Source organism: Coptis chinensis, chromosome 8 (assembly GCF_015680905.1).
Source record: "Coptis chinensis isolate HL-2020 chromosome 8, ASM1568090v1, whole genome shotgun sequence".
Taxonomy (NCBI): domain Eukaryota; kingdom Viridiplantae; phylum Streptophyta; class Magnoliopsida; order Ranunculales; family Ranunculaceae; genus Coptis; species Coptis chinensis.
The window spans coordinates 61092980-61165068 of NC_141463.1; the positions used below are offsets into that span (position 1 = coordinate 61092980).

At 38.6% G+C, this 72089-nt stretch overlaps 1 protein-coding gene across 1 annotated transcript; it reads right to left on the reverse strand.

The window, feature by feature from the left end:
* Positions 1-18673: 18673 nt before the first annotated feature.
* Positions 18674-30063, reverse strand: LOC147482272 (uncharacterized). The gene is made up of 6 exons (XM_086578609.1): positions 29924-30063; positions 29771-29842; positions 21587-21724; positions 20639-20689; positions 19877-19928; positions 18674-19068 (listed from the first exon to the last, which is right to left on the reverse strand). Exons 3-6 carry the CDS (start codon positions 21719-21721, stop codon positions 18881-18883), a joined length of 426 nt encoding a protein of 141 aa, XP_086434735.1. The 5' UTR covers positions 21722-21724; positions 29771-29842; positions 29924-30063; the 3' UTR covers positions 18674-18880.
* Between the last annotated feature and the right edge of the window lie 42026 nt (positions 30064-72089).

Here is a 72089-nt window from a genome sequence, read left to right on the forward strand (position 1 = left end):
TCAGCTTAAGATCTTTCCCTTGGTAGACAAGTGAGTAGTCCACGGTGCCTTTTAGATACCTCATTATCTTCTTGACAGCCTTCCAGTGTGCGACCCCAGGATTTGTTTGGAACCTTGATACTAACCCAACTGCATAGCAGATGTCTGGCCTTGTACACAACATTGCATACATAAGGCTTCCGACTGCGCTTGAGTATGGTACATTTTTCATAGCCTGAGTTTCAGTAGGATTCTTGGGAGACATTTTAGAACTCAAAGACTCTCCTAGACTTACTGGGAGATCCACTTGCTTACAATCAGTCATGTTGAATCTTTCCAAAACCTTCTTGATATATGTCTCCTGAGACAAAGATAACAAAGCGTTTGGGCGATCCGAGTTATTTTAACTCCTAAGACATAACTTGCTTCACCCATGTCCTTCATTTCAAGTTTAATGACAACCACTCCTTAGTGGAATTTATCAATGCCTTATTGTTACCTTTAACAAAATGTCATCCACATATAGAGATAGAATCACAAAACCATTTTTAGATGTCTTGACATATCTGCCAATGGTCCTCATTTACCATTTCGAATTTGTCTTGAAGCATTGCTTCATGGAATCTCAGATTCCACTGTCTAGAGGCTTTGTTTTAAACCATATATGGATCTGTTCGGTTTACACACTTTGTGTTCCCGACCCTTGATTGAAAAACCGATTGGGTTGATCCATATAGATTTCCTCTTGTAATTCTTCATTGAGAAAAGCGGTTTGACATCCATCTAGTAAAGCTCTAAATCTAAATGGGCAACCATTGACAAGAGGAGACGATATGGAGGCAAATCTCACTCATGGTGAGAAGGGTGTCCTCATAGTCTATTCCTTCTTTTTTGGGTGTAACCTTTTGCAACAAGCCTAGCTTTGAATTTGTCTATGTTCCCTTCCGCATTTTTCTTGATCTTGAGAACCCACTTGTTCCCAATAGATCTCCTGTTTGGAGGTAGATCAACTAAGTCCCATACTTTGTTTTTCTTCATCGACTCCAATTCTTCCTTCATAGCTTCCATCCACTTACTTGTATTGGACCCGAAAATAGCCTTATTATTGAACGTTTTAGGTTCATCGGATATTTCGTAAGTGCATTGGTCATATTTATCTCCCCTTCAATCTCAAACCGACGTTTGGGGATATGGCCTCTAACACTCTTACGAGGTTGGGATTGATCAATCATTTGACCAATGCCATTGTTACTAGAATCAGGGTTGATGAAAGTTTCATCTTCGCCTTGTTCATCAGCAGTTATAAGGTTATCAACTTCGTAAAGTTGTATATCCTTATCAACCTCACCCCTCATTGGGTATTGATCCTCTAAGAATCTGACGTTACGTGCTTCTATTTATGTGACATGCCCTTGAGTATCCTCCCCTAGGAAGACATACCCCCCTAGAAGTCTCAATCGTATCTTATAAAGATACACTTCTTTCGAGAGCACTCAACTTTCCAAATTCTCGATTTTGAGAAGTGACAAAGGCCGCACACCCCCATGGTCTAAGGTAGTTCAAAACGGGTTGTCTACCAGTCCATAGTTCATAGGGTGTTTTGTCAACAGTTTTTGAAGGAACTAGGTTAAGTATGTGCGCAGCCGTTAACAATGCATCACCCCAAAATGAGATAGGCAAGTTAGCCTGAGCCATCATAGATCTAACCATGTCCAGCAGGGTTCTATTCCTTCTCTCAGAGACACCATTCTCACGGGGGTATAAGGAATAGTTAGTCGTCTAGCTATACCCTTATTTTCCGCGAGTTCCTTAAACTCATCGTAAAGATATTATTCACGTCCGCGGGTCGGTTCTTAAGGCCTTTATTGTCCTATCAAGTTGATTCTCAACTAAGTTCTTGTACTTTTTAAAATAGTCCAAGGCGTCTGATTTGTGAGACATCAAGTACACGGTCCCATAACGTGTATAGTCATCTGTGAAGGTAATGAAATACAAAGCCCCATGCCTTGCTGTTACATTCATTGGTCCACAGATGTCTGAGTGAATAAGTTGTAAAGGATAAGTTGCCCTTTGGGCTTTCCCAAAAGGTTTCTTGGTGGCTTTTCCAGCAAGACAACTTTCACAGGTTTCCATTTTAACAGAGGTTAAGTTACCTAATAACCCTCCCCTTGCTAAGCGGTCTATCCTATTGTGTCCAATATGTCCTAGTCTAGCATGCCACAATTGGCAACCAACCATTTTAGACATAAAAACTTCAGTTTGTGCTAAGTGTAATGTCATAAAAGAATTCATTAAATAAGCATGACCTATCAAACTTTTATTTAAAGATATCTCAAGCGAGTTCTGGGAAAAATTAAACACATAGGATTCTTGAAGTAATTTCAAAACTGATAAAAGATTTCTCCTAATTGAGGGTACAAAGAGTACTTCTTCAATAAGGATGGATCTCCCACTCGCAAAATCCAACCTACAAGTGCCTGTGCCCAAAACATCAGCAACACTTTGGTTTCCCATGTGGACTCTCCGAGTTCCTTGTGGAAGTTTCCGGAAATCTTCAAATAGGGACCTATCCCGGCTTATGTGGTGCAATCATTTCTTGAATCTACAATCCAATATTGTGATGAATCGGGACAAACATGACAAGATACTTATCACATTGACAGTACTTAAAGTAAAACTCACCTCAGGAGAAGGACATGCCCTAGCATAGTGTCCCATCTGATGACAACGGAAGCATTCAACACTAGTCATGTCTATCGACTTCCTAGGTTTCTTTTGCTGTGGGTTAGGCTTGGCCTTTTCCTTGCCTTTCCCTTTTCCACTTTTCTTGTTCCAAGGAGCCTTCCTCTTTTTGGAGTTGACAACATTTGCTTCGGTTTGAACAACGGGCTTTTCATTGAGAAGCCTTTGTTCCTCAAGCTCACATTTCCTTTGCACCGTGCAAAGTTTGTGATCTTGTTGTCATCGTCAAGATAAGACGAAATTGTTCCCAAGTTTTAGGTAAAGACCTAATGACAGCTTGAATTTGTTGTTCATTTGACAGACTGTCCCCGCTTGGGCTAACTTCGGCAACCATGTTTCTCATCACCGTGCAATGTTGTGTCATAGAGGTATGGGGCAGCTTGATAAATTTGTCAAAGCTCATTTGTAGCCTCCTCACCGTCGCAAGAGTCGTTACCCCAAGGTCCGCTTTTACTGCTTCCCATAGCTCTTTTGCCGATCCAAGGCCATCATACCGCATCATGAAGTCATTCCTCATGGTGCCAAGTATGGCAATTCGGGCAACATTATCTTTGCTTGTATACTCATTGTACTTTTTAAGTACAAAGAAGATAAGCGACTTGTGTTAATCCTTCCGGGTGTAGGTTACGCTCTTGTCTCGGTTATTACATCAATGACCTTCCTATCTACCAGAATTAGCCTAACTTTCCTAGACCAAAGTACGTAATTCTTATCGTTTAACAAGTCCTTTTCAGGTAGCATCGTAAACGGGGATTTTCCATCGGGTGCCATTCTATCAAGTTTGAATTCCAAAAATAAGATACTACTTAATAAGAAGATCATCTCTTAAATTTAAATCTAAGTAATCCACATTTTCACATATGAGATGATCATGATAATCTACTAGCATGATTCTAGCCATTAAATAAAATCAATGCATTTGACTATCAATAACATAGAATATGCAAAAATCTACTACTTAAATTTCCATTTCATAAAATTGTTTCTACAAAAAAAGAGTTTCCTATCTTTCAAAAACAATGTAGAACTAAAAACGAGCTAGTCAACCATGAACATAGAAGCTTCCCGGGTGCCTGTGGGAGTCATCCTCATCCTCACAAATCACTATCGACCATTCGAAAATTACCACCACTTCCTCTGTTTCCCGTGAGGTGGGAAAATAAACCCCGATGACACATCATATGGATTTGGTTCCTTAGCATCGTCCCCATAATCGATGTAGGAGAGATTTAAGTGGTCGAGCCCTCATTCCTATCTTGAATAGGACTTGGGGCTCTTTGGTGTATATTCTCGGTGATGGTGGCTCTGTCTCTATCTTATCGATTTCAAGACGGTAGGCTTCAAAGTTCTCCTATATTGCTTTGCGGTCATGCGTTTCTTGGAAGCCCGCCTCCCAAGATCCGTTCGGTTTTCCTACAAGTTTGGTCTATGTGACTTAGGCATTGTGCCTTAGTTTTCATATGACCGTTGATAGAAAACAAACAATTTTATATTCATGCAATAGTAAAAATCCAGATTCAAATAATTATCGCATGGTAAAATAAACATCCTAATGTCAATTTTTAATTGTGGAAAAATACATGTGAAAAAAAAACTAAAATTTATAGAGAAATAATCTCGAAATAAATTTCCATGTAAAAATTTCTAAGAAAAAAAATTTCCTAGAAAAAAAAATTTTCCACTAATTATTTCCCATAAATAATTTATTTTACAAAAAATTAAGCAATATCTAATTAATTTTTAAACAACCTAATTATTTAAAAACTAATTAAAATATTTTGAAAAAAACGCATTTTTTCAAAAATTGTAGATCACAAGATCAAAACCGCAAACAAAAGCATGCAAACCAAATGGAAAACTGCTCGATACCAATGTTGGATTTTATCGATATCTCATGCATGATTCCTATGATATATACAATTACGTTATACCACATGCATAAAATAAGCCTTGGCCGAAAACGTAAGATCGTGCCTTGGTCACGACTTTCAATTTGAAGTTCCAAGCTTTGATCTACAGGAGAAGATGTTCTTGACACACTCAAGATCTTCTTCTTCTTAACTTTGCTTGAGTCAAGTTCCAACCACGACGGAAAGCAACCTTTTTTTTTTTACTTAACCAAGAACCAAGAACCCGACAATGGCTAGGGAGGATACCACCTATGGAATCTCCACAAATTACCGGGCTTCTACTTTAGAAAATGTTGGAGGTCGCCATTAAAGGAGAGAGAGCTTTTCTTGTTGTTCGATTATTAATATGTGAGAGGTGGGGGTCTATTTATAGAGGTTCCCACCTCCTCAATATTGGATAGGATAGAGTCCTATACTCATCTAATATCGATAGGATAGAGTTATATACTCATCTAATATCCGATAGGATAGTCCTATACTCATCTAATATCGATAGGATAGAGTTATATACTCATCTAATATCGATAGGATAGAGTCCTATACTCATCTAATATCGATAGGATAGAGTCATATACTCATCTAATATCCGATAGGATAGAATCTATACTCATCTAATATCCGATAGGATAGAGTCCTATACTCATCTAATATCAGATAGGATAGAGTCCTATACTCAGTGGTTTATCCTTATCTTGGTGGGCGTCTATCCAACCTTATTTCCAACAGTCTGAGATGCAAACAAATGCTCTGCAAGGTCCTTAATTTATGTGAGGTTTGATAATGGTTATTCCAAAAGGAATGTTGTTATGAGAGGTTTACTTTCGGCTCAGTTGCATGCGCAATGGGCATTTGAGATACGATTTCTGCAGTTAGATTCTTTCGTGTCTTCCTGTGAGTTGCTTTCTAAGTTTGACATTCCCAGATATTACGAGAGCCCTGTTTCCCATGATGAACAACCCCCACAAGAATTCCTCCCTCCACAAGCGCTTAAGAAGGTCATTTTCACTATATTGTGACGACAGTGCTTCTTTATTTATTTTCATATTTTCATTGTCGAGTTTGGCAATGACATTGTATCATGAGATGTCTTGGTGTAGTTATTGCTAGGGTATATTGCATCATCGACAGTTGTACATTAGTTATTTTCATTGTCGTTTATGGTCATTACATTGCAGCAAGAACCATTAGTTACCCTTATTGGTATATGGAGAAGGTGTATTCATTGTCATGTTTAATCTGTATATTATGTGTAGATGGACATTCTTATTGTATTTATTAATTGTTCCCTTAATTTGCGACTGCAGAGTTGGCCCTTGCACACCAAAGAAGGAGGCAGTTGGATTTGCGTTGTCTTAAGCTGGAGTGCATACTTAAACAGCTCAGACGACAATTCATCAGATAGTTCGTCTTGAAAATGTGTAACATGGTAGCCTCTTCAGTGGCATTGTGAAGAAAATAATTCAATTTAGTTGTGGGGTTCTGTTGCTTGTTTGTTTAATGTTGGGATATTTGTAGATGTTATGGTTACTATCGTTATCATCTAACTAGTTTATGCAAGTGCTAATGTTTTGGGTCCGTAATGTTTTTCCCTAATATTTTCCATAATGTAAATGAGTGCTTCGGAATGCATGCATCTGTTTAGGGTTGAACATCCAAATGTATTTCTGGGCCATCTCTAATTTGTGTAGATTTCTTTGAACACGGAACCATTGGCAACATTAAGTTCTTCATCGACTTTGGGCAATGCATCAAAAACTTTCCTTTTGGATTTGATGACTTGAGATAGAAGTGATCCCGCCTCAGTACCTGCAAATTACTTCAATAAGCGAACTCAAAGCACTCCAACAAACAGGTCTAATTGCATGATAATCGAGTGAGCGAAGCGAACGATCTTGGCAGAATGTGGGGTATGTGGACAAAAACCTAGTTGGTTGGTTTCTGTCTGTCTGTCCTCAACTTCTCTCTCATTTTTTCTTCGCCCAATACCCTTTCTCCTTCACCCAACTCTCTCTCTCCCCACAGCTCCACTCACTCCCCACTGCCATGAAGTACACTAGTATGCTCACTCCCCCCTGCCATGAAGTATACTAGTATCATCTAAGAGGTAGTTAAAGTAAAATCCATGTAACCATAAATCTAATCAACATGAATCAAAACATAAAGAACTACCTAAAATTGACTTGATAGCAGAACATGCACCCATTTGTTATGCTGCCTTTTTGCTCCTGGCGGGAGTACCGGTATATGTTTTACCATGGAAATCCAAAGTTGAGATGAACACTGGAATAAGACAATTTGCCAGGGTAGTTGTATAAATAGGCATTTCCAAAACAAATTCATTAAGGATGGATTTGCAATAGGTCATATCCTGCAATAGTAACAAAAACAAATAATAAAAATATATAACCTAAGTTACATTGACACGGACACACACACACATGCATGCATGCATGCAACACGCCTCATCTATTATTGGACATCCTTCGTCTTTGACCTTCTTCAATATAGATTCCAGAGCAACTTTAGCAGCATTCTGTTCTGCCTCTTTCTTATGTAGAAATGTCTCAACCGACATATAATTTAGGGTCTTTTAAATAAATGGACGTTGAGCTATGAACAATGGGTGTTCATAGTCCATACAATACGTACTATGAACAATCAATGTTCATAGTCATGAGCTATGAATATTCTTTGTTCATACTACAATTAGACTATGAACAGTGATTGTTCAACGCGATTAAGCAATCAATCCAATGCTAGGAAACTGCGAAAAATCACTGGAGAGGGTATGGAAGAGGCAATTCATGGCATGGAAACTATTGCAGTTTCTGAAAAGGGTCGTAATATGAAGAAACAAATTACTGGTTCTAGTGTTGAACATACAGAAGAAGCAAAAATCATTGTTGAATTAGAAAATGTGCCTGACCTAGATAGCATTACTTTCATTAAAGCTTTAGAGCTCCTTGATGATGACGAAAAAGCAAGGGTGTTCATGGCGTTAAGGCTGGAGAGGCGTAGGGAATGGTTGCTATATCATCTAACCAAAAAATGATTTGGAATGTGGGAACTAAAGTGGTGATCCATTTTGTGTTTGTTGCTGAAACTGCATATCTTTTCAGGGGTCATTCGGTGCTTTAGTTAGTTTTTTGCCTATAAATTTAGAATGTGGATACTGGATGCTAATGTGATGATCCATTTTGTATATGGTGCTGAAAATGTATATTTTGTTCTGATCATTAGTGTTTTGGTTGTTTACGAGTCCCATTTAGATTTTAGAATATGGGGACAAGAGTGATGATCCATTTTGTCCATGTTGCTGAAAATGTCAATTTTGTTAAAGATAATTTCATGAGGATTTCATTACTCATTAGGTGCTTTGGTTTTAATGACTATGTAATTATTAGGAGATACTCATGATTTAATGAAGTTAGAATTTATTTTGGATTTGGTACTTCTTGTTGTTATGTTCTCTCTCGAAGACCTCAAAGAAACCATTGAAAAGCTCTCTCTCTCAAATTAGATGCCATTACATGAGATTTCATTGCTTCTCTCTTCGATTTCCACTCTTTTCTTCGAATTTCCTAAGAATCATATGAAACGAAAATTTGAACCAACTAACAAAATCCATATGAAACCAAATACTATATTTTGGAATTATTTATAGTAATTTATAAGTTCTGAAGTTACACACTTATCCGAAAAGCTAGGTGCCTAAGTATCATCCAAAATAGATCATCATATTTATCCATCACTATCCAAAATGCTATTGTGTAGCTATTGGACTCCACCCTACTAGAAAATTTTCCTAGCTCGTACCATTCATTGATGCGTGCAACATTCATTCCTCACAAAGCATTATACGTATATACAAATGTATGTCATTAAAATATATGTATGTCATTAAAATTCACTAAAAATTAGTATATACAAATGTATATATCATTCTGTTTGACATACATGATAGTATGTCATCCGTATAGTCATTGCCAAGAAAGTATGTCATAAGTAACACCTTTCGAAGGTACTATGTAAACATAACGTTATATGTGATTATAAAGAACATACATAGTATAGTATGTCATGAAAAATATCATAGCGTACCGTCATACATAACAAACTACATACCCAACACAGTACGAATGTATTATGTAAAAATAATTAATGGAGCGATAATTAAGAGGATAATTAATTGTTAGATCTTAATTGTTTGTAGTTTATATGTACTTATAAATAAGAGTAATACTCGTCACACTCCGAACTATGATCAATCACTATTCATAGTCCAATTGTGATATGAACAAAGAATGTTCATAGCTCATAATATGATTAACTCAAAATGATTAACTCTTAATATCACTATTCATAGTCCAATTGTGGTAACTCTTAATACGATTAACTCAAAACCAAAATTGAAAACTCTAATACAGACTACCAGCCTTTATATAGGCAAAATACCCTAATTACCACAAAACTAGAAATTTTTCAAAAATGGAAAGTTTTGGGATAACCACATATTAAGAAACTACTAATCAAAATATAACTAACACAGCTGACCAAATAAAAAACGGACTCTCCTATCAAAAGATATAGCAAAAACAAAACTTTCCTAAAACGGCAAAAACGTGATTTTGAATGCCTAAAAACGATGGATTTAAGGCCCGAGAGGGGCCCATGGCAAAGCGGTGGGTTATGTGTATTTTGACGTTTCCAATCAAATATGGTCGCGTCCATGTCTTTCCAACTTTGTTGCCCGCTTTTCCAGTTCATTGACATATGCATTGGCAACCTGTACTGCATCACATATGCCAAGTTCAATGACATATGCATTGGCTAATGCATCATCAATGATTGTTCATATGAACAATGAGTGTTCATAGCTCATATTGGGGTTTGAACAGTGATTGTTCATACCCCAAATAGGTATGAACAATCACAACATAATCACTTTCATATATCAAGTAGAGGGTCAGAAAAATACCAAAATGCACAAAGCATGTGCACCCTTCTAACATATCATAGATTATGTATTAACCAACAAACCAAGCAACCTAGCAACCAAAAATACTTACATTTCACAAATTACGTCTTGTTTTTCTTGGACAATTTCTCGAGTCATGGTTAGCAATCTTTCCACAATTTCTACACATTCTTCATGGATTGTTTAGGGCTATTTCTCTGGGGGATTTCCATCTCTCTGCTTTCTTCTTCCTCCCTTTTGTTTGAGAAATGTTGGGATTCAAAATCAATATCTGAAATAAAGATTTGGAAGTCAAATTAATTTTTTTTTATCAAATTAAACATTATAATAAATCAAATAACATTAAACACTAAACATATATCAAATTAAACATTAATATCACAATCATAACCTGTGAGGTATCAAAGAAAGACTCTTCAACTTCATTATCTTCGACCCCTTCATTCGAAGCTATATTCAACGTTGAGACATGCTTAGCCATTTCATCCATCTTTTCTATAAAATATGAATAAGCCTCAACACTACTCCCCGCATCGTAAGCCACTTGAGAAGCAACCTTGATACAATGAGCCACTCTAAAAAGTTCATGGTTTTCATGGCCGGCCACTAATCTAGTATGAAACTCCGCTCTATACGTGTTTGCCTTTTGCATCCACCGCTTCAAAAGAAAATGCCTTGGAATCTTTTTCGATTTAAGTAGCTTATTTGAAAAATCTTTAACATGTGACCACAAAGTAACCCTATAAACTGAAAATACTTACATTCACAGTCTCCCTCTAAGGTTCCTTTATTAAAACTCACTTTCCAAACGGACTTCTTCTGCGGGTCTCTGAATTTCACCATGTAGCTTCCGGTTCCATTGTTGACAATTTCGTCCCCATCAATTTTGTACTCCATCTTTGCCTTCTCTAATTGCTCCCTAAATATATTGAATGCATTAATCGTATAGACCTTTGCAGCATGCATAAGGAGGAAAGCATCTTTAGCCACAATTCGTGAACTATGCTCAGTGCGGTAATCAGCATCTTTTTCATTCCTAGCAATCAAACCCAAAGATCTCTCATTACCATGTACAAACTCCATCAAAGATAGTGCTTTCGAATTCTGAATTGGTCGTAATGAGAATTCATCGATTCATTCCTCCCGATCATTATGCATACCGAAGAAAAATGTGTCACTGAGATAATAAGGAACCCATTTCTCCCGCATATTATACATTTCTGTCAACCAAGGATTTGCAGACAACTCATTCTTCTCTATTATTGTACACCATCTTCTTTCAAAATCAGCAATCTTATACGAGGAGAGAAATAGTGTTTTTCAGGTCAGTTACCAGTGTCTTAATTTTAGTAAAGGATAGCTTCTCTTGAAAGTTCTACATAATATGCCAAAGACAGTAACGATGACGAGTATCAGGGAACACTTTTGCAATGGCTACAGTGATGATTGGAGTTAGCGCACAACCAACCATGGCTACAAGCCAGGCCTTAAACAACCATATGAATGTATCTTATGTCTCATCAAGTAACAGCGTGCAACCAAATAACTGAATCGACTGCATATGATGATTGACTCCAGTAAAAGGGGCAAAAGGCATAGAGTATGCATTCGTATGTTATGTGGTATCAAAAGACACAACATTCCCGAAATACTCATACTACACTCGAGACCTCCCATCAACCCAGAAAAAGTTTACTGCAGTCCTATTTTGATCTAGATCAATAGCGTAGTAAAACTAGGGATTCTCGGCACTCTTCTATATAAAATATTTAAGCACGATAGTTGCATCACCTTCTTTAGGCATCTTTCTAGTCAAACCATAATGATGGTTCTAGCAATCCTTATTTGTAATGCCAAGCCAACTTCTTCCCCACTAAAAACAGCTGCAACTTTACAAACAGGTAAACCATGTTCACCAAAAATCCTACCTCATACGTAGTAAAGTATGTCATTAAAAACGCTTCACTAAAAATTAGTATATACAAATAATTGTCTATATCATTATGTTGACATACATGATAGTATGTCATCCGAATAGTCCCAAGAAAGTATGTCATAAATAACACCTTATGAAGGTACTATGTAAACATAACGATGTATGTGATTATAAATAACATACATAGTATAGCATGTCATGAAAAATATCATAACATACAGTCATACATAACAAAGTAAATACCCAACGCGGTACGAATGTATTATGTAAAAATAATTGTATATGTGCTTTTAATTAACATACATAGTATAGTATGTTATGCAAAATTTCATAGAGTACAGAGTACGTGGTCTACTACCCGGTACATAAGATTGCATTGAAAAAACATGGATAAATGTTATAAAAAATGTCATATAGGTTGTAGTATGTAATTAATAGTTTTATAAACAAAAAGTATATCATACTTTATGCCAAATATATGCAACTAGAAATAGCATTGTGGAAGCATGCAACATATGCAGTGAGATGTCAACGATTGGAGTTTTTACCCTGCCAAAGTATGTCACTTAAAGTAAGTGACATACCGACCCGTTAGTTTTGTAAGAAGTGACATAACATATAAGTATGACAGTTATAGTGTCAGATCTACTCGCAAAGCTTATATACGACAATGTATGGACGACACTGTATAAGCTATACACAACACTATATAACAAAGAAAGTTTATATACGACAATGTATAAGCTGTCCAACAAGAGTATGAACATTCATTGTTCATAGTCCGACAAGAGTATGAACATTCATTGTTCATAGTCCAACAAGAGTATGAACATTCACTGTTCATAATTCAATGGTAGGAACACTGAATGTTCATAGTCAAACAAGAGTATGAACATTCATTTTTCGTAGTCCAATAGGATTATTGATGTAGAGAAGAACTTATAAGTTGCAGATTTTCATAACCTACACTAAAGCCTGTTGATTTCTTGTGAAATATCAGGGATTAATGGCTTCAAGGTTTGTTGATTCACACACAAAGAATGCCAAACAATGGAAACAAGAAAAGTAACTATTAATATTATTAACTCTAACCAAAACGGAAAACCCTAATATAGACTACCAGCCTTTATATAGGCGAAATACCCTAATTACCACAAAACTTGAAATTTTCCAAAAATGGAAAGTTTTAGGATAACCACATATTAAGAAACTACTAATCAAAATAGAACTAACCCAACTGACCTAATCAAAAACGGACTCTCCTATCAAAAGATATAGCAAAAACAAAACTTTTCTAAAACAGCAAAAACGTGATTTTGAAGGCCTAAATGATGGATTTAGGGCCCGAGAGAGGGTGGTGCTTCGCCGTGGGTTATGCTTATTTTGACGTTTCCAATCAAATATGGCCGCGTCCATGTCTTTCCGACTTTGTTGCCCGCTTTTCCAGTTCATTATTGACATATGCATCATATGCCAAGTTCATTGACATATGCATTGTCAAACTATACTGCATCAACTATATGAGCATTGAATGTTCATAGTCCAACAAGAGTATAAACATTCAGCGTACATAGTCCACTAGGAGTATGAACACTGAATGTTCATGGGTCAATTTGAGATACCCCCCTGTTTGAGCCACTAGGAGTATGAACACTTAAAGTCCACTATGTAGTATGGAGGACAATAGAGTAGCATTGAAGATAAGATAAGAGAGTGAAGATAAGATAAGGGTATAAAATATATTTCGACCAGTTATAAAATTTTGGCAGAGAACAACAAATTCTAAGAACATTCAACAAGCATGAAAAATGGCATAACTAAATCAAAATGAAAGAGAGATGAACTTACTCTAAGCCTACGATGGTTGGCAATGAAATTTCTAGTGGAGGAGTTGTCAACAATGGGAATTGGTGGCACTTCATTACATCTTCTTTTTCGGGTTTGGGTGCTTGATCCTCCTCGTGTTCGTGGAGGCATGTTTAAAATGACGGTTAGAACATTGGTAGTTAGGGTTTAATGATAATTGTAATATCTATGAAGTCATTGCTACATATGATATCCCAAACTTTATAAAAAATGTTATAAGAGAATGTTTGAAACAAAAGTTTGTGCAAAACGTGATTAAGAAACATTTGTCAAAGATTAAGATGTGTATTGGACTCTGGGTTGCTTGTTCCATTGCCAATTCACTAAATTAATGCAAGTTCAAACAAGTGCCAAAATTAACTATAAAAATAGGATTCAGAGTACACTGAAGTTCGCCAGTCCTGAATTCTTATTACGAATTAAGATAGCTTGTTCTAGAACCCATCAGTCCCTCGTTCACTTTGTGCTGTAAAGGCAGCTGGTGTTCTTTTGTCACAACACAAGTGATAGCTCACCTGAAGCTCGATATGCCTTTGGTTCCTACCTTAAACCGACAAAGCACTTACCATATTGTGACATTTTAATACTATTTACAGAGCACTTAACAAAAACTAGTTAATACCATTTCTAACATATTCTAATACATTCTGCAATTTATGACAGTATATACACATACACAAAATAGATATTAAATCCAAAACATCTTGTCAGTACAAGGATAGTTACGAAAGGTCTAAATCCATAACATTTTTTGGAACCCTTTTATACCACTTCACGATCCTTGGTTCCCTTATAGTTGCCCAATCCCAAGCTTCTGTCCATGCAAATGACTCCCACCCTGGAGCAAGTGGCGGAATAGGACTATCATCTTTAAGCACGAGTTTCACAAAATGTGTGCCTCCTATAATGTGGCCTATTGCCGCTATCTGGACACAAGTTGGATCAGGAGCAGTCCACAAAGGAAAGTATGACATACATTCTTTCTCTCCAATGACGACAAGGACACACTGAAAAGTATTAGCGGCTAAAAATCCCATTGAATGAAGTTCAAACCATTCTTTGGGGTTCATCGTATATGGAACTGTACATCGTAGATTTGTCTTGATCGCTTCTTTTCATTCTTTTCCACCCATCATTAAAGTATAATCTGCCTCATGGGAAATCAACTCTGTCAACATAAGAGCCCTCACAATAATCCATGCATCATCTCCATTAGACCCTAAGCATCGTGCAATCGCGCTAAATCCACAATGTCCATTCGGTTCAACATCTTGCCAATCCACAATGAAGTCTCGTATCAATGGATTTAAGTCACGTAGCCCATCATCCCAATTAGACCCAATTTCAAGTAAATCTATAAACACTTGAATATGAGTTCTTCTTGGTTTTCTTTTGCATGGTACCAACTTCTTGGCTTTACTATTCTTGCTTTCTTGAGTTACAATTTGTTCCTCAACTGTTTGTGCATACTCGAAAGTTGAAGGCTCTCTCTTTGTGTCCCTTTTATCTTTACAAGTCTTCACACCAATTTTTTATTCCGTGGCCTACCCTCACATTGGTGTTAACCCGAGGCTCTCATGATGAAAGTTGCCTTTGGATCACCTAGTTCTACACACTTTTTCAAATCAAAACCTTTTGTTCATCCGAGAGCTTAATCGAAACTTCTTCTGGATTTGTGCAAGCTCGGGGCTGAATATCAAAGGACCCATTAGGAAGATCAATCGGAGTGCTACTAAGCTGTCTCCACCTAGGGTGTATCAAAGATAAGGGGATGCTTCCCCTACCAATTAGAACAATTTCACATAACTCATGCGCACAAGGAAGCCCATACATACTCTTGTAAACACAACGACAACGAATTTCATCTGTCCCAACTCTAACAGACCTTATTAGCTCTTTTGCTATATATCAAATCCAATGCATCTCTAGAAATGTACCCTCTAAGTTGCACATATGTGTAACGATGATCCCAGAGATTCAAGCTCCTATTAAAAGAACTTTCAATTTCTGTCACTTGGTTTGTTAGGAGATTATTAATCAAATTAAAGTTTCGGAAGAAGTTACCATTATTGCTAGAACGCAAATGCCTCTTCAAAGAGGAATGCATACTTTCAACTCGGTTACTGCTCGAAGTACCAAAATACATATGGAGATCTATCCAAGCCGAGACAAACCTTTCTTTGCACTTCAAAAGCCACTGGTCTTCTATGTATTCCACAACACAATAATGATCTCCGTACTCAAGTTTAAAACAATGTAGGTGTTCCAAGTACTCAACTTCAGTACGAGTTGTTATCACTGTTTCGAATATAAACATAAATTGTTCATACTCAACAAATTTCTCAAATGTTTTTTTGTCCTTTGTCTCGATGTTCCTCCTGATGTGAACTCGACACAAGAAGTGTGCAGCTTCAGGAAACACTATAGCTATCGCATTCATAAGTGGCAACTCACAATCAGTCGTAATTATCTTTACAGAAGTAGCTTTGTAGTCCAGAATATCACGCAACCTCTTCAAAACCCAAAGGTAAGAACCTTCTTTCTCACTCTCCAAATACCCAAAAGCAATACAGAATGTCTTCATCGTGGATGTGAACCCAACAACTTCAAACAATGGCATCTTGAACACATTCGTCTTGTACGTGCAATCCATGACAATGACCTTGGGAAAACACTTTTCCAAATGAATTGATTGGGGATGTGCAAACAACAAATCTCTACATTCACCTGTTACTGGATTATCCCTATGAAACTCTGTGTAACCAAATTCATCTAAATTTCTTAGAAATTCTTGCATTTGGTTTCTTCCACTCAACCAAACCAACTGATTCTTGTGACGATAATTGTATAAAGTGCTTTTGTTTGACAAATTATTGTCATCTCTCTTTCAAGAGGGTAAAATTTCACGCGGTTTAACACCACTCAAAGACAAATCCCGAACAATCAATTTTTTTTTCAGCTTTTAACCTTCCGGAGAATGCACGACCTATAAGATGCTCCCCAATAGTATGATTATGAGTTCCACACATAGCACTTTCGGTATCCATCCACCTTCGTTTAAGTAATTCCCTTTCAACACAAATGGACGTGACCACATTTCTTGAACTAGATTGCCTATATTCTTTTCGTTTTTTGTTCAATATTTTTCGGCTTTATGGATGGTCTAAATTTTCCACTCCTTTCAAGAACTCAAGAAAACTCTAGGTCTTAGCCCAGTCCCTAATTATCATACCTTGATATCACAACCACAACTCCAACAGTCATACCAACTGTCGAACACCATCAGATCAACGAGTGACGATCTTCGAAGACCTGCGTAAACCCTTGATCTTAGATACTATTGATGAAAATTATTTTTTGCTAAGTTATTGATAAAATAAATAAAAAATACAAGCTTTCAAATTACATTATTACCTCAATTGTTGTAAATGATTCGGTCATATCGGGATAGCTAATTTCAACATTGTTATAATGTTTATCATCGGAATAATAATTTGATTGCAGTAGTGTTAAAGCTGATTCCATCTCACTTGGAGAACCTTGAAAGTTATCATTTTGATTTTGGCGGGAGAATTTATCTTGAATGTTACTTTCAGCACATAAGTCCATTCTTAAAGTGAAAATTTGGTGGGAATAACAACAATTTTGTAGGAGACTCAAGACTAACCTAAGAGAACAAGAGAGGGAGATGGAGAAATTTTAGAGAGCATGAGTGGTAGGAGTGTTGGTGGAGTACTAAGTACGGTGAAGAGCTTGTTTGAATTACAATGGGGTGTGGAGAGAGTTATTTAAGGTTATAATGGTTATATTAACAAAAAATGGGGTGTGGAGAGAGTACTAGTTTTTTATGAATAACTTGCCGTGTGTATTGAGACAATTGGGGTGTGACGAGTTTTACTCATAAGAGTAACATACATAGTATAGTATGTTATGCAAAATTTCATAGAGTACAGAGTACGTGACCTACTACCTGGTACATAAGATTGCATTGTAAAAACATTGATATATGTTATAAAAAATGTCATATAGGCTGTAGTATGTAATTAATAGTTCTATAAACAGAAAGTATATCATCCTTTATGGGTGGTCCAATGGTTCAATGTAAAACAATTGTTTAAGAGGATAGTATGTCAATAAAAGTTTTATACGTTTGGTAGTATGTCATAAGCACTACAATCACTGATATATATGACTATATATGTCATACTCGAATGTAATGTCACTTTTCATAAGATATGTCAATAGGAGTTTTATACATTGGGTCTCATAAGCGTAACAGATAGATATATGTCATACTCAAATGTTATGTCACTTTTTATAACATATATCAATAACAGTTTTATACAGTGGGTAGTATCATAAGCTAGAATCGCAGATAGATATGACACTATATATGTCATACTCGAATTGTATGTCACATTTTATAACATATGTCAATAAAATACGTTGGGTAGTATATCATAAGCTCTAGAATCACTGATAGATATGACACTATATATGTCATACTCGAATGTTATGTCACTTTTTATAATATATGCGACAAACATTCAATTTATACGTTTGGTAGTATATATTAGCTTAGAATCACTAATAGGTATGACACTAATACACTATATATGTCATACTTTCGATGTTATGTCACTTTTTATAACATATGTCAATTAGAGTTTTATACGTTCGGTAGTTGAATCACAGATAGAGTTATCTCACTTTTTATAATATATGCAAATAAGAGTTTTATATGTTTGGTAGTATATATTATTAGCGCTCGAATCACTGATAGATATGACTCTATATATATCATACTCGAATGTTATGTCACTTTTTGTTACTTTTTTGTTGGATTAACTTGTTTATCTGGAATAGTAGTTTATGTGACTTTTTTGTTGCATTGACTTGTTCACCCGGTTTGTTCCGGTTCTACCCTCGCAAATGTGTAGCTAGAAAACGCGTGCACCATTAGTTTCGGTACATCTCGCGAACGGTAGATTTAGCAAAAGTTTATAGACCTTTTGTTCTACAACAAAAACGTTGTATGGTTCTTTTTTTTGACCGCCATGAACAACGGACTCTTGCAAGATTCGAAACCATTTGCCCCTACCATAGTGAACGTGCTACCCATGGAAAGGCCCATCATCGCTGAAAGATACGGACCGAGTATCAAATACTTGGCGCAATGATGTGAAGAGTTGTTTTTTTTTGGGTAAATGGAGAGTTGTTGATGGTTTATAGGTTTCGACTTCTAGAATTTGATACGATGCATGTCACTTAAAAAATTCTTAGTATATAAATTGTATCAATCAGTGGGTTCAGGTGGAAAGCTTGCGTGATCAGATGCTATTCTTGGGAAGAAATGCTTCTCTGTCTATCTCGGCTAACGCCATGCCAAGATTCAAAGGCCAATGCATCTACTTCATGAGCATACTAGATCACTTGTATAATATAAATCATAAATAAAAACATAAAATATCACTTGAGTTTAGTTGTTGATGCTTGAGTTTCAACTTCTGAAGCAAATTTAAATTTGAGAACTTTATGTAGGCTAGCAATGGGTTTGACTTCCTTCGCTGTAGTTTGGTTTGGATCTACAATGCATTTGCCCTTGAATAGATTTGCTTCAGATGGTCCTGTCTCCTCGTGCACCAAAGGAGCACTATCTGCCAACAGTATTCAGGTTAGTCAAACAGAATATAACAGCTTTCCAAAATACACTTATAAAGTTATAAGTCACCCTTAACCTAAATTAAAGGAGGAAAGAAACCACTTGATTGCAGATGGAACACAAGCTACAAAAGTAAATGATGACTCCAATTTTAATACTGAAGGTACTTAGCATTTAGAACATCTAAAGAAGGTCATGTCACTAATGCGCTTTTCAATTCTCTCAGGTTTAGTGAAAGAAGGCAATTGTAAATATATGAACTTAAAGTCAAATGCATCTTATTAATACTGTCTTAAAGGTCTTGCCAGTGCTGATCAAAAAGCCTTTCAGAACAAAGTATATTCCTAGATCTGCTGATCAAAAGCCCTTTCAGAACAAGTGTATTCCTAGATCTGCCTACAGGTTTTAAATGGTTATAGGAAAATTTCAAAAAAATTATGTTGGCTCGGAGACACAAGGGAGACTTCTCAACTGATCCATGGGGAACATAAAACATGTAAGGTTGAACTATTAAGGTTGAGCTATTGTCAATATGATCATCAACTGAATGTTGACGATGCAATGCAACACATGAGCAACTTGAAAGGAACTAATATTGTGGCTAATCAATTTTTCATCCTCTTCCGATGGATCATCACTTCACCTACGATTATATATATGGGTGCACCAAAGGAGAATTCTCATTGTAGAATCAAGACAGTAGGGCAGGGTTTTATTCAACAATAATTCCATATGACATCTTCAAACCATGTATTTAAGCTTCTCTACAAGCAAGTACTGAGGCAACTATGAAGGAATTTGACCTGATTCTGTGAATACATAGCATGTCCCAATAGTTTCTTCATACTCACCTATCTGCCAAGGGAAAAAGAAAATAGTAGTGAAGAACCAACTAGATGGTAAGAAATACAAAATTTTAAAAATGTGTGACTATGAAACTTAGCAAGAGAACAGGATTTCCACATGAAAGGCACATTGTTACAGTACGGTGTCAAGTTGTTGCATGAAACTGGATTACTTCTATACCCATTCTCTTTCCTGGTGAAACTGAGTTGTCAGTCCAACGTTCCTAGACAGCACACCAACTTTGGTGTCTTCTTTAAGTACAAATTAGTTATCATGTTGTTCCACTAACAAAAAATAGATCACTGCTGGCATCTGTTCGACTGTTCAAGAAGCTAATTCAATTAGCTCTTCCAAACACTTCATGAACTTTTGTTAATACGTACATGAATGTGGACTTTTAGGCACAGATGTGATTCTAAAATCTTCAACCTTAAGCACAATGATGTAACACTTGCGAAGAAGATAAACGAAAAATCAGAAGCAAGGTTTATACACCCAACCCACAAGAAGCTTTTCTTCCTTTTTAGTGTTTTGTACCCCTGGAGGTAGGAAAATTGCACACCAGATAGAGTAGTCTTTGAGTATATCATTTCAAAGTCTATTTGACATTTCATCTTAAAAAGACAGATTATGTTTAAGTAATTTGAGTTCTCCAAGTAACAAACAAGTTATAACACATCTCACTTAAAGTACGTAAACTTTGCATGGAAACAACTCACCAGCTTCAAATTATCACCGATAACCAAGACTGGATTCGGGGTGTCCAAGCCCTAGAAAATGAAAACACACAAGAGTCGTCAAAACTGAGAAAAATTAACATAATTCTCAAATATATCCATAATAACTGGTCAAATACAGAACTATCTGCAGAAATAGACATATGTAGTGAAAAAAATTTAAAATTATAAAAATCTTAAACAGAATCAACCATTGGAAGGTTATAGAAAGAGTTCTTCATGCACGGATTTAATTCATTGATGACAACCATTTATCAGGTGATTATATAGCTAACTGTCCATTTAAATTGAGTTCTAGTCTGGAGGATAAAATGTACTATCACCTACTATGTCCTAATGACCTCAAAATACATGACAATCTGAGACATCTTTTATCCAAGCTCTTTAAAAACTTTGAGAAACATCTCCCTATGGATTGTTATGATACAACATTTTAGCCATAAGCATAACAGAAGTATAAAAAAAACTTGTCCATACAGCACTGGACATCTGGTTATGATTGTACTTGGAAAATGAGTGCTACAGCTTGTCCATGAAGCTGCTATTTTCAAGATTTTAAACTCTCATAATCATACTTAAATTAATTTTGAATGTTATAAGGAAATATTACTTATGGTAGTGCCAGGGGTAGATCCAGGATTTGGAATCTAGGGGGGCTGTTGGTACAAACTTTAACTAATAATTGTTTTTGGGGGTGAAATAGTATAGTATTATAACTACTATTTTTTTTTTTCAACAGAAAAGTTGGGGGGCTGCAGCCACCCTCCCCACCACCCCCTAGATCCGCCCCTAGGTAGTGCGCTCGCTTAGCATGCGAGAGGTACGGGTAATGACCCCGCATCTCCCCTTTGAAGCAATTTAACCAATCCAAAAAACAACAACAATAATAAAATAAAAATCAGGTCATATTGCTTATACATTTACACGTACCAATAAGACATAGGGTGCATTAGGAGGGACTGCTCCACAAACAGCATCAAGATCAAGTAAAACATAATCCTCCTCTTCTCCTCCTTGTTCTTTGTCAACCGCATTCTCAGTTTGTTTGGAGTTTTTGACTTCCATATCCTACACGCATGATAAAACAAACAATTAACATTTCTTCACAAGACTATTCTACAAAGTAACCTTGTTGTTTGCAATTTCGCATTGGGTCCCTGTTACCTTTCATCAATAATTTGTACAAGGTAACAATATCATTGTTAACCAAATTAACCATAATTCAATGTGATGGGATAAAAAATGTTAAATAATCTTGGTAGTACAGTGCTAATGGGGTACAATGACAATTCAGTAATGCTTTTGTCATTTATTTGTACTAGTAAACAGGCACATGTGTTGCACGTGCACGTAATATAGCTAAAGTGTTCTTCCAATATCAGCTCCATCTCCAGTCATCAAAAAACATCTATGACAGACAGACTATAATAATGGCATATTAGAAAATTGTTGAGTGTTAAACCAAATCAACAACTTTATTATAATAGATTAATCATCATAACAAAGCCCAACAGTATTTTTTGTAATATACATAACAACCAACTCTACTAGAGGTAGAGGAGGTCCCAGAGGTACTGGGAGGAAGCACTAAACCCTTTATCTTTTAAATGTCGAAACTGGGGGTGTGGAATGTCAGAGGGGTAAATGACGAGTCAAAAGAGAGGGAAGTTAATAAAGTGAGTGGAAAATAATCTTAGTATGATGGGGCTTCTTGAAACTAAGGTGAGAGCTGCTGGTTTTGATCTTATTAGAAGTACATGCTATCCTTTTTGGGAGTATCTTAATAATTATAGTGTTGATCCAGCCGGGAGAATATGGTTCTGTTGGGATGCAAGTATGATTCATGTTGTTTCTATCAAAGAAACCTCTCAACTCATTCACTGTGAGGTAACTGTACTACCTACTAATCATAGTTTTTTCCTCACTGTTGTTTATGCTAGCAATTCAACTGTTGAAAGGAAGATTCTCTGGAATGATTTGATTAATCTGAACAGTACCATCACGACCCAGTGGTGTGTGTGTGGGGATTTTAATAGCATGTTGAACTCTTCAGAGAGACCAGGATGTTCCCCTGTTCACCCTCGAGAGATTAAAGACTTCTCAGATTGTGTAAGTGTTATAGAAGTTGTAGACTTACCATTCACTAGGAGCTATTTCACGTGGACAAATAATGCAGAAAGTTTAGGAAGCAAATGTTCTAAAACTGATAGATGTATGGTCAATATGCAATGGAGTTCCTTATTTCCGGCTTATGAAGTTGGTTTTATTCCACAAAGGATCTCAGATCACACACCTATGATTCTCACTTGGTATTCACCAATGAGACATGCTTACCCATTCAGGTTTTGCAATGCATGGACTTTGCACCATAATTTTAAGGAGACAGTGGTGGCAGCTTGGGAAGAACAAATAGCAGGAAACCCTATTTTTATCTTGGCTCAGAAGTTAAAAAGATTGAAAGGGATTCTGAAAAAGTGGAGTATGAAGATATTAAGCAGAGGGCCAGCTGTCAGTGGCTACAACAAGCAGATAGATGTACTTCCTTCTTTCATAACATTCTAAAAGAAAAGAAACTGAAGAGTAAAATATGGTCTATTATAGATACTATTGGTGGTAGGATTACAGAAAAATAAAGAAGTGGTGGAATTTATTGTTAACTATTACAAAAGCTTGCTTGGTGATAACTCACCAGTTGATACTACTCTTTTTGATAATCTGCACATCAGATCTCAAGTTCAGACACAAGAAATGACAGCATTAAAAGTAGATGTTGAGTCAGAAGAGATCAAGGAAACACTGTTTACCATGGACAACTATAAAGCACCAGGGCCAGACGGCTATAATGCCTTTTCTACAAGTTCTGTTGGTCTATTATGGGACCTGACTTTGTCAAAGATGTTGGTTTTGTCTTCTCAAAAAATACTCTGCCTTCGGGGTTTAAACCCCACTTTCATTAGTCTGATTCCCAAAATTCCAAACCCTTCAAAGGTTACAGACTACAGACCTATTGCTCTTTGCAAGATTACCTACAAGTGTGTTGCAAAGATTCTATCAAACAGATTAAAGATTATCATGCCCAACTTAGTGGATATGAATCAATCTGCTTTTATCCATGGGAGGTCTATTCAAGACAATCTCTGACTTTCACATGAACTTCTCATGAGTTATAATAGGAGTTATGCCTCACCTAGGTGTACTTTAAAGGTGGATATTAGTAAGCCTTATGACTCAGTGAATTGGGAAGTTATAGATTGGATGATGCAGAATCGAACTTCCCTTCAAAGATTCAAAGATGGATAAGGATGTGTTAATCATCCACTATTTACTCTATTTTGATAAATGGAAAGCCTGAAATTTCTTCCATGGCAAAAGGGGTCTCAGGCAAGGAGATCCCTTATCTCCGTACCTCTTTTTGTCATTATCATGGAGATCTTGAGTAGTATGCTCAGAGAGGGTTTGTCTACAAATCATAACTTGCGTTTTGCAGATGATCTCATGATTTTCTTTAAGGGAGAGCAGCCTCAGCTAATGCTATCATGTCTATCCTGACTACATTCTCTGCAGGAACGGGACTGAAGATCAATGCACAAAAATCAACGCTAATCACTGGTGGTATGTCAGATCCAGAAAGTAAGTTAACGGCAGATTCTATAGGTGTGCAGCAAGCTAAACTACCTATTACATCCCTTAGTATTGCCCACTTCAACAAGATTGGGAATTAGGGACTGCCAACCCCTAATAGAGAAGATCACTGCTAGGATAAAGAATTGGACGTGTAGATGCTTATCACATGCAGGTCGACTTCAACTCATAACACTCAGTTTTAACATCTTTTCATGTTTACTGGGCTAGAACCTTTGTACCATAACTGTGTTGGACCAAGTCACAAAAATTTGTAATAAATTTTTATGTAATGGGTCTGATATGGGGAACAAGATGCATCATGCTAGTAGGAGTTGTACTACACCTAAAGCAAGAAGGTGGATTAGGCATCATGAACTAAAAGATATGGAACCAAGCAGCATATTGTGGTTTAGTATTCAAGGTTGTTGCTCAAGAAGATAGTTTGTGGGTGAGGTGGGCATGGAATCAACACAAAAAATAAACAGTTCTGGACAATGAAAGTACCCTAAGACTGCTCTTGGGTATGGAGAAATTTGCTGGAAACTAGAAAGATTGCCAGAAAGTTTATCAAGTACAATATAGCAAATGGATGCACTACCTCTTTATGGTATGATTTGTGGTGTAGTGAAAATCCTCTTATAGAGGATGCATATGCAAAAGATGTACTTCAGTTGGGTCTTAACTCAAAGCTAAGTGAGTTGACAACTTGACAACTGATGGAGAGTGGAATCACAGAGTTCTTGGGCTGCCGAATTCACCTTTGAGAAGTAAAATTCTTCATACTTAAATTAATAGGTTTACACCTAAAGATGTGGTGGTGTGGACACCAACTCCTACTGGAGTTTTCTCTTCAAAATCTGCATATACAGCTATGAGAGTATCTAGAGAAAAGGTCAGATGGTACAATTGGGTGTGGGGGAAGTATGTAGTGCCAAGACACTCTATTACAGCTTGGCAGCTTTTATCCAATAATCTACCTACCCAAGATAGACTGGTTAAGAAGAAAGTGCTCCAGCATTCCTCATGTTGCCTGTTCAATCAGTCAAGAGAAAATTCTCTACACTTATTCTTTGACTGTCCTTCTAGTTCACCCTTTTGGAAGAGTGTTGAGCAAGTTCTAGGCTTATGTACCCAAGCCCCAACTCAAATGGAGAATGGCATGAGCTATTCAAATTGTGCAATATGAAGACACTTTTTACAGAAATTACTAAAGTTTTCTTATGTGCCGCAGTGAGACATATGGAAGGAGAGGAATTCTAGAAGGTTCAGAAACTCCTTACAAACTTGGGAAGTAATTAAAACTCGATTGATCAGTGAAACTAAGGTTTATTTGCATGGCCAGTTTACACATACAGATAAATGGATGTGATAGAGCAATAGTAGAGAGATTAGGATTGGTGGTGGAATACACGCTTAAACAACCAGTCCAATGGTTTCTTTTTTTTGATAAGTAGAATTTATTAGAAAGGACGTGCAAAGCATTGTTACAGATAGTGATTGAGAACATCACAAGTTAAACCTGAAGCGAGAGTGTTGAAGCTAGGATGGATCAGTTTCTGACTAGAGAAATGGTACTGGAGGAGCTGCTAGAGATTCAAATGGAGATGTTGTTTTTGCTTATGCAGGCTCAGGAGGCTTAAAGTCAGTTATCTTCCAAGAGTTGCTGGCTATCAAGCAAGGTCTACATAAATGTGTGCAAATCCAAATAAGGTAGTGGTTGCCTCAGATTCTTTAGGGGCTATTAACATTCTACTGAAGAAGGAACAACCACCATCGTATTGCCAGAACTTGTCATCTGAAATTGCTTGGCTGAGTGCTAGGTTTTCAAGTATAGAGTTTATACATGTTTTTAGAGAAACAAATAGAGTGGCTGATCACTTGGCATCTCTAGAATGTTGTAATGGTGTAAACTTCTTTATACCTCCTCTGAGTTTAAAGCTCACATCTTTTGTGGAGGAGGATAAGATGGGCTCTATATATTTGAGATTTTAATGCAGGTAGGGGTCAGCCTAACCCTAAAATTTATTCAAAAAAAAAACTCTACTTGTAACAAACATACATGTACTTACATAACAACACCCATCAGAGGAAAATGGACCTGAAATTTTCATTAGAATGGAAAACCAAATATGCTTATAGCATTTAAAACACCAAAAGATGCTTGATCTAATCCATCAGAAGGTGCCCAATAATTTCTTGGCGCATTTGAACAAGAGAATATCCTTGGTTCATTCTTTGGGTGTTTAGACAATGAAGACTTGATTTACTGATGGATACACTTGGAACGTGGTGAATCACAGAGCCCCCTCCTGGGGACAATGTTCTAATGTGAAGGATGAATCTGCAGTCGACTGTTGACTTCTTGCTGATTTGAAAGATGACATCTAGATGGCAATGCAAGAACCAAATACCTAAGAAAAAACTGAAAATGTGCAAGTAGTGTAACTGCTATGATGCACTGTGCAAATCCCCTGGACAGTGCATAATTATGCGCGAATGTTTGGGACCAACACATACTGTCACGGTGAATGTAATGGTTACCTTGATTGTCTATTCTGAATCTAATAGCACTCCTTCCAGCATATGGTACTCGATTTGTGTTACTCTTGACTGGGTTGAGATTCTTTGAATTGAAACTATTCAAATGTATAGGATGACACTCTAGTGCAATAATCCCTTTGTCTTGTAACACAACTTGGACTATAGGGTTGTAAGCAAGCTGATAAAATCGTGTTGCATTTATTGTCTTTAGGATATATGTCGTACTCTGTGATGCTGCATATGTAAGTTGAGCAAATAACAATCGCTCAGACCATAAACAATCAACTATTAGATAGCAATTCAAATAGACAAAAACTTGATGAAGGGGTTATAAGTGTATATTTAGCCAATTGGACCATCTAATCTTCACAACCATTCAACCACTTATCTTCGTGAGTCCTTTATTTACTCCTATTGATGTAGACAACAAATACTTCAAAGTGAGGGAAGGGCACAAAGACCGGTATTCAGAGGCAATCAAAGTTAAAACTATATACCGAAAGAGCAAATAATATAGCTAGTTCTATATAAGAAGAGTCCATAAGGATGACTGTGTTGCATGGGTACGCCTCTCCTTTATTTTAATAATCTGTCTTTGGTTTCTTTCTTTTCAGGTTTTCCATTGATGACTTCGCAACACCTAGTTTTGAGATCTACCCCAATGAAGAAGAAGTGATTTTGACTTTAAAAAAATAACTTTCTGTTGTGCCGTAGGACATCAATTTTTGCTATCTTAACTCATCCAATTTAAGGCTGGGCAGACTACAGTGACCCAACTTTGGGCTAACTTTTGTTGTAGCAGGGACATCAATTTGGTGTTGTACTTTAAAAAAAATTTTCTGTTGTGCCTAAGGATATCAATTTTTGATGTCTTTAATCATCCAATTTAAGGCTGGGTCAGACTAAAGTTGCCCAACTTTAGGCTAGTTTTTGTTGTTACAAGGACCATTAATGTGGTGTTGTATTTAGGATATTTTTAAAGCCACATGTTGTGGAGGCAAATCAGCCACCTTAAAGCCACATGTTTTAAAAGTGGCTGATTGGCGTTGAAGGCTTGATAAGTTGATATGCATCTTTTTGAAGGAGGTGGTTTTATCCTTTTTTTGGTTTTCTTGCTGAAGCACCATACTGCAAACACCTGGTCAAGTGGTTAGTCATTCTGGAATTTGAATAGTTTATTCAGTTTATTGTTTTTTGAAAGGGGAAGAGTGGAAGACAATTATGAATTATGTTATTCTTCTGCTCCCCTTTACTTTTTAGCTGTGTTGCATACTTGCATGTAACAACTAACAATGTTAGTCACTTAGTTGTTACATGCAAGTCTAACAACTACAAGTATGTAACATTGTAAATTTGTAAGTATTGTAACCCTTTTCTTCATTCTTCTGATGTTGCAATGTCATGAATGTATCATTTTGTTATATAAAATCACTTGGTTTATTTTCTTATGATGAGGTGAACAACTGTCGAGAACTTTATGTATGAGAACGTTAAACAACCAAATGCAATACTGCATCCATGTCTCAGCCTTTCAGGCATGTGTTTTAACTCTTAACACTATGCTTTTTAAATGTCATTGTTTTTTAAGATTGAAATAAATATATTTAATAAAAAATTCAAAATAAAATATTAGCCGTGTCCCCGTGTCTGATATTTTAGAGCTTGCCGTGTCTGAATTGTCGTACCACTGTCCAAATCGGACGCTCGTACCCGTACCCATGCATGCAACACAGCTGGGGAACTATAGACATCACACATTAGTGACAGAGGGAACAATGACTTTGACCTTGGACCGAAGGTTGGCCTTATTAAGGGATTTCTGAATGTTCTTCAAGGTGAGCAATGTGATTTCAAAGTATGCACCATTGTAAGTTTGAAGTAATGGTTCACCGCAAACAAAAACATACTTGTAGATTAACTCTCTAAAGCCCACGTTCTATCTAGGTAGAGCTAGATAACCAATCTTTATCCAAGTGAAATGGATGAAACAATGTACAACGAAACAACCATAGCACCAATATGATTGCATTGTCTTGACAGTTCTGTCATGTTTTTTTACCATGAACTGTCCCCTTGACATTAACTGATTAAGATTATCTTCCACTCATTAGGAAAAATCAAAATCATGAATACATGGATTAAAACACTTAACTAATTTAATACGGCCAGAAACAATGCAAATCTGATTTTAAAAAAAGAAGGAATATTTGACCACACCATCAGTGTTTAAACATCTGAGCAACGAAATACAATATCTAAAAATCACAAAATGACGTAATGGAACTTTGAAATGGAATAGAATAAAAGAAGAAATATTTGACCACACCATCAGTGTTTAAAAGAGAAATAGAAGTATATGAATCCCAAATGTTAGTACAATTATCAAATATGAATCTGATATTCAAAATAAAGTTGCAAAATTGTAGCATTAAATTCAGACAATGATAGTCCAAAAAAAATAATAAATAAATAAATAAAACGGGAAATATTAAAAGATAGAATAGATGAAACCTAACATTCACAACGTGATGAAGCTTGGAATTTTTTTCCGGAAAAGAAACAACAATAAACATTATTCAATTTTCTTTCTTGATAATAAAAAGTAGTAATTAAAGCATTGGAAACGTAGGACTATCCACAAAATGTAGAACTGAAATACAACATTCTGTATGCGGGACACATCCATGGATGCTGCCAGTATAGAAATGCACACACATCTTGGGTGGAAAATAAGTTAAAAAGAAAAAGCGCATGTCTATTGTCTACTATTAGCCCTGTTTCTAGGAAACTCTTAATTCATACTATGTTGCAAATGAATCACAGGATAAATAATACAGATGGGAAAAGTGCAAGCTAAAATTAATCACAAATAACTAAGTATACTAATAATAATTGTAGCCAAAATGAAAGTGCGATAGTAGTATGTAATATTAATGTCTAGAAACATACCTTGTATTCGAAAAGAACACAACTACTTTATTTCCACTTCACACTTCAAGTCGTTCATCTTTTGATGTGCTCCTACACAAAAATAAAAATAAAAAACATAAATGAATAAATAAAGAAAGAAAAGGCATGAACGAAAACGGAATGAGCCTTCACCTAGATGTGTGATTGCAAAGAAGAAGATTCTCGATTGTCACAGAATAAAAAACATAACAAAATTTCGTGAGGGAAAACCGGCGAAACGGTACGTCTGTTTGTGAAAAGTTTTTCTATTTTATTAGGATGGGAATACTCAAATTACGTATTTGCCCGACAATTTAGGTGGTGAAACTTTTGGGTATCCTTGGAATTAGTTAAAAAGTTTGGTTTAAAACCAGTAATAAAATTTGTAGTAAGATTCTTATACTAAGACTGAAGTAATTACAATTTTTTATATAACATGTTAGTTCAGGCATGTAAGTTGAAACTTTATACCCAAAAAACAGTATCCAATAAATAAAATGGAGTATCAACCTATGTATATGTATAAACACATGAGACTGAAAAATATAAGTTTGATTACGGATTTTTTTTCGCACCTGAACAGATTAACTGAACTGGCTGCTCCTTCTCTTTTGTCGAGCTCGCCCATCCTTTCTTGGACTGAATTTAAAACACTTAATTGGCATAGTATACAATGTACTATGCCTTTTTTTGCACTTTGGATACTATACAATTTCCTAGTTATAAATACACTCCGTTTTGCACTACACTACACATGTCCACACACCAGGTCGTATCTCCATCAGCTCATACCACAGTATCAGTACGTCGTAACGACTCAGATTTTGGTCGTCCTAAATCTCAGCTACAGCCATATATGGAAGCAAATCATTTAGCACAATCCTGGAGATCAGTCAATGCACCAATCAAGGAGACATTAACTTTGTAACATCAGGAGTAATGGCGAATCATTAAGATAACACACAATGTGGATCTATACCTGATAACGGCCTGAAGCAAATAAGGAAGGTCAACTCAAACATCTATAAGTAAAGAGAGATGAACTATGTAAGGCTTGATTCAAGTTTACCCTCAGAAACTTGATATGTAAGCAACTCTTAACCCAAGAAGAGTGTAGCCATTCCCTATCAAACAGAACATCAGGTCGTTGTCCCCTAAACACCAAACCTCTACATTGGCGCCGTCTGCTGGTTCGTTTCCTTAAGAAAAGAACACACTCTTTTCTCAAGCCCACGAAGCTTGTCAGAAAAACCACCATGGACCATTCACTTCAAATGTTAGCAGATCAGATGAAGACGCTCCAGGAAGCCTTCATCACATTGCAACAAGAAAACCAAACGATGCACGACCAAGCCACCTCCAATGCCAACAATAGCACTCCAAACGCAGTGGAGAACAACGCCGTCACAGCCCTCACCACCACCACAAATTAAAGGTTAGAAGACTTCGCCCAAAGATTGGAGAAGTCGAACGACAAGACCAGTGCGATTCAGATCGCTCAGAAGATACTCTAGACGTACAAGGCGTCACCTTTCACCACTGAAATCAGGGACAAGCAGCCGCCCTCAGAATTCATCTAACCAAAATTCCCATTGTACGACGGTAGCTCGTGTCTAGGCCAGCACGTAGTCCGTTTTAGCCAGACTCTCACACTCTACAGCGCTCTAGAGTACGACTACCTGAAATGCAAGCTCTTTCCAGCCAACATGAAGGACGGAGCTTTAGAATGGTTCTACACGCTCACTCCTGATTCAATCAGCAACTTCGACAAGCTAGCTGAGACATTCGCAGCAAAGTTCATCCACAACATGAAGAAGCAAGCCGACCTGGACTCCTTGTTTCAGCTTAAGCAAGCACATGGCGAGACTATCCGTGTTTTCCGAGGACGCTTCAAGAAAGAACTCCTCTCAATGGAGCTAGGTCTAAAGGATAGCTTTGCAACTTCTGCATTCACCAATGCTTTCCTGGACGACTCCGACCTAGCAGGATCTCTAATGCGCAACAAGCCAGAACGCTTAGATGACATGTACCACAGAATTGACAAGTACATCAAGTACGAAGAATGGCTGGCCCAGCGCAAAGGCAAAGAAGTCCTCGCAGTAAACGACAAGCGAGGACCCAAAGAAAACAATCATTACTCAGGCAGCAGCACCACCACCACCAATAACAATAACAATAACAAGCCCTCCTACACAAAAAATGAATTCTCCAACTTCTCCAGGACGCCAAGCCAAATCCTGAAGAAGATATATACAACACCATACTTCAAGCCCAACATCATCAAAGTGATCGCCATACCAGAACGTCCATAATGCCATTTTCACAAACTCTACCACCATGACATCAATGAATGTTGGAGCCTCAAGCACTACCTTCAAGACTTAGTCGAAGAGGGCAAACTAAAGGAGTTCCTACCAGAAAGCGACATAAGGCATAAGCTGCCAACTGCCACAGAAGCAGGAGCCGAAGCCATAAACGACCTGCCAACAACAGAAACAGGAGCAGAATAACCTGACGGTCTAAATCTCTAGGCCGGTCGAGGCACAACAGGAGATAACACTCCTCCGACCACGATGAGAAAAAGATAATCAACATGATTATAGACACCACCAACGACGAAACCTCAGGTCGAAAAAAGCACAAATGGGTAGGAGTGCTTCAAGAAATCTACCACCTCTCCCATAAAGCTGAGGTGATCAATCCTACCAACCCTCAAATAACAACATCAATTTCATTCCCCGAGGATGATCTAGACAAGGTGTGCCTACCTCACAATGATGCCCTGGTAGTGCACGTCAAAATTAATAGCTGGGCAGTTAAAAGAGTCCTCATCGATCCAGGTAGCTCCTGTGACATCCTCTTCTATCAAACATACAAAGACATGCACCTGCCAAACTCGGTGATGATAGAATCAAATGCACCACTCTATAAGTTCAACGGAGACCGCACAGATGCCATTGGAGACGTCATCCTACTAGTCTCCATTGGAGAAAAAGAGGACATGGTCAAAACTTCAACATGCTTCAATGTGATCGATGTCAAGTCATCCTACACTGCATTTTAGGACACCAATGGATTCACAAAATCCAAGCAATTCCATCAACCCTACACCAAGTCCTGCGGTTCCCCGGACCCCGAGGCATCATGGAGCTCAGAAGCAACCAACTAGAAGCTTACCGATGCAATCACGTCAGCACAGCAACCACGGCCAAACCTCAGGTCATCGAAGGCAAAGACGACCCAAGAAAGCAAGATCCTCAAGCTTACAGCCCTCCAACATCAACAACAAACAAGTTCAAAGGGAAGCAAGCACAAATAGAACCAGGAGAAAAAGTGAATTTGAGCACAGATGATGAGCCAAAATTTGTTTATGTAGGGGCCGATTTAGACCCCAAGCTCAAGGAGCAACTTGTCAAATTTCTATCTCTCAATAAAGATGTTTTTGCTTGGTCGTATATCGATATGCCTGGAATCGACCCACAGGTCGCTTGCCAAAAATTAAATGTCAATCCAAATGTAAAGCCTAAGAAGCAACGACCTCACAAACTGGCTCTCAAATTTCAGAAAGCCATCAATGAAGAGATAGAAAAGCTCAAAAATATAGAATTCATCAGAGAAGTCAAGTACCCAACCTGGCTAGCTAACGTCGTAGCAGTTCCTAAGAAGAACGAGCAGGTACTACTCTGCATAGACTTTACAAACATCAACAAATATTGCCCCAAAGACAGCTTACCCCTTCTAAGAATTGACATATTAGTAGATCAAACTTGCAGACATGAACTCCTACCGTTCATGGACGCATATAGTGGGTACAATCAAATATCACTTATAAAGGAAGACCAGGAAAAGACGTCCTTCATAACTGAACAAGGAATGTTCTGCTACAACGTTCTACCATTCGGCCTGAAGAACGGAGGCGCGACCTACCAAAAATTTGTCACAAAGATGTTCAAAGACTTGCTGGGCAACACTATGGAAGTCTACATAGATGACATGGTAGTCAAAATCGAAAAGGCTAAAGATCACATTTCCCACCTACAAGAGGCCTTTGAAAGACTGCACCAAAACAAAATGAAGCTCAACCCAGCAAAATGTGTATTTGGGGTAGCTTCAGGGAAATTCCTAGGCTACCTTGTTTCACAAAGGCGCATCAAAGCAAACCCAGAACAGATACGAGCTCTCCTTGAGATGCCAGAACCAACTTCCAAGCAACAAATCTACAAGTTATCTGGCATGGTTTCAACCCTCAACAGATTCATCTCACGTGTATCTGACAAGTGCAGACCATTCCTGCAAATATTAAAGAAGGGCGCAACATTCATATGGACAGACGAATGCCACAAAGCTTTCAACGACCTGGAAGCCTACCTATCAACTTCGCCCGTCCTGTCCAAACCAACTGAAGGAGAGACACTGGGGCTTTACCTTGCAACCACTGACTTTGCTATCAGCTCGGGTCTCTTTCGCGATAATGGGAGAATCGAAAAGTCAGTCTACTTCACCAGCAAGACATTGGCAGATTCAGAAAAGCATTACTCTCTGATAGAGAAAATGATGATATCTTTGATGTACTATGCTAGAAAGTTCCGACCTTACTTCCAAGCTTACATCATCAAGGTCATCACAGATGTACCCATCAAACATGTCTTAAGTTCTAGCAACAAAACATCCCTCATGGCCAAATGGGATGAAGAACTCGGAGAGCATCACATAGACTTCATTCCCATAACGTCTCACAAGGGTCAAGTTGTCGCCGATTTTTTGGCAGACTTCCCTGTCGAAGATATCAACTGGGAACCCGAGCCAATCACTTCATTTCATCAGCCATCCACCCCAGACGTAGGGGAAATTCCAAGTATCCACTGATCTTCCTCTGTACCTTGTGATCTGGAATCCTTTGTTGAATAGAGAAAGGATGAGATGATGGTGAGTTTAGGGTTGAATCGTCTGACGGCTACCTACATATCTCCTTTGTTCTATTGGAGAATCAAACCCTATTTTGCGTAGTTTCTAAGAGCAAATTCCTATGGTTTATATAGGAAGGGTGATGAGAGTCCTAGGGTTTAGGGCTGTCTTCGCCGCTTATGAGTTCTCTTCTATCTTTGGACTATGTCTTCCTATTAGGATTCCTCTTCTTTATAGAAGCCTGAATCTAGACCATATCTTATGGGAGGTAAGTTTCCTTGTTGATCATAATGTCCCATCATGCATGGGAAGATTATATCTAAAAGGTAAATCCTAAGATATGTCATCACGATTCCTTCCTTATCATCAAAGATCACCATCTTCAGTTTCCTTCTAATCAGGAATTGTCTATATCAGTTCCCAACGACTGGGGTAACTGTTATGTTTGAAGGCGGTCAGTCATGTGCCTGGTACATGTCCACTAAACACTCATGCTCAACACAAGATCACTTATTCACATAACTGATCCGATGGTCCTCATCTCATTCTAGACATCTATAGTCTTAAGTTATTTCCTATACACGTGTCATCTGTTCAGTGATGGGAAATCCCCCTACAGATGCCCCCGCTCGTGCCACCTAGCACGTGGTCGCTTGAAGCAACGCTACTTTTGGTGCGAGAATCTTTTTCCAAAACTGTTTGTTGGAACTACTGACGTACCCAACTAATTAAGGCCCTGAAAAGACGGCTCGAACAGACACGCCGTTTTCTGAAAAAGATAATGATGGCAGTTCCATCCCAAAAAGACGCACCGCTAGGGCTCATCCTAACCGTCTATCTTATTTGTATATAAAGGATCTGATGAGAGAACTTTCATTATCTCTTATGCAACCTTTTTCTGCATACTAAACCTTTTGATCTCCCATTAGGGTTTAACCAAAGCTTGAAACTTTTCCTTTTTCTTAATCATGAATCCCAACTAGTCACTTGTAAACTTCATAAATCTTTCCTCCCTAGAACTGATTTGTGGGAAATTTCACATCCCTAAAGATATCGGCATGGAGTGGGGGAGGTTATCTAATGAGTTAGCCTACAGGGAGGTGGCACTCATCACCATTGGTCAACTTAGGGCCGGACTCACTCTTCCCTTCTACCCATTGCTAAGAGAGTATCTGATTCACTTCAATCTTGCACTTGGTCAGGTAGCACCCCTGTTTTATATAACTGTTATGTACTCTGCCCTTCTTGCCAAGAGACATGGGTTTGCTCTAAACCGCTGGGTGTTCGGTTATTTTTATGAGGTCTGGCGTATTCGAGACCAGTCGTACTATTACATCATGACCAGAGACAAAAATTCTCTAATCGTCTTTTTTGAAGGGAAGCAAGTGAGGAAGGCTGGGATGATCACCACCTTCCTGTGCTGGGTGATGCGTGGGACGTTCTCCCCTCTGATGCTGATGGTGAGCCAATAGGAATTTATCTTACCAAAAAACACACCCATGCTCCAACCAGTAAGTCTTCCTACTCAGGTACTTTATAACTTGCTATAGGAGTCTTTTGCCTGAATATCTTTTGCTATTATTCTTTAGATGACTCTTCTCCCTGGAATCAATTGACTACAACTGATGCTGCTACGGTGAATATTATCAAGAAGATCCCCAAGGAACAGAGGATGCACTGGGTGATAGTTTCTGATCCCACCTGTCTTTTTGAATATTTCAACATGTCTATTGAAGAACTGCTACAACTTGTTCCTGGCTATTCCCCCTTTGGGATAAATATTGTGAATTCTGGGCACACAATACTTCCTCCTTCTATTGATCAGGATGCCAGACTTCTTCCTCCTCTAGTTCAAGATGAATCCTCTTTGATAACTAGAAGAAGAGGAAATCGCAAGGAGAAGAGGTCAGAGGCCGTCTCTAGTGATGATGCGATGTCAGGTTCAGTTTAGGAGCCTGCTGTTAGTGATGATTGTGTGATCATTGGCGGGAGGGGCCCTGAACTGCCTCATGAACTATTGGCGGTCAGCAATTTTAAAAGGGGAATGCGTGCGTCCAACCATTCAAAATTGAAGAGGTCTGATACCGCTTCTAATGTTGCCCCCTCTGGTAAGAAAATGAAGTTTTGCCTTCTCTCTGTTAGCGAAGATACACTTTTTAAAGTTCCTGCTAGTATTCCCCTACCTGTTAAGTCTTGTAAGAATGTAGTTGTACCCCCACCAGTTCTAGTTCCATCTACCAGTTCTGAACAAACTGGTGATAATGTCCTTCTAACTGTTGACCTTCCCTTCCCTGATAATCGCAAGGGGAAGGGTATTACTGAAACCACTACTGTAACTGTCATTCTCCCTCCTCCTCGATCCAGTGATAGGAGGGGGGTGGGTGACGACCTTCCCTTTTTGCCAAGATCTCCAGATTCTCCTGAGAGGGAGATGATTGTGGAGATGAGGCATTGGGGACGAACTGATGTACCCGTTACCAACAAACACTCTATTAAGGATGTTGATATCACACTTGGAGTTCTGGAAGCTGCACGTCTTCCTGTTGACAAAGCTGAAGCCAGCATAGCTGGGACCCTAGACCTGTCCTTTTGTCGATCTGTTGTTCACCTTGCCAAGGTAAGACTTTCTTCTCTGTTCAGTGTTTGGTTTCTCTGATTGTGCTTCTTACACATCCTATATTCTTTTCCAGTTAGTGAATAACTTTTTGGCTATGAAAGAACCCATTTTTATGGCCTCCTCTAATTCATCCACTGATGACATAGCTACTGGTGAGCTGATTTGGGCGAAAGAGGCCGCTGAGAAGAGAACTACAGAGCTGCAGCTCCAGGTTGACCAGCTATTAGCGAAAGAGAAGAAATATGATACTGACTTCAAGAATATGATGGACACTATCTCCAACCTTTGAAACTCTCTGGAGAAAGTCCAAAAAGGAGCTGCTGATGCTGCCATTTAGAAAGTGAAGTTTTTGGAACTACGTGCCTACTTTATCACTCTACAAGCAAAATATGACTAAGTCCAAGGGGAACTTAACCGTAGGAACACCGAGATGAGGACCCTTGGGCAAGCCATTAGCCATGCAAATGAGGTCATGTCAGGTTATGAGAGGGTTCTAAAAGAGAAACGTCTTCGCTCTGATAAGAAGGTTGATGACCTCTTGGCGGAGACCTATGAGTTTTATTCTCAAGTTGTGAAAGAGGTGAAGAAGAGGTCAGCTGAAAATGTCATTCGCTTTGCTCTGAGAGTACTTGATGTTTCTCGAGAGTCCTTCGATGCTGCCAGACAAGTTAAGTTTGAGGAAGCTATTGAGGCTACTGGGTATGTCTCTCAGTTGGATGCTCAGGGGCAAGTGACCAACCCTTTCATCCTGTTTCCTGATCTAGACACCAGTATCTCAGCTATCCAAGAAGAACTTATGCCTAATGCCTCCTCATCCTCTGAAGAAGATACCGATGATGACATGCCTCCCATTCAACTTCCATTTCTGCCAGTTCCAATTTTAAGTGAGTGTTATGTTTAGCCTTCGACCATTCCAGCTAATCCAACCACACAATCTGTTCTTGAGAGCGAATCCAGAGTTCTTGACGATGGTGCAATAACAAGCACTGATGGTGAACCAAAGTTTGATTCTACCCCTACTTCATAAGTTTTCCAGTTGATGATTCCCATAAACAATTATTTTCAACAATTACTCTATGGATCTGTAATATTGAGCTATGTAGCTCACATATAATTTACTTACTGAGCTCTATAGCTCTTCTATTTTATGCATGCGTACTATTTACTTACTGAGCTTTGTAGCCCTTCTAGTTTATGTATACATTATCTTCACTATATATTATATGACATGTGTTACTATGCATACTCTACCCCTGATGCCCCCAAAGTTCATTTGGAACAACAATAGATGACTTTAGTAGGCTAAACAGATTAAAATGAGGCATGACCAGGATCTAATTAGGATATCATGGGAGTCATTCAAGTTAACTGTAAGTAGGAGTTCGATCGCAATAGAGCTTATGTCTTTGTGAAAGGAACTAGGTGCCATGAGCACAACACTGTGTTTAATAATGATATGTTCTATTTATTTTTAAAAATAAATAGGTTATCACTAGAACAGCAGTGGTAGAGTCTTCCTCAGTGCTTATCATGCCGATACTATTCCAGGCTCATGATTTGCGTGCTAGGATCTGGATCCAACCCAGATCTTCCTAGCAACTCCTATGTTGATGTTTTAAGAGCACAAGGAACTGACATATAGTTCAGGCTCTCGAGAACACTATCTCTTGTTCCAAGTCAAACTGGCATACAGTTTACTGAACAGTTAGTGTGGTCGAATTCCCTAATATTGAGGATAATTGTATTTTGAAGGAACTGGCGTACAGTTCTAGCTGCGTGGGAAAGGAGCTGGCATACAATTCAACTTTTCCATGCTCAATATCATTGGTTCTAAAGAAAATTGGCATGCAATATTCTTGAATAGATAGTAAGAAGATAATTCCCTAAAGGCTTAGTCCATTGTGGATCATAAATAGAGAACAAATGCAAGAAATAAATTCGATGGCAATGTGAAGCACTTTATTGATGAATTAGAGAGGAGTGAACAATGCATTGAAAAGCATAGAATAAGAATTTACTGTTAGTACTTGCGAAGGTGCTGCGCGTTCTATGGTTTGACAAGAACGTCCCCTTCAACAGTGCGCAGATAATAAAAACCAGTTCAACCAACCTTGTCGATGATGTATGGTCCTTCCTAGTTAGGCCCAAGCTTGCCGTTAGGCTCTGGGATCTCGTGCAAAACTAGATCTCTAAATTTGAAAGATCGGATCCGAACTCTCTTGTCGTATGATCTCTTCAGAATCTGCTGGTTAGCAGCTAAGCGAAGTGCGACACCTTCTCGTTTTTCATCTAGGAGATCCATTTCTCTACATAACAACTCTTTATTATCTAGAGTGTGTACAACATTTGACTTCTGAGTGGGAGCTACCAGTTCTGGAGGTATGACAGCCTCAGTTCAGTAGGTCAGTGAAAATGGGGATTCACCAGTTGACCGTCTGGGTGTAGTTCGGTATGCCCATAGGACCCTAGGTAGTTCCCCAACCCATAATCCTTTTGCGTTGTCTAATTTATGCTTCATGTTATACAAGATGACCCTGTTAGAGGCTTCAACCTGGCCATTACCTTGTGGGTATCTTGGAGTTGAGAACAGATGGGTAATTTGAAACTCCTCACAGAGTTCAGCGACCAATCCTCCAGCGAACTGTTGCCCATTATCTGAGATGATAACTTTAGGTATGCCGAACCTGCATACAATGTAGTTCCAAATGAACTTTTTGACGTCATGTTCTCGAATGAAGACAAGGGGAACTCCTTTTATCCACTTGGTGAAGTAATCCATTGCAACTAGTAGGAATCGAACATTGCCAGGAGCAGGTGGTAGAGGTCCTATGATGTCGGTTCCTTACTGTGTGAATGGCCATGAACTAGCCAATGGGTGCAGTTCTGTGGCTGGAGCATGGATTAGCGGAGCATATCATTGACATTTTTCACATTTGCGGGTAAAAACCTGTGCATCCTTTCGCATATAAGCCCAAAGTACCCTTGCCTCAGGATCTTGAGAGCTAGTGTTCTGCCCCCAGCATGGTTACCACAAATTCCTTCATGAACTTCTCGCTTAACTTGTTCAGCGAGGGAGGGGAAGAGACATCTGAGATGAGGTCCGAGAAAGGACTTCTTGTACAAATCATCTCCAACGAGGGTGAATCTTTGTATATTTGCAAGCAGATGCCTTGCTACATTCTTATCCTCAGGGAGTGTTTCATCTTTGAGGTAGGACTTATATGGATCTATCCAACTTGGAGTAATTGCTGGAACAACACAAACTGTTGTAACTGGGATCTGAATGCTAGATTTCTCCTGGAAATCTATAGGGATGGAACGTGACTCACTGTTGCCCAGCATTGAGGCAACATATGCCAAAGCATCTGCTTGTTGATTTTTAGATCGAGGCAGCTGATAAAACTGAATGTTCTCAAACTTTCCTTGAAAACCCCTTACCAGTTCTAGGTATTTGGCCATTCGTTCATCCCTGACCTCATACCCTCCATCAACTTGGAACATAACCAGCTATGAGTTACTAAAAACTGTGAGGTATGTTAGGCCCAGGTCGAGGGCCATTGTGAGGCCAACAAGTGTTGCCTCATACTCTGCCTCATTGTTAGAGGCGTTCCAACCTAATCGGATGGATTTCTCCAGTTGCATATTGTCGATAGTAACTAACACAACTCCAACTCCTGCACCTCTATCATTTGAAGTCCATCCACAAACAACCGCCATCCAGAGCTCGACTCCCATGGGTCTGGACGGGATTTTTGAGATTTAGGCAGGATGCCATCATCGGAACTAGGGGTAGTTGAATCGTACTCCGTGTAAGTCATTGAGAAATCTCCCAAGAATTCTGCTAGTGCCTAACCCTTCTCTGAGATTCTGGGGACGTAAATAATATCATATTCTGACAGTTGCATAGACCATTTAGCTAGCCTTCCTAACATGTTCGGTCGTTCCAGAACTGATTACAATTGGTACTCTATGATCACTCTGATGGTGTGGGACTGGAAGTACGGTCGTAATTTCTCTGCAGCAAAAACAAGTGCTAAAGTGACTCTTTCGAGTTTAGGGTACCTTGTTTCTGCTGGTAGGAGCATCCGGCCCCAGAAATAGATAGGTTTTTCAACCTTATTTTCATCCACACGTATCAGTACATAATTGATGTTGTAGTCAGATGAATAAAGATAAAGACTCAGGACTTCTCCCTCAACAGGCTTTGAAAGGATTGGCGGTGCCCCCAGGTATGTTTTGAGTTGATCGAACGCCTTTTGGCACTCTTCCGTCCATGCGAAGGAGGTGTTCTTTCACAATAACTGAAAAAGGGGTTTACACTTATCTGAACTCTTGGAGATGAACCTGTTCAGAGCTGCTAACCTGCCTGTAACTTTTTGAACGTCTTTCATGTTTTTAGGTAAGGGAATTTCTATGAGTACTCTGATCTGATCTGGGTTTGCCCCAATCCCTCTCTTAGTAACTAGGTACCCTAAAAACTTTCCTGATGATATAGCAAAAGCACATTTCATAAGGTTAAGCTTCATACGATATTCTCGAAGAACGTCAAATGCACATTTCAAGTGGGAGAGATGATCTCCCCATTTCAGACTCTTGATCAGGAGATCGACCACATACACCTCCACAATGTCGCCTATTAATCTTTTGAACATCTTGTTTACCAAACGCTGGTATGTGGCTCCTGTATTTTTCAATCCGAATGACACACTACAAGAAAATTGACTATTAGCCACGGACTCCCGGAATTTTTAGCCACGAACACAATCTATTGCATGTTTTCCACGAACCTGCAGACTATGTTGTTCCAAATGAACTTTCTGACATCATGTTCCCGAATGAAGACAAGGGGAACTGCTTCTATCCACTTGGTGAAGTAATCTATCACAACTAGTAGGAATCGGACATTGCTTGGAGTAGGTGGTAGGGGTCCTAAGATATTAGTTCCCCACTGCGCAAATGGCCATGGACTGGGCAATGGGTGCAGTTCTATTGCTGGAGCATGGATTAGAGGAGCATACCATTGACATTTTTCACATTTGTGGGCAAAAACCTGTGCATCCTTTTGCATATAAGGCCAAAAGTATCATTGCCTTAGGATCTTTTGAGCTAGTGTTCTTCTCCCAGCATGTTTGACACAAATTCCTTCATGTACTTCTCGCATAACCTGTTCAGCGAGAAATGTGGGGAGAGACATCTGAGATGAGGTCCCAGAAAGGACTTCTTGTACAGATTGTCTCCTACGAGGGTGAATCTTTGTATCTTTGTAAGCAGACGCCTTGCTACATTCTTATCCTCAGGGAGTTTTCCATATTTGAGGTAAGACTTATATGGATCTATCCAACTTGAAGTAATGGCTAGAATAACACAAACTGTTGTAACTGGGATCTGAATGTTAGATTTCTCTTGGAAATCTATAGGGATGGAACGTGACTCGTTGTTGCCCAACATTGAGGCAACATATGCCAAAGTATCTGCGTGTCGATTTTCGGATTGAGGCAACTGATAGAACTGAATGTTCTCAAACTTTCCTTGAAGACCTCTTACTAGTTCCAGGTATTTGGCCATTCGTTCATCCCTGGCCTCATACCCTCCATCAACTTGAAACATAACCAGCTGTGAGTCACTAAAAACTGTGAGGTGTGCTAGGCCCAGGTCGAGGGCCATTGTGAGTCTAGCAAGTGTCGCCTCATACTCTGCCTCATTGTCAGAGGCATTCCAACCAAGTCGGATAGATTTCTCTAGCCGCATATTATCAGGAGTAACTAACACAGCTCCAACTCCTGCACCTCTGTCATTTGACGATCCATCCATAAACAACCGCCATTCGGAGCTCGACTCCCATGGGTCTGGATGGGAGTTTGGGGATTCAGGCAAGATGCCATCATTGGAACTGGGGGTTGTTGAATCGTACCCTGTGTAGGTCATTGGGAAATCTCCCAAGAATTCTGCTAGTGCCTGACCTTTCTCTGAGATCCTGGGGACGTAAATAATATCATATTCTGACAGTTGCACACACCATTTAGCTAACCTTCCTGACCTGTTCGGTCATTTCAGAATTGAACGCAATTGGTACTCTGTGATCACTCCGATGATGTAGGACTGGAAGTGCGGTCGTAATTTCTCTGTGGCAAAAACAAGTGCTAAAGCGACTCTTTCGAGTTTAGGGTACCTTGTTTCTACTGGTAGGAGCGTCCGGCTCAAGAAATAGACAGGCTTCTCAACCTTCTTTTCATCCACGCATATTAGCACAGAACTAATGTCGTAGTCAGAGGAACAAAGATAGAGACCCAGGATTTCTCCCTCAACAGGCTTCGAAAGGATCGGTGATGCCCCCAGGTATGTTTTGAGTTGATTAAACGTCTTTTGGCACTTTTTTGTCCATGGAAAGGAGGTGTTCTTTCACAGTAATTGAAATAGGGGTTTGCACTTATATGAAATCTTGGAGATGAACCTGGTCAGAGCTGCTAACCTGCCTGTAACTTTTTGAACCTCTTTCATGTTTTTAGGTGAGGGCATCTCTATGAGCGCTCAGATCTGATCTAGGTTTGCCTCGATCCCTCTCTTAGTAACCAGATACCCTAAAAACTTTCCTGATGATACAGCGAAAGCACATTTCGCAGGGTTGAGCTTCATGCGATACTTTCAAAGAACATTAAATGCATGTTTCAAGTAGGAGAGCTGATCTCCTCGTTTCAAACTCTTGATCAGGAGACCGTCCACATACACCTCCACAATGTCTCCTATTAATCCTTTGAACATCTTGTTTACCAAACGCTGGTATGTGGTTCCTACATTTTTCAATCCGAACGACATGACCTGATAGCAGTACAGGCCATCCTCGGTTGTGAAACTGGCATGCTTGTGGTCCTATTCATGTAAAGGGATCTGGTTGTAGCCTGACGACCCATCTATGAAGGATAACAGTTCATGTCTGACCGTCGCATCCACCAACTTGTCAATTTGTCACAGAGGGTAGCTATCCTTCGGACATGCACGGTTCAGATCTGTGAAGTCAATACAGATTCTCCATGACCCATTCTTCTTTCTTACTGGGACGATATTAGAAATCCATGTGGGAAAATTGATTTCCCTGACAAAATTAGCTGTCTTTAGTTTTTCAACTTCAACTTTTACCGCCCTGGATCTGTCAACACCTATTCTTCTCGGTTTTTTCTTGACTACTACTGCATCACTGTGGACATTGAGCTGGTGGCATGCCACCTAAGGGTCAATTCCTGGCATTTCTTCGAATGACCAAGCAAACACATCTCTGTGCTCTTGGAGGAATTGTATCAGAGCTTGGCACTCTTCAGAACTCAACAAGGTGTCGATGAAAGTGATATTTGGCGAGCTACCACCTACAATTTCTACTTCCTCTAAAGGCTCCATTGAGGAAGGATCCTCCCTCTCTCATGGGACCAGGACTGGGAGAGGTGGATCCAACTGTAATTGCTATTTGGCAGGTCACCCTACCTCCATTGGTTTAAAAGGGAGTGGGGAGTGTCTAGTTGCCAGCGCGTAGCATGCCTTGGCAGCCACATGATCTCCTCTGATCGTTTCTATTGTTCCGTTATGCGGAAACTTCAAACATTGCTGATAGGTGTTGGGAACAGCTCGGAGTCTGTGCAGCCAGGTCTTTCCCAAGATCATATGATAGGGTGTGTTAGCTTTTACTACGACAAAGTTTATGATGAGAGTTACTGGACCAGTAGCTACGGGTAGTTGGATCTCTCCCACTGTCAAAGCTTTGTACCCACTGAATCTATACAGGTTGGAGTTGGTGGCGACCATTTCAAAGTTCGGAATTTGTAGCTTTTTGAATGCAACATAGTATAGCACATCTGCTGAGCTGCCTGGATCAACCAATATGCGATGCAAATCATAATCCCCAAAAGGAAGTTGATAAAAGGGAAAACGATAGTTTTACCTACGAATACAATTAGGACAAGGTAAGTAAAACTAAAGTTTAATTCTATTATATATTTATCAAAGCTTTCTACTCTCGATGCTATTGTAATATAGTTGGAATAGAAAATTCGTTCCACTCCTAGTTCTTTAGAATTCTAAGTTAACTACGATTATCAGTCTATCAAGATTAATGAGAGTAACGATAGGATTATACTACGATGGGAAACTACTAATCAGGATACGATAATTCAAACTACGGAATTGCTAATTTGACTATATGAGGAGGAATTATGGGGATTTGATTCCATCTTAACTCGACTTAATTAACTAGCGAAGATTCGTCGTAATCCCAATTGCAATGCTTTCGCATAACAAATTAGTATTTCTAATCCCTAATTATTCATGGCAATCTCTACCAAATAATAACTAGCATATAAAGCAATCAAACTCATTCTCATGGTGAACTAATTACTTTCTAGAATTGAATAGATTATCACAACGATTTCTAAGCTAACACAATCAAGTTTTCATCAAGGCTTCCCCAAACCCATCTAATGGAGGTTTTAGCCTTGAATCATTAAACTATCATTTCTATATGAATTTAAGCAAGACATGATATAAAGATTATAAATTTACTAATTTGATCTGATCAAGGATTCACAACTGAATTAACAATTAAGAAATGATTATCAACTAATAACTGAATTTAGATCTAATTAATTTAATAAACCAAAACTAAATTTATGAATAACTAACTACTTTTATTAATCTAATGAAGAATTATCAATAATTCAATAAACTAAATAAAAAACAAGTAAATCACTAATTAAAAAAATGGAGTCTAAGCTAATTTATTTCTGATCTAGGTCTAGCTAATGAGTCTGCCACCTTTCCTCCTTTCAAGAAGAGAAAGAGATCTCCAATTTCGTGCATGGGCCTGGAGCCATGTTTTGGGCCGGAAAATCGAACCCAAAACCCAATTTCTTCATTCCACAGAGGTCTTCCCAATTGGATTTGACTTCAATAGACCTTTTATCCACTTTTGCTCCTCTGATTGGGTCAAGGTTTAGACCATTGGAAAACTCTTTCCAAGGCGGTCGTTTTAACATAAGGTAGGCCCAATTCCGAGGTCTGAGTCTAAAGATATGGTCTTCGGAAGTTCTACTGACTTTTGTACGATGTTTCTGACCGCATTGACTTTGACTTTTTAGCTTTGACCGAGCTTTAAAAAGGCTTTTTCTCCTTGAATCTTGGTCTTTAATCACATAACTTCTTAGCAATCAACTCTTGCTCCTTTATCTCGCAAAAATGACACATTTCTGCACATAATTGACTCCAATGTCTGAAATACATAAAAACACATAATCAGCATTAACTCTTATTTATTACTCACATAATTGGTCTAAAAGTATTATTGTTAAGGGGTTAAAACTACAATTTTGGGCTCTTATCAAATCACCCCAAAGCAAATATGAGAAATTAGAATAAGTGACAAAAAATGGAGTCCTAACTAATCTCGTTTCGCCGAGTGCGATGATAAGAGCCCAAAACTGTAGTTTTAACCCTTTAACAATAATACTTTTAGACCAATTATGCGAGTAATAAATAAGAGTTAATGCTGATTACGTGTTTTTATGTATTTTAGGCATTGAAGTCAATTATGTGCAGAAATGTGCCACTTTGGCAAGATAAAGGAGCAAGGGTTGGTTGCTAAGAAGTTCTGTGATTAAAGGCCAAGATTTAAGGAGAAAAAGCCTTTGTAAAGCCTAGTCAAAAGCTTAAAAGTCAAAATCAACGTGGGCAGAAACAACACACAAAAGTCAGCAGAATTTTCGAAGACCGTATCTTTGGACTCAGGCCTCGGAATTAGGCCTACCTTATGTCAAAATGACTGGCTCGGAAAGAGTTTTCCAATGCTCTAAACCTTGACCTAATTAGAGGAGCAGAAGTGGATGAAAAACCTGCTGAAGTCAGATCCAACTGAAAAGGGCCCTGTGGACTGAAGAGATTGGGTTTTGGGCTCGATTTTTCGGCCCAAAACATGGCTCCTCAACCCATGCACGAAAATATGGATCTGGACTCCTCCATTTCAACACACAAGACTTAACTCTTAAGACATACTTAGTTTAGGTAGCAGGTAGCCATTAGAGATAATTCTAAATCTAGTTTTGAAGTTTTATTCCATTAATTAGTTTTCAATTATTGTTGTTAGATCTAGTTTTACCTTTCAATTAATTAGTGTTAGAACAAGTAAATTATTATTTTAGAATCAATATTAGATCATAATAAAGTATTCATTTTCATTCCGATTTAGTTTATTGATTAAAGTCTTATTTAGTTTTAGTATTGTTAAATTCATAAATTAGTTGTCTTTATTTCATAATTAGTTAATCATAATCTAGTTTAATTATTAAATTCATTAGAATTAATTTCGATCTTAGTAGTTAATCATTTCATAGTTATTAGTTTAGTTTTGAATTATTGATTAGAATCTTTATATTATTAAAGTTAGAATCTTTTTATGATGTCTTGTTTGAATTCCATGAGAAATGATAGTTTTATGAATCAAGGCTAAACCTCCATTAGAGGGGTTTGATGAAGCCTTGATGAAAACTTGATTGTGTAGTATAGAATCGTTGTAGGAGTCTATTCCACTCTAGAAGGTAGTTGATTCGCCATGAGAATGGGTAGAACTTCTTCACATGCTAGTCATTAGTTGGTAAAGATTGTCATGAATGAATAGGGATTAGAACAACCAATTCTTATCGTAAGAACGTAAGAATTTGATTACAACAATCTATGCTAGTTTATTAAGTTGGATTCAAGGTGGATTCAATCCCCCCTAATTCTTTATCTATATTCAAACCTTAGTATTTTCCGTCATTTCGTTATTCGTATCTTGTAGTTGAATTCACATCGTAGTATAATTGCCACCATTACTCTCATTAACTTTGGCTAGGACTGATAATAATAGAAAACATTGAATGCTAAAGAATTAGGAGTGGAACGAATCTTCTATTCCCACTATATTGCGATAGATTCGATAGTAGAGAAACTTTGATAAATATAGTCTTCGTATAGTTTTAGTTTTAGTTTTACTTTCGTTGGAATTTTATCATTCTATTCGTGAGTAGAATTATTAATTTTATGTTTATCAAATGGTGCCGCTGCCATCTTAGTTCCCTTTAGTATTGTTTTCTTTAGAATTGTTAGTCTTCCAAAGTCCCATAACCCACCCACCCTTGTTTGATTATAACTGTGGTTGTCCGTTTCGGCACTGAAACTTTCCTCGCAAAATTACGGAGCGACCAGCATGAAACGCTGGAACTCAGTTTTTAGATGGCGATGACCAGCTAAGCGCCCTGAACTCCGGTTTTAGATGAGCGCGACCCGCGCCTTGCCAAGGCAAAACTCAAGTGCCCCCCATGCTGAAGCGCCTGGAACTTGAGTTTTTACCTGAATGCCATCTGCGCCCTACCAAGGGTAAGTTTGAGCGCCCCCCGCGCTGAAGCGCCTGGAGCTCCAGTTTGACCTGAGTGCAACCCGCACCCTACTTAGGCCTATTCTAAGCGCGACCCGTGCCCTCGAAACTGCCCGATTTCCACAGGTTTATTTCAAACTTCCATTTCTTCAAGGTTTTCAGTGTTCTAACTTGTTATATACACTGAGCACGCGTATACAAGACGCTATTCATAAGCGAAGGAAGGAGGCATTCAGATACTCTTTTCTTCCACACCTCGCATCTCCTGTTAGAGGTTCATACTAGCATATCAGGATTGTTTGGAGTGTTGTTGTGTTTCGTTAAGATTGGTCTTAGCCTTGCATGAGATTAAGGTCAGGCCAAAGAAAAACACCTAACGTAATCAACCGGCAACGTCAACAAACATGCCTTTCTAGTATACCACTGACTACACCTCTAGCTAATATACCACACACACCACCTAAAATAATGGCAGAAGAAAGAGAGTCTCCTCTCTCTGACTTTTACAAAGCCTTGAACAATAGCCCTAAATCTTGCATCGTTCTATCAGACCCAATGAGGGATTTCCGAATTCCCCCAAATATATTTAATTTGTTACCCGTTTTTCATGGGTTAGACCATGAAAAACCTTATCAGCACATGCGTAGGATTGACCAAGTCCTTACTATATTCCACCATCCTACGGTTGGTGCTGAACAAATTAAACTGAGGGTGTTTCTTTCACCTTAGCCGATAAGGCGGCATCTTGGTTAACGCCCAAGTGTCTAACTAATTCTGTGGACTCATGGGCCAAACTTGTTCAACTATTTATGGAACATTTTTACCCGCCACTGAAGACCGATGAAATGCTTTCCAAGATTCATTTCTTTCGATAGAATCCTAATGAATCATTTTCAGAAGCTTGGAATCGTTTCACTGATCTTCTTATAAAGTGTCCACACCATAACCTAGCGAAAGACACGTTAGTTCGTGCCTTTTTCAAAGGACTTCTACACCACCATAAATAAGTCTTTGACATAATGAAGGGGGGTAGTTTCCTAAGTAAAGGAGCCTCAGAGGCTTATAAATTTTTAGAAGATCAAACTAAGCATAATAATAACTTGGGGGTAGTGACGATATCTCCCGTTCCGCTAGTTCTTCTACAATAGTTAAAGCCGCCGGTATGTTTGAGATGAAACCCGATCCTGAACTTAAAAATTTAATCGAATCTCTCACTAAAAAGGTAGAGGCTATTTCTGTTCAACAAAAGCCTATTCCTGTCATGAATGTCAACTCCAATCCATGTAATTTCTGTTTGAGTCCAGAACATCCCGACTCTTATTGTCCTCTCGTTTACGAACAACAAACATTATAACAAGATAACGTTTGCTCAATTAATAGTTATCCTATTCCTAACGCCCCTTGGAGACAACACCCCAACTTCAGTTGGAGAAATAATCAACAAGTAACACCTCCAGGGTTTAATAATCAAAATGTTAGGCAAGCAAACAATTATAACCAAGCTCCACCACGATAAGGTCGGGGAAATTATAATAATTATAACAATAATAATAATAATTCTAATAGAGGTATTATTCCGGTTAATAATAATAACTATCACAACCCACCCATTAATAATCAACGTAACATAGTTCCTGGGAGAGTGGTTGATAACAACGTAACTATGCTTATAGTTACCCCACAAGTAGTCCCTACACCGGAGACTGAACTAGATACCGAAATAGAAACTGAAGAGCCTACCCCTGTAGAGGTACCAGTTAAACCACAACCTAAGAAACAGAAAGCAAAGGTTAGACACCCAGTTGATCCATACGCTAAATATAGAGAGAAACCACCGTTTCCCTAGAAATTAGCTATGTTAAACAGGGATAAAAACTTTGACGAGATTAGGAAAGTTTTCAAAAATCTAACGATAAACCTACCCTTTCTCGAATCAATTAAAAAATTACCTCACCACGCTAAGTTTCTTAAAGAGTTGTGCACTGATAAGAGCCCAAAACTGTAGTTTTAACCTTGTAACAGTCATATTTTTAGATCAATTATGTGAGTAATAATTAAGAGTTAACACTGATTACATGTTTTTATGCATTTCAGGCTTCAAAGTCCATTATGTGCAGAAATGTGCCACTTTAGCGAGATAAAGGAGCAAAGGTCGGTTACTAAGGAGTTCCGTGATTAAAGGCTAAGATTCAAGAAGACAAAGCCTTTCTGAAGCCCGGTCAAAAGCTAAAAAGTCGACGCGGGCAGAAACGGCACACAAAGTCAACAGAACTTCCGAAGGCCGTATCTTTGGACTCAGACCTCGGAAAGGGGCCTACCTTATGTCAAAACGACTGGCTCGGAAAGAGCTTTCCAATGGTCAAAGCCTTGACCCAATCAGATGAGGAGAAGTGGATAAAAAGTCTGTTGAAGCCAACTGCAGCTGAAGAGGCCTTTTTGGACTGAAAAAATTGGGTTTTGGGCCTGATGCTCTGGCCCAAAAACATGGCTCCAAGCCCATGCACGATTTTTGGATCTGAAAGTATAAAAACAAGAGCTTGACTCTTTGTTAATGGTAGTTAGTTAGACCTAAAACTATAGATAATTATAGATCTAGTTTTCAGAGGCTTGGAATCGTTTCACTGATCTCCTTATAGAGTGTCAACATCATAACTTAGCGAAAGACACGTTAGTTCGTGCCTTTTTCGAAGGACTTCTACACCACCCTAAAGAAGTCCTAGACATAATGAATGGGGATAGTTTTCTAAGTAAAGGAGCCTCGGAGGCTTATAAATTTTTAGAGGATCAAACTAAGCGAAATAACAACTGGGGGGGGTAGTGACGATATCCACCGCTCCGCTAGTTTATCAAATACAGTTAAGGCCGCCGGTATATTTGAAATTAAACACGATCCCGAGCTTAAAACTCTAATCGAATCACTCACAAAAAAGGTAGAGGCCATTTCTGTTCAACAAAAGCCTATCCCAGTCATGAATGTAAATTCAAATCCATGTAGTTTCTGTTGGAGCCCTCAAAGATCCCGACTCCATCGTCCCTATAGCCTTGAACGGGCTTGTTCCATTAATAGTGAACCTAACGCCTTGGAGACAAAATCCCAACTTCGGTTGGAGAAATAACCAACACGTCACACCTCCGTGGTACAATAATCAATATGTTAGGCCAACGCACAGTTTTAACCAAGCTCCACCACGACAAGGACAGGGGTCAGGGTAATTTTAATAATTATAACAACCAAGTGCAACCTCGACAAGGTCAAGCACAAGGTCAAGGTAGTTATAATAATTATAATGCTAATAGAGGTATCGTTCCAGTAATTAATAATTATCAAAATCCACCCATAAATAATTTATGTGAAATAGTTTCAGTCACACCACCCGTGACTACTACACCCACACAACCGGATCGTTTTGACACTTTCATACAAGTGAGCCAAAAACTTTTCCAAACCATGGCTCAATCTAACCAACAGCTTCTACAATCCGTTAATAATTTAAGCCGACAGTTGGCCCAAGATAAAGCCCAACCCAAAGGTGTGTTGCCAGGTCACGCAATACCTAATCCTAAAACAACAAACACAGCCTTTGAGGTAATCGATAATACTAGTAATGAATATGAAAATGTAGGTGAGCTAAATGCCATCACCACTCTCCGTTTACGGCAGAGTGGTTGATAACAAAGTAACTATGCCTATAGTTACCCAACCCGATAGTCTCCCTACACCTGCTATTTTACTAGATACGAAATAGAAACCGAGAGCCTACCACTGTAGAGGTACCGGTTAACACAACCTACCTAAGAACGAGAAAGTCATGGTTAAACATCCAGGTGATACCATTGCTAAATATAGACAGAAACCACCGTTTCCACAAAAATTAGCCATGTTAACTAGGGATACAAATTATGAGGAGATTAGGGACGTTTTCAAGAATCTAACTATAAACCTTCCATTCCTCGAAGCTATTAAAAAGCTACCACACCATGCTAAGTTTCTTAAGGAATTGTGTACTACTAGGCGTAAGATAAATATACCAAAAGACGCCTTTTTAACAGAACAATTCCCAACTTTATCTGAACATAATGGAATTGTTAAGTACAAGGACCCTGGCCGTCCTACTGTACAATGCACTTTAGGAGATTTCTATACGACGACCGCGTTATTAGACCTGGGGGCTAGTGTTAACTTACTCCCGTTTTATTTGTATAAACAAATAGGTCTAGACGAGATGCAACCCACTAAAATAACGTTGCAATTAGTTGATCGGTCTATTAAGTATCCTAAGGGTGTGGTCAAAAATGTGCTGGTAAAAGTTCAGGATTTTTACTATCCAGCTGATTTTGTCATCCTCGATACAGAAGTCGCTAACGACTCTGTCCCGATCATCCTAGGGTGTCCTTTCCTGGCAACTGCCAATGAGCTCATTAATTGCCGCGATGGTTCGATGTCCATGTCTTTTAGCCATCTTGCTGTTGAAGTAAATGTTTTTAAAACAAAGACACATTTACCAGATTCGTCTATGGATGGAGAGGTTAGCATGATCGAGAGCTTTGCTCGAGATTATTTCAACAACACGTTCCCTGATAATCATATGCCCAAATTTCTTTCCTTTGGAAGTTCAGACTCCAACATTTTCATCCCTACACTAGTCGATACACATATTACGGATGAGGATAACATAGATGACTTTCTCAAAGATATAGAGGACTATCATAGTAACGTGGATATGACCAATCTAGATGAGGAATTCGATGAGTTTCTTAGAGCAGGTGATGATTCACCCTATCAAGAACTACTTTGCACAACAGCCACCTCGACTCCCATCCTTCCACCCTTTCAAAGGAATCTCGAGTTTGCACTCGATCCTTTTGTTTCTTCTGTGATTCATAATTTTTTAAATCCACATAGTAAACAAATACTTCAGAAGAACCAAGCATTTGACACCTTCATTTTCAGACTTGAAACAGTCCCTACCTACACCATGAATGAGTTTTGTGCTAAACCCACATCCTCATTGTTTACATGCTTTCCTTCTACAACTTATCCATATCCACCATATTCTCCACAACCATTCACTTTTCCACACTTATTCACTAGAACACCCTCTCGTTCAAAAATGAAAAAGAAGGTGCATGCTAGGTTACGTTATAGGGTTATCCGACTTCGTTTTCATTTCACTAGGTTGCGTCATAGGAAATCTTGGTGCTTGATTGTGTTTGGATATGTTTTCTGTGAAATTTATTTATGGAATGATCCACAACTATTTCGGTTGTTGATATATGATAAACTGCATGTTCATACATATGTTAGATAAAGTCTCGAGTATCTGAATATAAATGCCTCAATTTGTTGTGTTTGGCGCATTCCTTTCATTTCCAGATATTGGTGAGTGCACCATTAAGGTAACCGGGCCCTCCCTATGGAGTGTGTGGCTGTAAGTACCAGATCCACTTTTGCATATTTTCTCGGATTTTTGAGTCATGTTTCTCTATGGGGTGAATTATGTCTTTTTTATTTATTGTTTTTCATTATAAAAGTAAAAATTTATATATATTAAAGGATAAACATAGTAATCTAGAAAGTCTCGGGAATCTGACTTTAAAAGACCCACTGCTAAAAAACAAATTTTCTAAGCTTTGTTGTAAAAAATTTGTTTGGGGGTGGGGTGTTCGTGTTTCCGTCCTAAAATGTTTTATGTTCTATTAGAGTTGCTTAGGCTGTTTAATTGTATTTCGATCCGGGTTGACATAATCTATGAATTTAGAGTTCAGTCGTTCGCATAACGTACGTGATGCACGCACTTCGAGGCATTTTCCACTATCTTATATGTCATCCACGGTCGGAATAGAGTGTTTTATGGATCATTGGATTGGAAATTCTCTCCTAATCATTTCCATATCTCATTCGCAAAAATCGGACCGGTAACGAAGCGGCAATTTTAGTTTGAAGTTTCGCGAAAAATCAAAAAATTCAAAAATTTCGAATTGGGCTTGGGCCCAACCCGCGCACACCGGCAGTGCACTCGCGCCCTTACCTTTGCCCCAACAGTGGCGTTCATCCTTCCAAATCGCCATTAACGACCACCAAAGCTCCAAACCTAAAAAAAAAAAAATTAAAAAGAAACCTAATTAAACCCACGCCCACATTCAAATCAACTTCAAATCTTATATAAATCCTTCCACCACCACCTCCACCAAGTAGAAAAAAGCCAAAAACCACCAAAAATTTAAAAAATTGTGAACTGTCGCGCCACCATCGCGCCACCACCACTGTTTGTTTCAGTCGGTCGACTCAAATTCCAACACCACATCCCATTTAAACCCCCACTACATTCCAAACACTAAAATGGCTCAACAACGTCGAATTTTGCCGGAGCAAGCATTTACTGGTGACCACTTCGCGCCGTTTTACGGTGACGAAATGATCAATAGAGACTGGAATAGCTTGTGGTACTCGACCGAAGCTTTTTACCACGAAGACTTAGTCCGACGGTTCTACAACACGAGCGAGTTGGAGGGGACTAGAATTTTTGTTATGGTGGCGAAGAGGAGGAAGGAAGTAACTACTGGGTTGTTGGCTGAGATTCTAGGCATTCCGCCTAGAATCCATCTGATGTCACGCTTACAGAGTCCCAATATAATGGGGTAGAGCCGTTGATGCACGCGGATTGCGAAGGAACTACAATCGCGAGATCGCATTGTGTTCGCCGAGCATCCCTCGAAACCAACTAGTCGGGTCATTTCGATGGATTGGTCAGAATGTCCTTGGGAAGGAGAAGGTCAGCGACATCGGTCTGAACTGCCTCCACATTTTATGGATACTCCAGGAGCAGAAGTACGAGTTCGTATCTTAGAGTTTTGCTTAGCATGATTAGGGGGAGTAGGGAAGGCTATTGCACCTCTCCCCGTGTTGATAACCAAGATCATCTTTGAAGTTGAGAGCGACTCCGTCGATAGGTCTTACATCACCCTACACCAAAATCCTCGCATCTATAAGGATTGTGTCCAACGAGTTTGGAGGTTGCCTGAGGATAGGGTAGAGGACGAGGAGGATGGTGGAAATGAGAATGCCGAGGAGGATGGGGGAAATGAGAATGCCGAGGAGGATGAGGAGGACTTGACTTGTTTTGATGCGGATGCCTTGGAGAGGTGTTGGTCAGATGCAGAACGCATGGCCGTAATTCATCGTGGCATGCGTTCACTCAACACTATCTGCGAAGACCTCCGGACTCGACAGGCTACTATCCATCAAAACTTCAAGATCCGATCCCAGCGGGAGGACGAGCGGTGGGAACAGATGAGGGCCGAGCTAGAAACTCAATGCCAGTTCCGGGCTGACATGCTTGCATGATTCCCACCTCACGGGGATTCTCCTTCTGAGGACACACCATCGAGGTACGAGCGTCGTCGCCGAAAGACGAATGGGGCTGGCCCATCGGGAGCTCAGGAGCCATCTCCTGAGCGTGTGCCCTCCGCTACCAGTACCGAAGTGGTTAGGGATAGTATAGTTTGATGTTTTTTTTTTTTTTATTTATTTGTAGTTTCATTATTGTTATTTATTTTAATGTAAGTTAAATTCTGTAATTTGAATTTTGTAGTGAAATGTACTTCGAATGAAAATTTTAATATAATGCGGTTATTTTCATTGTGCGTGGTTGTTTCATATTGATCCCACCTTCCCAAATTGTTTGGGGGTGGTGTTATCTATTCCAGCATGATTTTTATATGACCCTCGTTTTAGAATTTATTGCGGAGTCAAGGTAAAAATATAGCCGATTAGGCATATCTATGAATAAGTATCATGGTAGGATGAAATCTCGATTAAATAGGTAGATTCTATCATAAATTCAACCTAAAAGATACTAGGTTTGTTTTAGAATCAAGAAAATGAGTTGTTTCCGTTTTCGGGTTTGGATAATTTAGGATTTCAGGAAACTGCCGTAAAAACTTTTTGGCAACTTCCCGATCCATTTTAGCAATTTTAAACCTATATAAACTTCATTCATTCTACACTCACAACCCACACTACACCTAACTTCCATCACTCACCTTTCACTCCCACGATTCCCACGTTTCGTCTCATTTTCCGATTTTCAGCACCTCGAGAATGGCGCTGCTTCCGAGGGAGTGCACTCGCCCTACACTTTTTTTTAAATTTTTGTCGAGCGCTTTTCATACCGACTTCCATGGACCAGAAAAATTCTAGTTTTTCTGCGGGTTGTTCCCGGATCATTCGCAGCTATTTCAGAGCATAATTTTGAGATGACATCTCCTACATTGATACCGGAACAGTCTTTCGAAGATTTGTTCCAAAGCACTACTTACGGTGCTTGGTTTCACGAAGCAATCACATACGTAGGCTGGGAATCGCTTATGGTAAAACCTGATGCACTTTATTCTCCAACACTAGCATCTTATTTTTATGATAACTGCATTTTCTTTGAGAGACCAGATGGAGAACAAGTGTTCTCCATCAACATTGATAATGAACCAATGGAAATTACCAGGTTCTTGCTAGCATTTGTTCTTGGACTTGCTATGCCCGCTGAAATACAAGACCCATGGTGTTATTGGGTAGATAATATGTATGTCTACACTTATGAGTTTTTGCATGAGTCGTATGGCAGGGCATTTTCCGATATCGAGGACCAAGGGAATATAACGTCGCCTTTGGTAGCCCTGTCCATGAAGATAGGAACTGTTATGTTTTGGATCATGCTAAATATTTTAGGGGAATGGCGTTTTTCTTACGTGAATGATGCCACTTGCGCGTCTTCCTTGCTTTAGCCACGGACGTATGTGTCATGACCTTCCCGAACCTTGATGTCTAGTTTAGCTCGATCCCATAGCATGAGGCATAAGTACCTTCTTATGCCTGTTCTAATTTCCCGTATTATGCTATGTTTCTTTCCTGTTTTTTGTACACGTTTCACGGATTGGATTATGGTCGACACTGTACGACCCACCAATAGTAGTATTATTCGATCTTTCCATGTAATGACTTGGCAAGGGTGGAGGATACAACCTCATCAGGTTGCACCCTACACCCCGTCCGACCAAGTGGCTCTTAATAGGTTAGCAATAATAGATGATAAATGGCGGGAAGCCTGGCAAATTATCATGGCATGGCAGGACGCGAAGGAACCTCACTTCTTTATAGAAGAAGAGGATGAGTAAAGCGGGAGATAAGGTAAGTTTTAATTCTAGTTAGTGTCTGCTTATGTCCCAAGCAATTTCATTCTTGTTAACCCCATAATGGGTAGAACTCGTATAGAGTTACGTCAGTTTTATTTCCTATATTAGTACGTTCTAACCTTGTTTTGCAGATGTTCCTGAATTTCACGCGTTTCAATGGTATTTTTCCTATCCTCTTTATTTAAAATACTTTGAGGACAAAGCATGTTTTGTTGTTTGGGGGCATAGAAACACGTGTAATTAAGGCATCTGTTAGGATATAGATAGGTATAATATGCATTTGTTTTCTAGTTAAAATTTAAAAAAATTCAAAAATATAAATAAATAAGTTATGCTATACACTTAGGAATATTGGTATTGTTTTCTTTCTCTATGCTCTTAATAATCTAGAAGTCTCACGTAGCTATTGCATTAGAATAATTTTTAGAAACTTAGGTTAATATGTAGGTAATAATCTTTGCATCTATCTATAAATATATTACATGAGTATCGATGATTGTTAGCAGTAAGTTTATGAAATCTAGGCTAGAGTACTTATTCTACAAATCCTGTGAGAATATAGCCTAAAGCCTTATATGAGCGAAACATTTAAGAAATGACACAAGGGAGAAGTAAAATATGGATAGAGATATCACACGTCCACTTGCTTGATCACTAAACCATATCCTAAGCGAGAATTTAGGCCCTCTTTGGATCGATATAGCCAGAAATTCAAACCTATGAATTATTTTCCGCTAGTCGCCCCTCTGAGCCTTTCTTTAGCCTTTCATAAACCACAAATCCTTTACCCTATACAAAACAAAATAAAAAAAAAATTCAACCTACCCAATTTAGATAAGTCTGAGAATAGAATGAGGAAGAAAGAAGAAGAGAAAAAACCTGTGTAAACAAAAGTTAGTTAATTGCTTCAGAAAATAAAGAAAAGAAGTTTCCATCCAAAGAAAAGAAAAATAAAAATAGAAATAAAATAAAAACTCCAAAAATAGAATAAAAGGGAGTCAAAAGCCAAAGAAAAGAAAAAGAAAAATATGGCTAATGATGGAAACAAAGTATAGAAGCAAAAGAAAATAACAAGGTTTTCTCTAAGTTACATAATATGAAGACTCTATTATCTCAGACTTGTCCTTTTGAATATCCATTTCCTTCCTTCTTAGACCATCTCCTAATCCCCGCAACACCTAATAAAGACCTCTAGCTCAACTAGGAATAGGTTAGTGTGATAGTAAGTGGCGGATGTGTTTGATCGACTCAGCTTCCTTGTTGTTATTGAGATTGTAAGGTAAAAGTGTGCCCACTGCATTTTGAGGAGTAAAAAACTTGAGTGGAAAAATCAGTGTTGTATCTTGACTATTATTGTGAGAACCTACTTAAGGGCGCTATTCTGAAGTTTCGAAACTTAACCTGCTAGGCATTTCATAGTATTACTCATTGTATATATGTTTATTGTAGATGATTGATTATTATGCATATATTAGCTTAGATTTCGACTTGATTACTCTATATGCATTACTAGTGAGAGGTATAGTTAATTTAGAGCATGAATAAGGAAACAATAGTTTTATTTCTTAGTCGTTGTAGTATAGGTGAAGTTTGTGAGTACCTTCACTGGAAAACTCTCACGAGGCTATAACTCGTCCACTAGGGAATTCCTAGTGGTTTAAGGCCTTGTTGCATATGGTCAATGCAATCGCACTCAAATAAACGGCGAGTAGATAAAACTCCATTTTGGTCACTTATTCTAATTTCTCATCTTTGCTTGAGGACAAGCAAAATACTGTTTGGGGTGGTTTGATAAGAGCCCAAAACTATAGTTTTAACCCTCATAATGATCATACTTTTAGACCAATTATGTGAGTAATAATTAAAAGTTAACACCGATTACGTGTTTTTATGCATTTCAGGCTTCAAAGTCCATTATGTGCAGAAATGTGCCACTTTAGCGAGATAAAGGAGCAAATGTCGGTTACTAAGGAGTTCCGTGATTAAAGGCCAAGATTCAAGAAGAAAAAGCCTTTCTTCAAGCCGGTCAAAAGCTGAAAAGTCGGCGCCGGGCGTAAACAAAGACACAAAGTCGTGAGAACTTCCGGGGTCAGATCTTTGGACTCAAACCTCGGAATGGGGTTTATCTTATGTCAAAACGACCGGCTCGGAAAGAGCTTTCCAATGGTCCAAGACTTGACCCAATCGGAGGAGTAGAAGTGGACGAAAACTTTGTTGAAGCCAACTGCAGCTGAAGAGGCCTTTTTGGACTGAAAGAATTGGGTTTTAGGCCTGATTCTCTGGCCCAAAAACATGGCTCCAAGCCCATGCACGATTTTTGGATTTGAAAGTATAAAAACAAGAGCTTGACTCTTTGTTAATGGTAGTTAGTTAGACCTAAAACTATAGATAATTATAGATCTAGTTTTCATGTAATAAAATTAAGTTTAGTTTAAATTAAATTCTTGTTTTAGATTAAACTCTTAGAATCATTATTCTTAATTAGTTTGATTAATAAAATAGCTAGTTTGTCAATTTCGATTCTTGTCATTTACAATTGTGTAGATCTAAATTCCCTTACTACGTAGATAGCTAGACCTAGATTAGTTAGATTATTAATTTAGTATTTGAATCATTGTTTTATTATTCATTAGATTAATAAAATAGTGTTCTCCATAATCTAGTTTCATTTCCATTAATTGTTTAATTTCAATTCATAGATTTAATTATTTGTCATTATTAGTTAAATTCAATTATTGCATTAGTAGTTTTGAATTGAGTTAAAACAAACAAAGTTTCAATCTTTATATCATGTCTTGTTTGAATTCCATTAGGAATGATAGCCGTGATGATTCTCGGCTAAACCTCCATTGAGGGGTTGAGAAGCCTTGATGAAAGCTTGATTCCGATTATCGTAGAGTCGTCGTAATTTCCTTTCCACTCTAGAAACGATTAGTTCACCATGAGAATGGGTGTAATCGTTCACATGCTAGTTATGAATTGGTAGAAATGGCATGTGTAATTAGGGATTAGGAGTAACCAGATTGTTCTGCGAAGCAGTTCAATTCGGATTACGACGATTCATCGTTAGTAGGGTTAAGTCGAGTTACGGTGGAATCAATCCCCCTCTAACTCCTTATCATAGAATCAACGTAGCATTCCCATAGTTGTTCTAATAGTCGACTAGTTGCATCTTGTGGGTAGTTGCATCGTAGTCTAGTTGCCATTCCGTAAATCTCTCATTAGACTTAGAGTAGATTACTTATACGTAGAGAGCACAACATGCGGAAGGACTAGGAGTGGAACGAATCATCTACTCCACTATATCTCATAGGATTGAGAGTAGAATCTTTGATAAAATATAGGCTCATAAGATAGTTTTAGTTTACTTACGTTTTGAGTTTCATCGTTCATTTCGTAGGTAAACTATTCAATTTTATGTTTTATCATGCACTACTAGGCGTAAGACTAATATTCCTAAAGACGCCTTTCTAACTGAACAGTTTCTAACTTTATAAGAACATAATGGAATCGTTAAGTACAAGGACCCTGGTCGTCCTACTGTACAATGTACCTTAGGAGATTCCCACACGATGACCGCTTTACTAAACCTGGGGGCGAGTGTTAACTTACTCCGGTATTATCTATACAAACGAATAGGTATACAAGAGATGCAACCTACTAAAATGACGTTGCAATTAGCGGATCGATCTATTAAGTACCCTAGGGGTGTGGTTGAAAATGTGCTTGTTAAGGTCCAGGATTTCTAGTATCCTGTTGATTTTGTTATCCTCGATACAGAAGTTGCTAACGACTCTGTTCCGATCATTTTAAGGCGTCCTTTCTTGGCAACTACCAACGTGCTCATAAACTGTCGTGATGGTTCGATGTCCTTGTCTTTTGGCCATCTTTCTGTTGGGGTAAATGTTTTTAAAATGATGAAACAGTTACCAGATTTGTCTGTAGATGGGGAGGTTAGCATGATCAAGAGCTTAGCTCAAGATTACTTTAATAACACGTTTCCAGAAAACCATATGCATAAATTCCTTTCTTTTGGAAGTTCAAATTTTGTCGATGACTCCTACTTAGAGGAAGTCAACACCATCTTCGAGTATACACAAATTGTAGACCCTTCTATTGCTCCATCTACAGAGTTTGAAGACCTGCTGCCTAAGCAAGTATTTATTACTCAAGATTAAGACCCTCCAGAAGCATTTATCGATATTCCTTCCACCTCGGTGCTTAAACCTCTTCCTCCTGAGTTAATGTATATTCAACTTGATCCGGATGGTAGTCATCCGGTAATAATATCTTCTCTGTTATCTAAGGAGGAAGAGACACGTTTGATCAGGGTGATTAGGGAACATCGTTCTGCGATTGGTTGGTCCCTAGCCGATATTAAGGGAATTGACCCTAATGTATGCACTCATTGTATCCATTTGGAGGATAACGAAAAGACTTCTCGCGAACCTCAGTGTCGGTTGAACCCTGCCATGAAAGAGGTGGTTAGGGAAGAAGTCTTACGGTTACTTGATGTAGGTATCATATACCTAATCTCTGATAGCGAATGGGTAAGTCCCATTCATGTAGTTCCTAAAAAATCAGGGATTACCATGGTACATAATGCCAAGGGTGAATATGTTTCCACGCATGGTCCTATGAAATGGAGGATCTGTATTGATTACAGACGTTTAAATACCATGACATGAAAGGATCATTTTTCTTTACCCTTTATAGATCAGATGCTTGAACGTCTAGCTGGTCATGCTTTTTATTGTTTTTTGGATGGCTACTCTGGCTATTTCTAAATTATTATTGATATTGATTACCAAGAAAAGACTACCTTCACATGTCCTTTTGGAACATACGCCTATAAACGAATGTCTTTTGGCCTTTGTAATGCTCCTGGTACCTTCCAACGGTGTATGCTTCATATATTTAGTGACATGGTAGAGCATTTCATGGAAGTATTCATGGACGATTTTTCTATCTATGGAGACTCTTTCACTGACTGCCTGTCTAACCTGTCAAAGTTTTGACACGATGTGAAGAGAAGAGTCTGGTTTTAAATTAGGAAAAATGTCATTTCATGGTGAAAAAAGGCATAGTACTAGGTCACATTGTATCTAGTGATGGCATCAAAGTCGATAAGGCTAAACTAGATAAGATAGCGACTCTACCCATACCACGGACTGTCTGTGATATTAGAGCCTTTCTAGGCCATGCAGGTTTTTATAGGCGCTTTATCAAAGATTTTTCGAAAATAGCTAGGCCGTTAACTAATCTGCTTTTAAAGGATGCCATTTTTTCTTTTAATAAATAGGCTTTTGAAACTTTAAAAGTCGCCTTAACTTCTGCACCCATTATACAGCCTCCCGATTGGTCTAAACCTTTCGAACTCATGTGTGATACTAGTGATTATGCAGTTGGTGCTGTCTTGGGATAGAAACTAGATAATAAGTCCACTGTTATTTATTATGCTAGTAAAACTCTAAACGATGCTCAAAGGAATTATACAACTACTGAAAAAGAATTCTTAGCTGTCGTTTATGCTTTAGATAAGTTTCGTCCTTATTTAGTTGGTTCTAAGACTCTAGTTTACACGGACCACGCAGCCCTTAGGTACCTTCTCGCAAAGAAGGATGCTAAGCAGAGATTAATCCGATGGATTCTTCTCCTGCAACAGTTCACATTAGAAATAAAGGACAAAAGAGGGGTTGAAAACATAGTTGCCGACAACTTATCTAGACTTACAAACGACGATGAAGTGATTATGAGTCCATATCGGTCTCTTTTCCTGATGAGCATCTGTGTGCTATTTTTTCTGCACCATGGTATGCTGACATTATGAATTATTTAGCGTCTGATGTTATTCCTTATGATTGGTCAAGAAATGAACTTAAGAAGTTCTTGGCCAGAGTTAAGTTATACTACTGGGATGAGCCCTACCTTTTCAAGTATTGTGTGGATCAGATTATTCATCGTTGTATTCCCATTGGGGAATACAATGAGGTTCTCTCATTTTTCTATGATAAAGTGTGGTGGCCATTTTAGTGGTATGAAAACAGCTGCTAAAATTCTTCAATGTGGGTTTTATTAGCCTACTCTCTTTAAAGATGCCCAAGTGCATTGCAAGACGTGTGTTCGTTGCCAACAACTTGGGCGAATCACGAAGCGTAATATGATGCCATTAAATCCAATAATGGTGGTAGAAATTTTTGATGTATGGAGGATTGATTTCATTGGTCCTTTTCCTGTTTCCCACGGTTTCATTTATATTCTAGTTACCGTGGACTATGTGTCTAAATCGATAAAGGCCATGGCTTGCCGTAGCAATGACCATAAGACAGTTGTGTTTTTTGTTAAAGAATATATTTTCTGTCGATTTGGCATTCCCAAAGCCATCATTAGTGATGGTGGAACACATTTTTGCAACAGAGTTGTTGCATCTCTCGTGAAAAAGTATGGAGTTACACATAAAGTAGCAACTCCGTATCATCCACAAACTAGCAGACAAGTAGAAGTTTCTAATAGGAAAATCAAAAAGATATTAGAAACAACTGTAAATCCTGATAAGAAAGACTGGTCAAAGCGTCTATCTGATGCCTTATGGGCATATAAGACTGCTTTCAAAACTCCTATTGGTATGTCTCCCTTTAGACTTGTATTTGGGAAACGCTGTCATTTGCCCGTTGAATTGGAGCACCGCGCTATGTGGGCTATAAAAAGCCTTAACTTCAATTTTGATAAGGCGGGTGTCAAGCGCAAGTTACAATTGAATGAGCTTGAAGAAATTCGCAGCGATTCTTATGATCTTGCGAAGGATTATAAAGCTAAGATGAAACGTGTTCATGATAAGAAAATCTTGCACAAAGAGTTTGTGGTAGGTCAAAAGGTCTTACTTTACAACTCCCGTGTACATATTTTTCCAGGGAAATTAAAAGCCCGTTGGTCTGGTCCTTTTCTGGTTACTGAAGTCACCCCTCATGGGGCAATCACATTGGTAAATCCCAGGGACAACAGTACCTTTCAAGTCAATGGCCAACAGTTGAAACATTTCCACAAGCTTTTGTCCCCTGATGTCGAGGAAGTCCTTTTACAGGACCCTATCTATGAGGACTGACCTTTTCGTTGGTGTACTTCCTTTCATTTCCATATATTGGTAAGTGCACCATTTAGGTAACCGGGCCCTCCCTATGGAGTGTGTGGCTATAAGTCCCAGATCCTAAGTCCATGTTAAACATAATTCACGCTTTCCACTCTTGCATATTTTCTCGGATTTTGAGTCATGTTCCTCTATGGTGTGAATTATGCATTTATTGTTTTCTTGCTTTTTCTTATATTAAATATTTTTCATAAAAAATAAAAATTGTTAAAATCATAAATATAATAATTTAGGAAGTCTCGGGAATCTGACTTTAAAAGACCCACTTTTAAAACAAATTTTCAAACTTCATTGCCAAAAATTTATTTGGGGGTAGGGTATTCGTTTTTCCATCCGGGATTGTTCAACTTTCCATTTGTGTTGCTTAGGCTGTTTAATCGTATTTCGATTCGGGTTGACATTATCTATGAAATTATATTTCATTCGTTCGCATAACTTACGTCATGCACGCACTTTGAGGCATTTTCCATCTTTTTATATGTCACCCATGGTCGGAATAGAGTGTTTTATGGATCATTGGATTGGAAATTCTCTCATGATCATTTCCATAACTCATTTGCAAAAATCGGACCGGTAACGAAGCGACAAATTTAGTTTGAAGTTGTGCGAAAAATCGAAAAAATTTGAAAAATCAAATTGGGCTTGGGCCCAATCTCGCACGCCCGTGCGTCTCCATCTTCAACCCAAAAACAGATTCGTGATTTCTTCCCCCTTCCACCATTAACAACTTTCAAGCCCTAACATAATAAAAAAAAAACACCCACGCCCACAATACAAGCCCACCCCAAATCTTCTCCAAATCATTCCCACCACCATCTCCACCAATTTCCAGCACCGAAAATTCTGAAAATTCAAAAAAAAAAAAAACTATCGCACAACCACCGCGCCACCACCATCGTTTTTTAAGTAAGGTTGGTTCACATTGCTTCCTACACCTTCTACAAACCGTCAAATCAGTTCAAACTTCCAATGGCTCAAAGACAGAGGATTTTGCCGGAGCAAGCATTTACGGCTGACCACTTCACGCCATTTTTCGGTGACGAGATGGTTAGGAGAGATTGGAGTAGGTTGTGGTACTCGACAGACGATTTTTACCACGAAGATTTGGTTCGACAATTTTATAGGACGAGGGAGTTGGATGGGAATAGAATTTTTGTTAAGGTGGCCGGGAGGAGGAAATAAGTATCTACTAGGTTGTTGGCTGAGATTTTAGGCATTCTGCCTAGACGCCATCTCGATGCCACATTACAGGAATCCCAATTTACTGGGATCGAGCCTTTGATGAATGCGACTATTTTGGAAAGGAACTATAATGCGAGCTCGCATTGTGTTCGCTAGTCGTCTCTGGAAACAAACCAGCTGAACTGCCTTCACATTAACAAACAAACCAGCTCGCGATTGGTAAGAATGTCATCGGGAAGGAGAAGGTCAGTGACATTAGTCTGAACTGCCTTCACATTCTATGGATACTCCAGGAGCAGAAGTATGAATTCTGTATTTTAGAGTTTTTGAGTAATATGATTAGGGGAGTTGGGAAGAGTATTGCACCTCTCCCTGTTTTGATAACGAAAATCATGATGACCTTGCGAGCGACTCCGATGTCTGATAGGATTTGGCTGAAAGAGCATAGAAATCCTAATATTTATACTGAGTGTATCCAAAAGACGTGGAGGTTGCCTGAAAAGCGGGTAGTTGAAGAGGATGAGGAGGACACGACATGTCTTGCTGCCGATGCCTTGGAGAGGTGTACGTTTGATGCAGAACGCATGTCGGTGCTTCATCGTGGCATGCGTTCTCTCAATACTATTTATGAAGATCTTCGGACTCAGCAGGCTACCATGCATCATAACTTTGAGACTCGAGCCCAGCTCGAGGATGAGCGTTGGGAACAGATGAAGACAGAGATGGATGCACAGCGCAAGTTCTGAGAAGATATGCTTGAATGCTTCCCACCCCAGGGTGGTTCTTCTGAGGAGGAGGCGTCTGTGAGGCACGAGCGTTGTCGCCGCAGGACGGATGGCTCGGGGCCATCGGGAACTCAGGAGTCATCTCCTTCTCATGTGCCATCCTCGACCAGCAGCGCATTGTTAGGAATATTTTGAGTTGATGTCATTTTGTATTTCTTTTTATTTAGTTCGGATGTTAATTTTGAATCCTGCAGTTAAATTTGAATTTGGTAGTTAAATGTTGTTTGAATTTCAATTTTTAATATAATGTGGTTATTTTCAAATTGTGCATTGTTTTTATTGTTAATCCCACCTTCCCGAATTGTTTGGGGGTGGTATTATTTACTATAGTATGATTTGTTATATGATCCTCTTTTTTAGAAGTTGTTATGGAGTGATGGTTGAGAATATTGCTAATATTGGCATGCCTAGGATTAGATGTGGTGTTAGGATGAAATCTCAATGAGTTAGGCAGTTACTATCCTAAATTCAACCTAAAAGATATTGGGTTTGTTTTGGAATAGAGAATATGGGTTGTTTCCGTTTTCGGTTTCGGAAATATTTTGTTTTCGGCAATTGCCTTAAAACTTTTTGGCAACTTGCCGATTTGTTTTGGAAGCTCACAACCTATATAAACTTCATTCTACACTCACAACCCACACTACACCTCACATTCATCTCTCACCTTCCACTCCCAACTTTTCCTTCTTTTTCCTTCTCACTTCCGCATTTCAAAGACCTCGAGCGCTTTGCGCCCGATGGAGCACCACTGCGCCCTAGGCACTGTCAGTCAAAATTTCTTCAGAGCGCGACCCGCGCCCTACCAAGCCCAAACTTGAGCGCGACCCGTGCCCAAAACACTGGAATTCCAGTTTTTATCCTGAGCGCGACCCACGCCTTACCAAGACTACAAGTGAGAAGCCCTCGCTACTGAAGCACTGAACTCGAGTTTTACCTGAAGCCGACCACCAGCCATCCCAGGTAAAAAGTGAGCACGCCCTACGCCTAAGTGCCTGGAACTCGAAATTCACCAAGGCGCACCCCATGCCCTACCTAGGCATAGGTCGAGCGCACCCCGCGCCCTGACCCCCGTGGGCACAAAAAATTCCAATTTTTTGTGGGTTGTTCTAGGATTATTTGCAGCTGTTCTAGAGAGTAGTTTGGTGATGACATCTCCTATAGTGATACCCGAGAAGTCTTTCGAACACTTGTTGGGAAGCAGGACTTATGGACATTGGTTCCGCGAAAGGATCATGCAGTTAGGATGGAGGCATCTACTGGTAAGTAAAGACGACTCGTATTCACCTAAGCTTACTGAATATTTTTACAATAATGTTAGTTTCTATTTTAACAAGGATGGAGAACAAGAATTCTCCATCATGGTTGATGACACGCCACTAGAATTCAATAAGTGTTTGGTAGCGTTAGTTTCGGGAATACCAATACCTGATCTTATTCACACGTGGGGTTATATGACTGATAATGCATACCTCTATGACTATACATATTTCCATGAGTATTATGGGGGAGGGGTGTTTCGTATAATGGACCAAGGGCGTTATAACATAGCCCTTAGTAGCCTGTCCCTCAATGTAGGCACCACCATGTTATTCATTCTGATGAATATTTTAGGGGATTGACAGTTTACCTCTGCAAATAGTACCGCTGGTGACGTTTTCCTTGCTTTAGTTAAGGGACGTCACCGATATGACATTCCCCAAGTATTAGTGGCTAGTCTTAAGAGACCCCAAAGCATGCGGTATAAGTACCTTCTTATGCCTATTTTGGTTTGCCGCATCATGCTCAGTTGTCTACCTGAATTATGTACCCAGTTCACTGATTGGAAAAGGGTTGAAGTCATGAGACCCACCAATTGGGTGGTTCGCTCATTTTGAGTAATGACTTGGCTGGGATGGCAGGTGCAACCTCATTTGGTTGCTCCTTACACCCCATCAGACATAGTAACACTTAACAGGTTAGCACAAGTTGATGACACACAGCGGCGGGCTTGGCAAGTTATCATGGTATGGCATGATGCGAATGATAATGCCTCTTTTTTGTGTTATGTAGATGGTATGTGGGATATGGATAGATGATAGATGATGTATGGTCATTGAACAAAACAGAAGCGTATCAAAACCTAATTATCCCTCAATAAGTAAAGGATGAGTAGGGTATCGTTCCACTTTTAAGTGTATGTTATGTGAAGGACAGGACTGGAAAAGGGGTTTGAGGGATTAAAAACTATGATTATAGATATTATAGATTCTAATGCTAAACTAAATTAAACTATTGAGAATTTATAAGAAAGGGAATTCAAGAGATTAAAATCCACCAATACTTTTAATCTATGACTTTCTGCTTCATGGTTGTTCTTACAAGTAGACTACAATTAGACAATCGAGCGAGTGCCGATGCCCTCTTGGACGAAACATCGTTAACAATTAACTCTACTTAAGGTTGTTCCTATGTTTATGCTATTAATATCTTCTTTCCTTTTATGTAAGCTCGGGCAGCCATTCAATGTATTACCAAGAGCAACATCAAGGAGTACTTCCTAATAGGGCAGCCATTTAATGAATCACAATTTAAGGCAAACACAAAGAATACTTCCCCTAGGCAGCCACTCCCTGAGCTACCCATTCTAAGGCAACACAAAGAATACTTCCCTAACTCTAAAGAATTATACTACTAGAAGAAAAGTAAAGAACACTAGTATGATATTAATATTGCAAAACATAAACCCTATTCTATACTTCCATCCCCTGGTGTGGGCAATGGAACTAATAACTAAAAACATAAAGAACTAACCTGATTGAAGAACACTATGAACCAGAAGAATCATTAAACCTTAAGCACTGGCTTCATCTCCTCCCTTGAAGGAGAAGATTAGCCTTCCATAGAGAAGGAAAAACAAGAAGAAGAAGAGTCGAAGAACATAAGACTAGAAAGACTAATTTATTAAGACTCAGCTAGTTAAAACCGGTCTTTTATTATTAATCTCTCTCTGCCTCAAGTTCTAAAGACAAGAATATAAGTGAATTGGTAAATTACATGAGGCACTTAGGTTCTCTATTTATAGAGGTTACAATGAGCTCTAGAAGCATTCCAAACCGTCATTTGTTTCCTAATACAAATAGACTTCTTTCAGAGTCCAACTTCATCTCCAAAACTGAGAAGAAATTGGCTACAGTGTCGATCCATGTGTCTGGACACACTATTCATGCGTCTCAGACGCGATCAATGCGTCTGGACGCTTGATCCATGCGTCCTAGATGCATTAGCCTATTTTGTCTCTTCTGCTCTATCCTTCTATCCTCTTTTATGGGCTTTGGTCCAAGCAATGAATCTTTTGGCCTTGGGCTTCCAAATAGGCTTTAAAATAGGTCCAAGTCACATCTTTAATAGCTCCAATTCCTTGGCCTTCCCCATGATTGTCCACGAGCTTCCCATGTGATCCTTAATGCTCCGAATTGCTCCACTTTACCCCTTTTTCTCTAATATTCTACAAAACTCTCTTTTTCACCTGTAGAATCTTAAAACATAACTTACAAACACTATTAGTCCACTACGATGGCTAAACAAGAGGCATAATCGAGGGTTAAATTGCACTTTTCGAGCACTTATCACAACTCTCAACTAGCCTTTTGCTAGTCTCTTAGCAAATAAGATAAAAAATAGATAAGTGATCAAAATCACATCCTAATAAGAAAAATAAAATCCTAACTCACATTCGTAGGCATTGCGATTGCATTTACCATATGCAACAAGGTTTTAAACCTTTAAGTTCCCCAAAAAGGACGAGTTATAGTCTCTTAAGGGTTTTCAGGTGATATACCTTCAAAATCAATCAATAGCATGTTCAAGAATGATAGTATTTTTCAGAGAGAGAAATTCCTTACCCACTTAGTGCTTACTCCAACAGACAGTCTCCATTGCTGCAAAGACTCATAAATTATGATGGGAGATAGTAAAAATTGACAAAATTCTTAATCAAGGCTTATGTGTGTACTTAGTCAATCTCCTATACTCTCCTATCCAAGAAACGGAATCCCTAGTTTACCATAGGTAGATAATCTCAACTTTCAATCCCCACCGGTCATACTCTCAGAAAAGAATCTCTCAAAAGATGGTCTACTATTTTACGTCATGTATGTGGGGAAAATAATAATGCATATGAACATCCCACATACTACCTTGAAAAATAGACTTCTAAATGAAAGTAGTCTCATGGAAAGAATGTCAATCACATATGAAGTGTCGGGTCCTTCACTTTAGCATCCTCTCACCTATTCTAGACTTTGTACCATACTGTAGTGATAAGTCATGGGTTGTAACTTGGCTTGGGTATTGGTTGATGAAGGAAAGGTAAAAAGGATTCAAAGGTTGTTTCTGAAAAACACTAAGGGTTTTGCTTCATTCTTTGGAAGATTTCTTCAAATTCTGTATTGCAGAGAAAGTTCTTCCTTTGTCTTAGCTTTTCCATCTATTTTGTTGAACTTTTTTTTTTTTTTTTTTTACTCAGTGGTATATCCTTGATTAGTACTGGATATGCTTGTTTTCCACTAGCTTCTTTCACTTAGAACAGAATGATGGTCTTTATTGTATATCTTTTGTATTTCCTTGTAATCTTCCTTTTGTGCTATTTCTTCCGCTTTGTTTCCCTCGTATTCTCAGAAATATATGGGTATGGCTGATAAAGGTTTTTTGCTATACTCCTTGTCTAGAGTTGGGTAAAGGGTAAAGGGTTTTATGAAAGAAAATGGCTTATTGTAAGGCTCAAAAGGGTTTAACATGATGGTCCTACTAGGTGGGATAAAGGCTGAATAGGTTCACTACTTGACTTATCAGTATGATACTCTGTTTTGAATAGACTACAAGACCTAATAGCTATCTCCCCAGTTGATGTCACTTCGTGATTAACCAAATCAACAAATAATGAGACTATATTACAACGACATAAAGAATTGAAAGATGTTGAGTTACTAAGACTCGGATTTTTCATGAAAACTCTCCAAAGAATGGGTATAAAGCTCAAGTCTCACGAGCTAAGTCTAAAAATTATACTTCCAGTTTACTAGGGGTTTAAATCTCTCTTCTAGCAAAAGTACACAAAACTGACCAAGTAT

Bases quoted from the DNA above. Each gene is read 5' to 3' on its own strand.
- LOC147482272 (XM_086578609.1), bottom strand. From the start codon at position 21,721: ATGGAAGTCAAAAACTCCAAACAAACTGAGAATGCGGTTGACAAAGAA. The intron at 20,690-21,586 runs GTACGTGTAAAT...TTCATTTTCTAG, and splicing joins ATGCACCCTATGTCTTATTG to GGCTTGGACACCCCGAATCC. The intron at 19,929-20,638 runs GTGAGTTGTTTC...TTCCCTTGGCAG, and splicing joins TCGGTGATAATTTGAAGCTG to ATAGGTGAGTATGAAGAAAC.